This window comes from Astatotilapia calliptera, chromosome 5 (genome assembly GCF_964374335.1).
Source record: "Astatotilapia calliptera chromosome 5, fAstCal68.1, whole genome shotgun sequence".
Classification (NCBI taxonomy): domain Eukaryota; kingdom Metazoa; phylum Chordata; class Actinopteri; order Cichliformes; family Cichlidae; genus Astatotilapia; species Astatotilapia calliptera.
The window spans coordinates 4,115,251-4,170,487 of NC_137426.1; the positions used below are offsets into that span (position 1 = coordinate 4,115,251).

General features: G+C 39.3%; 2 protein-coding genes across 5 annotated transcripts; one reads left to right on the plus strand and one right to left on the minus strand.

The window, feature by feature from the left end:
- The first annotated feature begins 1,209 nt into the window (after positions 1-1,209).
- LOC113021901 (protein phosphatase 1 regulatory subunit 1A-like) lies at positions 1,210-33,752 on the plus strand. Of its 2 annotated transcripts, none has more exons than XM_026166731.2 (7): positions 1,210-1,599; positions 15,432-15,492; positions 23,149-23,186; positions 23,353-23,416; positions 25,300-25,482; positions 28,131-28,259; positions 31,044-33,752. In XM_026166731.2, exons 1-7 carry the CDS (start codon positions 1,519-1,521, stop codon positions 31,112-31,114), a joined length of 627 nt encoding a protein of 208 aa, XP_026022516.1. In that variant the 5' UTR covers positions 1,210-1,518; the 3' UTR covers positions 31,115-33,752. The 2 variants fall into 2 exon arrangements, with proteins under 2 accessions (XP_026022516.1, XP_080157695.1); XM_080301569.1 differs by lacking the exon at positions 1,210-1,599 and adding an exon at positions 14,627-14,839.
- Positions 33,753-35,181: 1,429 nt separating this feature from the next.
- Positions 35,182-53,011, minus strand: LOC113021902 (dual specificity calcium/calmodulin-dependent 3',5'-cyclic nucleotide phosphodiesterase 1B). 3 transcript variants are annotated; one of them, XM_026166732.2, is made up of 14 exons: positions 52,369-53,011; positions 50,484-50,597; positions 48,052-48,234; positions 46,927-46,993; positions 46,687-46,803; positions 46,171-46,311; positions 44,756-44,856; positions 42,374-42,499; positions 40,886-40,987; positions 40,552-40,672; positions 37,698-37,779; positions 37,206-37,323; positions 35,996-36,132; positions 35,182-35,593 (listed from the first exon to the last, which is right to left on the minus strand). In XM_026166732.2, exons 1-14 carry the CDS (start codon positions 52,419-52,421, stop codon positions 35,499-35,501), a joined length of 1,557 nt encoding a protein of 518 aa, XP_026022517.1. In that variant the 5' UTR covers positions 52,422-53,011; the 3' UTR covers positions 35,182-35,498. The 3 variants fall into 3 exon arrangements, with proteins under 3 accessions (XP_026022517.1, XP_080157693.1, XP_080157694.1); XM_080301567.1 differs by lacking the exon at positions 52,369-53,011 and adding an exon at positions 51,212-51,335; XM_080301568.1 differs by lacking the exon at positions 52,369-53,011 and adding an exon at positions 48,761-48,827 and having other exon boundaries at positions 50,484-50,574.
- Positions 53,012-55,237: the final 2,226 nt, after the last annotated feature.

A 55,237-nucleotide genomic window follows, 5' to 3' on the forward strand; every position in this document is an offset into this window, starting at 1 on the left:
TAAAATGAGGAATTATAGCAAATGTTATTGTAAAAGATGCAAATGGTGCAGCCCATGTGGCTGCTTCATTCCTGCTGAGCTCCTTTGTTGTCTGCTGTTTCTGGATGAACTGTTCACGCTAAAATGGAAAAAAAGATATTGCATGGTCTTTTGAAACAGTGAGAGTGCTTTCTTCCACTAGACTGTACATCAGAAATATTAATAATTTTCATATTTAGTGTGGAGTTAAAGTTTAGCTTGCTCTTCACGCCTGCTTGAAATTTATCCTAAAACAGAGCAGAGTTTGAAGGCGTCACGCTTGATATTTATTTCACTCCCAAAAAGCACTGCACATTTGACACACCGTATGCTCCTTGGCTGGTGTCAGGTATCGGGGCCCAGTGGACATGTGGTGTGGGGACACTGGGGCTAAGAGACAATCAATAAAGCTTGTGCTGGCCAGGCGTCAGACAGGACAAGCCTGGCCAGTGATGAACAAAGAAATCATCAAAAACAGAACACACACACACACACACACACACACACACACACACACACACACACACACACACACACACACACACACACACACACACACACACACACATCACAGCCTCAAACTGTTCCTACATCAGGACGTATCAAACAAAAGGCAGAAAACTGCAGAAGTCTGAGAAAACCCTTTTTGTGTAAAACATTACGGCAAATGAAGAACTGCTTAGTGTGCATAACAGTATGTTTTTATTTTTATAAGCTCAGATTATTCTCTCACATGGTCAATATTGGCTCAGAATTGCATTACGCTGCATGATTCCCAGGTAACTGTACCATCTGTGTAGGGACTATGCACAGAGCTGTTCAGTAATGAACACTGTGCATGTGTTAAATAAACCAACAAACAAATTTGTATATGTGTAGATGTCAGCTTGACCTCATTCTGAATGAGACCACTTGTATCTAAAATACAGCGTAGGCTGTTTTTAAGCATGTGTAGGCAAGTGATTTTAAAAATACTCTTGAAGAAGAGGCTGGATAAATCCTACCCATTTCTACCCTTTGAGAGAGCATGCCTTTGTCATCCTCGCTCTCTCGTCTGTGCAGGGGCTGCTGCAGAGCAGCCCTGAGCTCAGACAGCCAATAAAGACGGAAAGAAACGTGAAAAGAGGGTGGGACTTGACGTGAAAGCGAATGAGAGTGAAGGAGAGGTGTTCCTTGCGGAGAATGCCCTTGCTTGAGCATTGAGAGCCTGGAGAGACAGAGAGGGAAGATAGAATAGAGACACTAGCAGGTGTTGAAGATAGGGAAAATCATTAGAGACTGGGTGGCACAAAACAACAAGGCAATTAGGGGAAAGTGTGTTTAAAGGCAAAAGTAAAGAACAGAAAAGAGTCAGACAGAAACTCAAACAATCTGATTCTTTTTTAATAAGCTGGAGCTCACTTATTTTTCAGCTCTTTATCCTCCTTGTTTCGTACGGATTCTCCTTTCTCGATCATCCCCTTCTTCCTCCCGTTTTCCTCTCTGACAGACAGTGCCACCATGGAAACTGGAAGCCCTAGGAAGATACAGTTCACCGTCCCTCTACTGGACACCCACTTGGACCCAGAGGCAGCTGAACAGGTAAGGTGGAGGGAAAGGAGGCAGGAAGAAAGGTGGAAGGAGCAGGTGTGGGTAATATGGGACTTTTAAGGGATTCCTCTTTGCATCAGTGAGACACGATTAGAGTACTACTCCCACTTTTTTAAAAAAACAATCAAGATGACTAGTGAAGATGCAAGAAAAAATTGCTTTATACTTGGAACGATTTGCAAAATCTCTGAACACATATTTAAAGCATATGTAATCTAGCTGTCAAAGCAAGCAGGTGTAGTCAGAGCTGAGCAGCTGAGCATGCTACATCCCAAATGCTGTAGTTTACACTGATGAGTAACTGCTGCTTTAAGTAGACCACATTTTCTTCTGTGCATCTAATTAGCCTGACGTATGTTTTGACTACAGCTCTAATGTGAAGATGATGAATTCATAACTGATTTTTCCATCTGCACTCACAGTGAGCGGCTTTACCGAGATGCATAGTATCTCAGCGGTGGTTAAGGGGGGGTGCCGCAGTATATTGATGTCTCTAGGAGGTCAGTGTTTTTTTTTTTTCATTAGTGACTGACTGCTTGTATCCTACAGCAATGAAATGCTGACAGGGTGAATGAATTTTACTCATTCATCATTAATGGACTTTTTCTTCTAAGGTAATTTAACTGCACAACTCAACTTGATTTGTGGCAAACACCACTTTATGACATAAAAAAAGAGAACTCCTGTTAGTGTCTGAAGGAGCTTAGTGAGTGCAATCCATCCTTCTGTTGGGAATATAGTGAAAAGAGGTGTCCCATTTTCTCATTTTTATAAATATAACATGAACAGGACAGGTCGTTCATAATGAATGAAGCTCAAGTAAAGCTGGCAAGGATTTAGGAGTCTGGCTACACTCTGTCTCACTCGCTGCTTTTCCCGACACTAGTTTTTCCCTCGCTGATACTATGAAACCCAAAGGGAAGGTAGATGTTATGGGTGTGTGTGTGTGTGTGTGTGTGTGTGTGTGTGTGTGTGAGTGTGAGAGAGAGAGGGAGAGTTTGCTCTTGTGTAGAGATTTCAGTTTGAGAGTTAAGTTAAGACATAGAGCTACTGTAGCAGGTGGAGAATGTATGACTACAAGCCTCAGATATGAGAAACTAAATATGAGATGGCTGCATCTGCTGGTGTGTACATGCATTTCAGTCAGCGTAACATCAGTTTGACATACACACACGGAGTCGTATACAGCAAAATAAGACAGTTGGCACAAAATCTGGAGCCGTTTCCAGTCTGGTTTGGTGTCTACTTCTGCATGAAAACAATTTGTGCTTCTTATATAAAGGAGAACTAATTAAATGCAATGTTTAAGAATAAGAGCACTCTCTGACATAAAGGCAAATTACAGGATAGACCTGGAGCCACAGCCCCTGCAGTGATGATGTAGGCAAACCCAAAAGATCCTAGCTCCTCCCAGGATCCCTCGATAACAAAATCAATTGTTGCTGGATGATTGCAGAAAAATTGCCATTTTTGTTCAGGAAGGTAATCTTCACTTATTCACATTGACATGCAATTGAAACCATCATAAATAAAAGATCAAGCTACACTGGTCACATGATCTCAGTGTCACTTCTACAAAGTGTTTGATGACTTGATGTTGAGCTTTTGGAGTAAACGCCTCCTTAACAACACGTAAAAGGTCACAAATTTAGAAGTGGTGTTTTTACTTATGTACTGTCAGTGGGTAAAGTTGAACAAGGTAAAGCTATATCAAGCTTTTATTAGTTAGAGAGTTTTTTTTTCTGGGACTTTACTCACCAAACAACTGCTTTAATTTGGGGCTTTAACAACTGTTCTCTCTAATAAACTGTATTATCCTTGTCAGAGTTGGTCTCTTCTGTGATGAAAATACCCAATTTAAAGGGCACCAGTAGTGGCTGAATGATTTCATATGTATACATATTAAACATGTGCTAAATCTAAAGCTATAGCTTATTACCTGTGGGAGATTTTGGATATACTGGGCAGTGCTGTCCACATATCCTCATGTTCTTGTTCTTATGTTTAAGAATAACACTATACAACAGGCAGGTGACAAATTACAGGATACCTGGAATAACCTGGATAAACCAGGGTCAAGCAGGACAAACCTGACTTTTTGGCTAACCAAAAGTTAGCACCACCCATGATGTCTTGATAAAAAGTCAGTGGTACTTTTTGTTCAGGAGGTTAATGTTCAATGTCTTTAACACCTCTATCATCAGAACATAAATTCAGGGAATATCTTTTGGATAAACATTGTTCATTCCTCCACTAAATGCACACATAATGGGGATGTATTGTTATGCTATTTTACTCCAGTTTAAATCATAGTTTGGGTCGCACCAGCTACTCATAAATCAATACGAAGTCCTCTGTAATTCTTAATAAACACTTGGCTCATCTCATAGTACCAGTTCTGCGTTCGCTCCCAGCCAGCGAGCCGGGCTCTTACCCTTTAAAATTTGAGAAAAGATTGCGATCATTTCAGCCTGAAGACTTCTCATGATTCATTTTCCTGATAAAACCATGAGACGTGAGCACCAGTTATCCTGAGGGAAACTTGGGAGGGAGCCAGTTACTAAATGGTAGCTTGATTAGTCTTTCACTCACCCAGGCTGGACGACGGATTTACAAATAAGAAACACTGCCAACTACACTCTACAAAAATATAAACGCAACACCTTTGTTACTGCTCCCATTCCCCATGGGATGGACGTAGAGACCTAAAATTCATTCCAGATACACAATATAACCATCCCTCCCAAACAGTGGTCACAAATCAGTCCAAATGTGTGGTAGTGGGCACATCTGCTATATTGAGATAATCCATCCCACCTCACAGGTGTGCCACATCAGGATGCTGATCTGACATCATGAGTAGTGCACAGGTGTACCTCAGACTGCCCACAACAAAAGGCCACCCTGGAATGTGCAGTTTTGTCTCACAGCAAAAAGCCACAGATGCCACAAGCAATGAGGGAGCGTGCAATTGGCATGCTGACAGCAGGAATGTCAACCAGATCTGTCGCCCGTGCATTGAATGTTCATTTCTCAACCATAAGCCGTCTCCACAGGCGTTTCAGAGAATATGGCAGCACATCCAACCGGCCTCACAACCGCAGACCTCGTGTAACCACAGCAGCCCAGGACCTCCACATCCAGCAGGTTCACCTCCAAGATCGTCTGAGACCAGCCACCCAGACAGCTGCTGGAACAATTGGTTTGCACAACCAAACAATTTCTGCACAAACTGTCAGAAACCGTCTCAGGGACGCTCAACTGCATGCCCGTCGTCCTCATCGGGGTCTTGACCTGACTCCAGCTCGTCGCCGTAACAGACTTGTGTGGGCAAATGCTCACATTCGATGGCGTCTGGCACGTTGGAGAGGTGTGCGCTTCACGGATGAATCATGGTTCACATTGTTCAGGGCAGATGGCAGCTGAGAATGTCCCAGTTCTTGCATGGCCAGCATACTCACCGGACATGTCACCCATTGAGCATGTTCGGGATGTGCTTGACCGGCGTATACGACAGCGTGTACCAGTTCCCACGAATATCCAACAACCTCGCACAGCCATTGAAGTGGAGTGGACCAACATTCCACAGGCAACAATTGACAATCTGATAGACTCCATGCGACGATGTGTTGCACTGCATGAGGCAAATGGTGGTCACACCAGATACTGACCGGTTCTGGGTCCCCAGACCCCCAATAGCGCAAAAAACTGCACATTCCAGGGTGGCCTTTTGTTGTGGGCAGTCTGAGGTACACCTGTGCACTACTCATGATGTCAGATCAGCATCCTGATGTGGCACACCTGTGAGGTGGGATGGATTATCTCAATATGGCGGATGTGCCCACTACCACACATTTGGACTGATTTGTGACCACTGTTTGGGAGGGATGGTTATATTGTGTATCTGGAATGAATTTTAGGTCTCTACGTCCATCCCATGGGGAATGGGAGCAGTAACAAAGGTGTTGCGTTTATATTTTTGTTGAGTGTAGTTTCAAACAGTTATTTTGCTAAATCATGTAGCACCTTCACAATATGTGAAATGTTCTTAGTAACTGACTTCAGCAGTATAATGCGGTGGAATATAATCATTCAGAACCATAAAATGGAAATACCTTCAGACAGCATGAGTAAAAGTTCAAGAGGGGGTCCATTATATTGTTGTAATAAAGAACACGAGGCATCACAGGTGCTGGAATTGTTTTTATTGATTTTAAATGTAATAAAAAATGGCCACCTTTCACAGGTAAGGTGAAAACATGTTGGGTTGCACTGCTATGGAAATTACATATTACATGACAGGTATTACACTGGTATTTGTATTCACACAGATCACTCTTTGTGCTGCGCTGTCATGGCATAAATGATTAACAATACAGAAGAAGTTTGCAATCATTTAACAGTGACTGAGTCTTAAAAAACAGATTAGGGTTGCAACAGGGCTTCAAGTGTCAGGGTTCTTGTAATCTATATAAAATATAGAGATAATTTGGAGATTACAGAGTTTTATAACATATGTGAATACATTTCATTAGTAAACAAACAAACAAACAATCTTTGTCTCAAACTGAGTCTGTTGGGATCTGGTCACGCTTCACGCTCTCAAAATTTCTGCAGTGCATGTTCTTTTTCTCAACATCCGGCTTTGCAAGGGTATCTGTAGGATGCAGACGTAATTTCATGTGTCTGTCTTGTTTGTGTCTGAGTGTTGGGGGAGTTGGTGTTGTCTGTATTTATTCAGTTACACGTCTGATTCCAGGCTGCGGCCGTTCAATTTAAGACTTAAACGGCTCGCAGCCGTGTGTTTACCTGCTTTCTTTCACGAGCAGATAGATCTCCTTCTAGGTTTATATGGGTAAAACTTGCTTTACTGTTTCTGCAAAGACTCAAGAGAGTCCTTAGCTCACAGCCTCAATAAGCATGACCAAAAGCGTGCCTGATTGCCACTGGGACTTTACATTTTCAATTTATTCTAAGACCTCTGCGAGTGGCCTCTTCAGCCTGTGTGGCAAGCTGGCTCCCAAGTGTGTGGTTTTATACAGTGTATATATTTATTTATGTGTTTGTCTTTGTGTGGGTGTATATGAGACAGACGAACAAATCAGACAGTCAGATATAAAGAGAAAGAAAATAAACAAAGGGAACCTCCAGATATAATAAAAAAAGAAAGAAAATGTGTGTTGTGTTTGCACGAGCTCGTACGAATGTCACACCAGGAGGTTTCACCCACGGTTCAGTAATCCCAGCAACCTGACACCTCCCAGCATGGTGAATCAGCCTCCGTGGAGAACTGTGCACCAGACAGAGGAACCTCTCTGACCCTTAATCACCAAAACACACACACAAAAAACCCAAACGCTCGCTCACTCCTCTTATCCATAATACAGCACAATCATCTCATATTATAGCCGAACATCTGACGCTGGACCTGACAGAGGCCAAGACCAGATGGTGTCACATGAACAAAAGCCGTTGGACTCGGGAAGGGTAACTATCCCACTCCCCTGACATTTACACACCTAATGCTTCTGTGACATAATAGGCAGCTGGGGGCTTGCACAGCAGCAACTACAACCACAACAAGAAGATGGAGGGGGCTGGGATTTGAGATTGGTGTTTTTTGTGTGTTGCAAGGTTTCCACCATAAAAAGTTGTTAAGCACGGCAGCTGCGACCTGCCTGAGGGGAGAGGACAGGGGTTTGAATTTAATGTGCAGCGCTATCCGCTAGCTAAATCTGTGGCCCCGAAGGAGCAGCAGAGCTGAATCAGTGCAGCTTTGTGTGATCTAATACTTTTGTGGCATTCTGCTTTTTAATTTTCTCTCTATGTTGCTTCAGTGAGTGTGAATGAAGGTAGTACTTTGATTTTCTTGCAGTAAATCAAAGTAGCATTTTACTTTCTTCTAATATTAGCTAACACAGCTAATGTTAAAATGATTTTTGTGCGTTTGCATGTAAGCAGTAACTCACAGTTTCCTTATTTTGTGGAGTGTACCTGCCCTGAGCCAAGTGTAGAAACAGACCTCATAATGTCGTCTCAGTCGTGCAGTGCAGGCGTACCAAAAGGAGAAAATAATCTGCATATTGTAGTTAGTTGCTTTTAGTGTTCTTTCAATGTTTTTATATTATTTAACATATCATTTATATAGATGGATGGATTTATATAGATTGTACATATTCTATTATTTATTGTAACAATAATACTCATAGCTGATTGGCTGTTTATAGTAGTAGTTCAACAGTTATCGCTGACAGATGTAGAAAATTGTTTCTGCTTTAATTTCATCACATTGAATCCAGGATATGGTAATTGGGTGATAGCATCTGTTCTCTCCTGGCGGTTTTATGGAAGTCATGCGGGAGTTTTATGTCGAGCACATAATTGGCATACTCAGACTGGGCAGTTTTCTGACAGATCCACTATGGAGCTCTCCTGTACACGAGCACCTGGACACTTGAGTCATAGCTGTGAGCACAGGGCTACTTTGTGAACACCTCATTATCCTAAAGGCATAACTGTCACGGTTCTGGGTCATGTTGACCCAGCTTTCTGTTTCTCATGTTTTGGTGTTTTTCTAGATTATGATTAATGATTTGATTAATCAGTGATACTGTTTTGATTATGATTATTATTTAGTAGGTTTTGGTCAGTGTCAAGTCTGTCTCTCTCTGTCTAGTCCGTGTTTTAGTAAAGTGTGTTTTGTTTCCTGTTTTACTTTGAAGGTTCTTGTTCCTGTCTGATGTCAGTGTTCCAGCTTTAGGTCTTATTCCTTCCAGCTGTGTTCCTCTTCTGTCTCTAATTCCTTGATGACTCCCTCAGTGTATTTAAGCCCAGTGTGTCTTTGTGTCAGTGTCGTGTCGTTAACATCTTCTACTTTCATGTTAACTATGTGTTCTGTCTGCTTGCCTGCCTAGCTAGTTTGGTTTTTGTACTCCCAGTTTAGTGAGGCTCCTGTTCTGTTGCTATCAGCAATAAAGCTGAGTCTTTTGAGTTAATGTCTGCCTCCGAGTCCTGCATTTTGGGTCCTGTCTCTCCTTCTGCCTGCACACAGCCATGACAATAACCGGAAACCTGACAACGCTACAGTCCTGACTCACAGAAAAGCCTTGATCCATCATCAGTCCAACTCATTATTTTACCTCTTCCCCTGCTGCACTGATCGAGTCACACCAGACGGATTTCTGCTGTTGGATTACCGTTGAGGGAAATTACCTTCAGATATGTAGGTTTGCTGATTGTGGATGAGCAAAGAACATTATCTGTCTCACTTTGTTTTAGTATTTATGCTAAGAAAAGCAAGCCCAGTGTTTCCAGCTAAATTTTGAGTGATGAACTTTGTGGCTTTCCCCAGGAGGAAACATAAAATATCTAAAAAATTCACATATTCCTTGAGTGCTATTATTTGTGAGGAATTAATTGGAGTATTTATAAGCTGATTAACAGAGTTATTTCAGTTGTGTAAGGATCAAATCTTATTCATTGTCCTGCAGAGAGCTCATATTAAACTCCATCTTTCATTTACATGAGCAGCGCTCGCTTGAAGAAGCTTCGCTCATAAATGAAAGGAATATTCCCTGTTTAGATGATGAATTGTGACATATTGAAATAATTTTATTATGGACAATTAAGTGCTGAGACAATGTCCGTCCTCGCATTCCCCATGCAGGTGGTCTTTGTTCTTTACTGAGAACATAGCTATTAAACACCTTTCCTTTATTGCCTCAGGGAGGCGATTTCCAGGAACAACCTTCAAGTACAGCAGATTATCAATGGTCATTATTTAATGAAGATGAATGCCATACTTGCCACTGATGTGCATTTATTTTTAAATTGTGCAAATTTTGATTTGAGATCTTTAAACTTCTTCTTTGAGTATTTTTGTCTAAACAATGTAGACAAAGTGCCACAGATACGTCCCGATTTACACTTTCCTTTACAGAGCACAGGAGCTGAAATCATGTTTCTAGCCTTTTCTAAACCAAACTAAGCTTTATTTGTTGTATGCTATCTGACAATTTGGCCTGAATAAGCTGGCAATGCCATGTAGTCGGCTAGCTTACCAGTGTACTGGTAACTGACTGTCTGGGTGTTAATAAATTACATTTTTAAAAAGCCTTTCGGGGGATTCATCTATCCAGAAGGTGCCATGTTGCATCCGATTATCACATTGTTAAGACAGGGGTGTCACTCTCAGCTCAACATTTGTCGGTGTGCAGAGATATTTCAACCAAAAACAAATTTAAATGTAACCGAATGTAATATTTTTAGTGCCCTTACAAGGTCATTTTTAGTGCATGAACGTTATCAGCAAATAAGAAACACAGATCTAGAGGACGTTAATTCTATCACTCACTCACCTGAAACTTATTATTATACACAAACCTGCAAGTTGTGCAACCAGCATCACTTCAACTTTGAAACATGCACTTGGTAGGTCGTAAGCCGAGGTGATATTCTTACTTTGTCTAATGCTGCTGCAGGTGATTTGTCAAGGCATCAATGCCAAGAGACACCATGTGTGTAACGGAGAGACGGTGATGGCATCTGACAAAGTGTACTGAAACATGGCCTGCATGACAACACTTAGTGGGGATTAGTAGGGAGCCTGCAGGCTCTCTATAAAAATGGCTCCTTAACTTGCAGCTTTCAAGTTAGTAGCAAAGATTAGCGCGCTCATAACTGAGTGCTTGTTCTCCATCTTGTTTTAGATTGTCTCAGATGCTTTTAGAGTTCAAGTGTGAGAACAGAAGTGTCTCGCTGTTTGAGGAGACTCCATGTAAAACTGTCCAAAGAAGTGTTTTGTTCCATTATTAGTTTGATCACATACGATAACTTTCATCCTGTAATTTAAAAGGGACAACATGGACCATAGTCTTAAAATAAGTATTGTACTCATTCAGAGCTGAGTTTTATTTATTTTTAAAGACATTTTCCAGTCATTGTTTGAACGATAGCTGTTGCTGTTCCAGCATTACAAAAATTAGTCTCACTGTTTTTCATGTAAAATGAAGTCAAGAGGAAAAGAAAAATTCTAATGGTGGATGTAATTTGTCATTTTTAATCTTATTTTTGTACATCCAAACAACTCGCGGGCATCGTTGTAAGAAGACTTTGACCCTACCGCCTTGTGGCCTGACCTACATTTACCAGTCAGAGGTGTTTTGTTGGCCGCTCCCCACACATCAGAAATACCAGGCATGCACAGCCTTTCCTGCCCACCCGTCACTTTCACAGGCTGTTTTTGTTCGTTGTTGTGAAGAGCGCAAAAGTCCATTTTAAATGGATTGTGGGCTGAAAGGCAGGCATGGCGGTTTGAGGGGGGTGAGCAGTCCAGTAAGCTGGGTTATTTATGCGAGTGAAGGATCAGTGAGTTTGCTCTGCTGCCGGGTGAGAAGAAGGATAATGTCTTTGGGAATAATCACTTCTACACAGCCATGCCTGTTTGTGCTTTAATGTGAGCTGGCGGGGTGGATTTTCTGAAATGGTAACAAAACACACACGCACAGGGCTTAAATATTAGTGCAAGATGTATAGTATACACAAGAGTGTTTTTCTATTGCGGCTTTCTCGATTCTGAGCCCTGCTTCTCATGAGGTTAAGTAAGCTGCAAACATACCAGATAAATCAATTAAGATAATATGTATTCTTCAGGGGGAGAAATCACTTAAATTACTTTGAGAATGTAAAATTTATTGTCATTTAAAGGGACATTACACAAAATTAGCTGCAGTCGTGAGTGCTATTCCTAAGAAACCTTCCACATCGGATCAGCAGCCCATATGCCAACGAAATAGGAAAAACTTGCTTCATATAGTGAATCTTATAAGGCTTATATGATTTACTCATGAAAGTGGCCACTTTCTCATTACTTTCATATGTTGTTTTAGGAAGTATCCAAAACATACCAGTTTCATTTATATAATTTTCAAGCGATCTTTTATCTGTTTTCACTCTTATATGCTTTTCATACAAGTTTCAAACAAGACAGATACAAACTTTATAAGATTTATATATATCTTTTCCATATGGGAGGCCTCAGTCACACAGAGTTAGAGACCAGCCACCCAACACCACCTGGCAACCTCTGATCACTAAGGACAAATGTGAATTCTCCAACCGATTGGTGAGGGGTTTCTGGAAGCTGCTTGTGGTCACCAGGTGACCAAAACCTCCTTTTGATTGCTTTGATCGCTAGTTTGCATGGAAGATGCTGACTAGTCTGCTGGCACTCATCAGCTAACCACCAGGCGGTACTGAAATATACAATACAATGCAACTTTATTTATATAGCACATTTAAAAACCAACGATATACCAGAGTGCTTTATTTCCATTCATTCTGTGTAAGGCCACATTTTGCTTTCTCAGTGAGATTTCAACAGAAATCGAAGAAAAGCGCCAACCTGCAGTCAGACAAGAGGGCAGTGATGCCTGCTCAGTGCTTCATTCGGTCTTGGCTATTTGGCAGTTAATTTTGTATATGCTTGTATGTGATTTTGTACTGAACAGGTATTGTACTGCATAGTGGCAGAGAGCCCAATGGGAAAGTGGTGAGCATTGTTGACTCACAGCAAAACAGTTCTGGTTTTGAGCCTGTTTGTCAGCTCAGGTCGTTCTGTGCAGAACAGCTAAAGTAAAGGTGTGGATCAGTGGTTGTTCTTCTCTCTGTATTAGTGATGTGATGGACTGCTGACCTGTCCAGACTGCACTTGGCTTTTCACCTGATATCAGCTCGGATGAGCATCAGTGACAACAGATGGATGAACTGACTCTCACAAAATTAGCAATTTGGCTGCTTGGATTTATTAGTGTTTATATACAACTAAAATCTTATCCAATTGACACAATTTTCACACAATCACTTGCAGAGGAGCCAGCTTGTGTTTTGACACAGCGATTACTGTGAAAGCAAACTACCATGAGCATTTATACAACACAAGACAGATGAAAAAAAATCACAAGCCTAAAGAGAAGGCTGCAGTCACAGGGAGCTCTCACTGACACGTGTCTCAGGATATGAGGTCAGCAATTTTCTCCAAAGTGAAGTGTTCAAAGCAGTAAAATATCTGCCTGTATGTTAACAGAAAGACATTCGGCGTCTCCTCTCATTCAGGGATTTCTTGTGCTCCATGGTAGTGATTTCAAAGGCAATGAAGCCTCTTCAAATCTGAATACCCAATTAGACTTTGCCTCAGCGATACAACTGACTCTGCTCATTTTTCATTACTGCACATTATTTCCATTGTTACGTAGTTACATCTGTATTCCGTCTTTACGGAGTGAAGCTAATCAATTTAGGTCTATACCCGTGCACAGCTCCAATTGCTGATTTATTATATGTGAGTCACCTCAGGGGAAATATTACTTTTGCAATAATAACGTCTGCAGAGACCAGATAGAGCAACAATCCAGAAGAAATAAGTCTAAAACAGCTTTGTGCACTTTTCAGCCTCACCAAAGACTTGAACTCAAACCCGTGCCACTGATTTAATCACTGATTCTCATCTGACATATTTGTTGTCATATTTGTTTTTCTCTGATACAGCTTAAGATATTGTTAAAACTCTCAATTTTTGATCAAATTTGGATCTTCTGAAGTCATTCGCTACTAGCCCATTTAATTGTAACAAGAATTACCACGTGATGCTACACTGTGTAGCCTGAGGTTGACTGCTCTGTTTTCAGTGCACAAGCAGCATTTAGGAAAGATGCACGGAGGACAGAAGCAGACATGACATGCAGCATTAGTCAGCAACCCCGTTTGCTATGTCTGTGCTTTTGTGTGCACCTGTGTTTGTGAATAATTGACTGTCTGTTTAAATTCCTGCTCTGTTTAAATTACTATATCACAGCCTTTTTGTGAACAAAACATAATTGAAATGTCATCATTTGATTTTGAAGCCAAAGGGAAATTAGCAAGCTATGAAAGGTGCTGTACTCATTTCATTCACCAATTGCACGTCTTTGCTGTCATGTTGGGTCTAAAACGATCCATCAGCAGCAAAAAAATGCAGTTTAGGTTGTGGGTAGATTAAAGCCACCAGTCCAGCGGGTCTGTGTTATGAGCTCAGAAATATAGAAATCTTTGAGAAGAAACATTTTCCCATTGAAACGCAAACGTTATACTCCGTGTCAGACATATTGAGTCATTTTACAAAGCACAACATATCTGAATATGGTCATCGGCCAACAAAGGTCTTGATGTTTGTAACATTTTTTGATGTGGTTCATGCATTCAACAGCCAGTTTGTTAGGTACACGTTTGCAACTGCTCATTAATTCAAATATCTAATAACATGTCAGCAACTAAGTTTTAGGCATGTAGACACTGTTGAGGTGACCTACTGAAGTTCAAAACGTGCATCAGAATGGGGCAGAAACGTGATTTTACATGTGGCATGGTTCTTGATACCAGACAGGCTGATGCAAGTTCTTCAGAAACTGCTGATCTGTTGGGATTTTCCTGCACAACCATTTTTAGGGTTTACAGAATATGGTCAGAAAAAAAAATACAGCAGCAGCTCCCTGGGAGAAAAAGCCTTGTTGATGCCAGAGGCCATAGGATAATGATCAGACTGCTATGAGCTGATAGGAAGGCAACACTAATTCAAACAACCACTCATTGCAACCTACATGCTACATTTTTCACCTGCTCACCAAAACTAGAGGATAAAATACTGGAAAAGCATTCCCTGATCTGATGAGTTTCAAATTTACAACATGAAAGCTTGGCTTGAATCACCTGTTTAGGCAGTGGTGTAACAGTAGAGCAGGGTTAGGCAACTCCAGGCCTCAAGTGCTGGAGGTTTTAGATGCGTCCTTGATCCAATACAGCTGATTCAAATGGCTAAATTACCTCCTGAACATGTTGTGAAGTTCTCCGGAGGCCTGGTAATAAACTAATCATTTGATTCAGGTGTGCTGACCCAGGGTGATATCTAAAACCTGAAGGACATCAGCACTCAAGGCCTGGAGTTGCACACCCCTGGTATAGAGGATATTTACTTGCACATTTAGTGGCCCTTAGTACCGCTTGTTCTGATGGTTCCTTCATTGGGATAATGTGCCTCCACAGTCACTAGATTTCAATCCAATAGAGCACCTTTAGGATGTGGTGGAACATGATGGGCATCATGGATGTGCAGCTAACAAATCTGCAGCAACTGTTTGATGCTGTCATGTCGATATGGACCAAAATCTCTGAGGAATGTTTCAGGCACATTGTTTTTAAGGTGAAAGCAGCTTTGAGGACAAAAGGGGTCCAACACAATATTAGTAAGCTGTAGCTAATAAAGTGTAAAGTCAGTGTGTTTCATACAGGAATACAAAATGCATGTACTTTAATATTTTGTCCCAGAATGGTCTCTAGCACAGTCCACAGTGGTAGAAGAAGCTAGTAGGAGGCGGCATGCTGCCCTGCTGCTCTCAATGCTCAGCACTGCAGGATTGCTGTTGTTCAGCTCAGGCATCTTCAGAGTGTTTAACTACCAAACACAAAGGTCCAGGCTGGTCTGACAGCATCATGCAGAGAACAAGGATACTGAATTGATCATCGGGCAAACAAGTCTAGACTCTTCCTCATTGGTTAGTTGATAAAATATGAGAAATTGCTGTAGTGTTGCTTAGCATTTTGATGGGTAGAAAAAAAAAGCATAAAAATTGATGGGTGTGGCTGTGATAACGTAAAGCATAAATGCCTGAGTTATTATGTACCAGTTAATTATTTTTTAAAATTTGTGAGAACATCAAAGATCTCAAGGTTTTTTTCAGCCCAGTAAAGATTAAAGTCGCACTTTAAATTGTCGATTTCTCAACCTTTTTCAGATCAGAAGACGAAGACCCACGCCCGCCACTTTAGTGGCATCCAGTGATCAATCATCACCAGGTAAGGAAACCCAAACACGCACACTATATTTGTCACTTGTGTATCAACTTACTCTGTGTTCATTATCTGTGGGCTGACATAATGACAGGTTGTTAAGAAAGCAGAATTTGGCTTTCTTTAAGCACAGGAGAGACATACATACAGTTCTGAGAGCTATGGTTTGAGCAGCAAGCAGCTGAGCTGATATTATGCTTTTACAAGTGTTGCTAACTATTTTATCCCTTATTGTGCTAAATGACAGGTGAGCAGCAGTCATTCACATTACAGAGGACTCTTATCAGGTGTGTGCACAGTAGCCCAACTATATTCGCATAATGGAATTAAGCATTTTGCCGAAAGGCTCAGCTTACCTGCCGGAGTCGTCTTTGTTTGCGCCCTTTTGAGTGACCTCATTCAAAATTATGAGATAACTGCATTTTTTACTCAAGGCTGAATTCAGTCTTAGAATTTAAAAAACAGCACTGCTGATCCACTCGGTCATTTGTAAGCAGACTCATTCATCTTTGCTCGAGTGTGTGCACATAAAGGCTTCAAGGTCAGTCAGGTACCATTTCCATTATTTTGGGTGAAACCACTTTTCACCTTGAGAAAGGTGGTTTAGGTGCTTTCGTCTCTTTGTTTTTTACCGTTATGGTAATGAAGGGTCCCCTTATTCAAAAAAGTGACGAGTTAATAAACCTGCACAAATAGAGTTTGTGCAGTTTCACAGATATCACAACTACATGCCTAACCTCCCACAGCTCACAGCCAAACCTGTAATTCTTACCTTAAAGCACTTCTTCACTGAAAATCTTACTATGAGATGCAAAATTAATTCAGGCCCACTCTCAGTCAAATTACCTCAATTACAGTACTGTATGTTTCACACTGATATCTTCTCCTGCTTGTTGTGACATTGCATCTAAACTCTATCATGCACCAAATGAATCTTCCTGCTGCAACAAAGCAAGATAAAACAGCCTGGTGCGCGTCCTCTCATGGGATCTAATGATCAAACACAACACTGGACCTCCTGAGAGTTATCCTGTTATATGAGTCATGCTTCCCTGCTTCCTCTGCTTTACTTTGTTCTGTGAGTGTGTAATGTGACCTACTGCAGAATTAACAGATGATCAGCAGGCAATGGGGCAGAAACAGTCATTTTTAGGTGAGGAAACTGAGGGTTATACTCCCTGCTGAATAAGAAAAAAACAAGTGTTTTGCGTCACTGAGGACCGATTCGGGGAACACAACTATTATTTTCTTCATATCAAAGCATTTTACCACAGAAAGATGACATGTCTTTGCTTTTTTATCTTGCAAAGAACAACAGTCTAATTTGGACAGATTAAGAATAAGTGTTTCCTGTGATATGCCTGGTGTCTGAAAACCACTGTGAAAGTGTGCTCACAAGTGCATGTGCCTCTGCATTTATTTGAGTCAGTAATTGGACACTGAGCATGTGCAGAGTCTCAAAGTCAACCTTGATCTCTGAATAAAAGTGCGGAGCAAAACCTCAACAATCCCCTTAGCTTCATAGATCAGAGACGAGAAAAGAAAAATAAGGAACTCGAGAGGGTGTGCAGAGGAGTGCAGCGGGCAAAGTCATTTTAGAAAAAAATGAATAGGAGGATGAATAAGCATGGACAAAACATAAAAGTGTAATTTACTTACATTTATATTTATTATACTGATTCCAGGGACTGAAGGAAAAAGAGAGAATATGTATGTGTGAATGAGGGGAGACGGGTGGAAAGGTTAAGTCGCAGGTATTAGAGGTAGTGAAGGTGTATGAGCTGATACACCTGGGGTCAGCCATCCAAAGCAATGAACAGTACACAGCAGAGGTGAAGAAAGGAGTGCAGGAAGGGCGGAGTGGGTGGAAATGAGTATCAGGGGTGATTTGTGACAGAAAGACAAGAGCAAGAGCGAAAGGGAAGGTTTACAAGAGAGCTGCTATGATGTATGGTTTGGAGATGGTGGCACTAACAAAAAGACAGGAGGTGGAGCTGGAGATGGAGGCAGATGAGCCGCTGTGCTGATCCCTGATAGAAAAAGATGATACTGACTGCAGGCTTCTGATTTTAAATGTCTTTTAAACATTTTTTTTCTTTCTAAACTTATTAAACGTACTAGAGACCAAAAGGTCTCTTAGGTTCCACAGAATCGTACAGGAGAGAAGTTTTCCACTTATCCCATAATATGGATTTACCTTGTTTTGCCTTAGTGTCACTTAAAATGAGGAATGACTCAAATAGCCCTTGGTAAAGCACAGTTAGCTTGCTAAGCTGGTCTGCAGGAATAGTTTTTTTTGTACCAGCGAGACGTGAGTGATTTCCTGACAGATACACGGTGACAGTTTTTTACTCAGACACATCTTGGGAGGCACACTGCTAAGACACTGTTGCACTACATGCCTCATACAGGTAGTGTTATTGTCACAATGGTGCCCATTTATAAGTACACACTTTTAATTTCTACACTATGATTTTATTATAATAATAATTTATAGCAAATTATTGTCATGGCTCCTTGCTGTGGTTTGTAGATCACTAGTGTTCCTTTCACACCTCTTTGAAAACCATTACTGAGATCTAACTGAGCAGAGAGATTGACAACTTTGCCTCAGGGAATTATAAAGTGTATTCTATTTATCTTTATTTATAATGTAAAAATATAGAAATCAGATAGTGACAAATATATATTTTTCATTCTTTTTTTTGCAGAAAAAACTGGGTACCAGTATTGACCACAGGCAGTAAAAAACCAGCCACCGTAAAATTGGCGATTGGTTAGTGAAACTGAATCGTGACATCTCGACTGGAGCTGTTTTAGCTGTTGGCCTCTTGATGTTTCAAAACAGCATGTAAAGAGCAAGAAGTGACTTTGAGAGCTCAGCAGGCTCACTGGCTTAAAAGCATTAGAATACCCTGGATAATCTTCTTTTTGAACTCTATTGATGCTTTTATTTTATAAACATAACATAGCTGCTGGCTGCTTTCCCATAAACTTTTAAGCACTCCAATTTTATTTGATTTTATTTGATTTTTTGTAACCAAAGGATTCACCCCCTGCTGGCCATTAAAAATCAGGCAGGCTTAAGGCATTTATCCATTGGCTTTACTTTCCAGCCCCACAAGCTACCTTTGTCTTTTATGCTACCTGTGATCCTCACTAGCAGCGGCAAAGACTGACATGTAATCAGAGCCCGAGACAGTTGTACGTGTGTGAGACAGAACACGGATGTGCAACGGAAAGGGGGATGGGGAGCACACATGACGATGAGGGAGAGGAGCTGTGCTGGTGCAGAATTGCTGTGCCCCACATCACACGGATTCCTGCATTATTTAATGTGCTGCAGATTGCTCTGTCCTGTGCACTGTGAACCCCAAAAGCACATCAGAGGAACAGCTATACATAACTGGGACGCAGACTGCAGGCTAAATAATGAGGAAACTGAATTTATTACAAGCGAGTGGTGAATTTCACTACAGCTTTCTCTGAAGAAGAGCTTTACTTACTCTTAGGGTGAGACGAGGAGAGCTGAGTGAAATGAAAAAGAAATATTTGATTCATTACAGTAAATTAAACTTTGCCATAATGGCTGCATCTGAAATTACATGCTGATTACCATATTGAAAGTCTATGAGAGATTTTTCTACCGTATCTCAAACCCAGTGGTGGCCCAAAAATCTCATCACATATTATTTATTGAATATTGCAGTATGCACAAATGGTATATCACAGCTCCATAAATATCTACTGACTATGGCAGCTCTGATATTAGTGCTCTTTAATTAAGGAATCAAGGTTTTAATTGCTTGTTGCACTAGTTTTTAAAAATGTGTTCACATTTCTCCAAATGCAAAAGAGCAGCGTCACTTATGGAACTCTTATATATGAAATACTTTAACCACATAACATGAGCACAAGCAGCAGCAGCTTGTCTTTGTAGGAGTGGATCCTGGCACCTGACACACTTTGGCACATTTAAAACTAGTAGGAATTTCCAACATGATATGATATGATATAATCATATATATGTGTAGTCTTCTGAATATTACACATACAGACCATGTTTCACTAAGAATAAGACAAACTAAATAGCACACTCTTCACAGACCTACCACTTTGTGCACAAAGTAAAAGAACGTATTTATGTTACACTCTATTTTAATGCCATGGATGTTAAAAACAGCGTGATTGTTGTGTTTATGTTAAATCCAAAAGGCGTCAGGAAGTTTTGTGTTGTGCTGTTTTTAGGTGCAGGCCTAAAAACAACAGCTTTAGGCAAGACTGAATCTTTGTACCTAAGCCAAGTGACTACTGACAAGAATACAAATAAGCATATTAAAACAAAACAAAGCATAACAAAAAAGAATGGCGCGTGGGTGTGTGCGCTGATTAAAATGCACATACTATTAATAATAAAGTGGGTTTTCTGTTATATGCAAGAGGAAAGACACTTTTCTGATCAGTCTTTAGACACAGACTTCCAGCCCTTAAGCCTTTTTTTCATTTCAACATTATACGGTTGTTCGAGTTTAAACTGCTGATATCTGCCTTATGCATTAAGTGGCTGCTGGTTTGTTGGGGATTGAGTGTAGGAGGAGGAACAATGTTGCCTTTAAAATTAAAAGCAGGCAATTATTATTTGTCCACAAACCAAAGACTTCACCTCCCATCTTCTCTGTAACCAACAGTAACAAACTGCAACATGAACACAGAAAAACAAGCCTTTCAGATGCAAAGTGTGAGAACAGTGTTTCTTTTTCATTTATTGCAAGGCTGCTTTTTCTTTATCAGATATACCAGGCCAGCTTCAAACAGACACCAGCAGTGCATAGCTAAATTGGAGCGGCTTGGCAGAGTAAAGTGGAGGCAGAAGACCCTCTCTGTTCTCATCTGGCGTCGTGTCAGACAGTCAGCTGGGAGCTGCAGTTATAGACTCATCAGTGCTGAAAAGGCTTTTTTTATTGGCCTTTTCTCTCATTCTGCATCACAGATGGGCCCAACACGAGACAAAACAATCTGAATATCAGCCATGTGAACAATTTTTCTGTTTTACCCAAGTTATTTTTTAGCTTTTCTACTGCTACACATTTTAATAGTTGTGCTGTTTGATTTAATTAAACATTTTAAAACTTGTGCTTATCCCAAATACTAACTTAAATCATCATAAAACCTAAGAAAAACTAAGATAACCACAAATACATTTTGGGCTGCAGTCTAAAATGTCAAATAGTATCCTGCTGCTTGAGGTGATGTCAGAGTGACATCTTTTATACTTCATTTTTGGACGCACAATTTTGGTCCACTGAAGCGGTTGTATTTTGCCAGGCGACCGTCTTTTTTTTCTTTACGTCTACTGAACGTCACAATAATTTTGCAACATGTCTATATTTCACATCATAAAACTGAAATGATTGTTATTTGAGTAAACAACAAGATAACAAGACTGGTATATATTATTTTAGCTGTTATGCAATCAGATGTTACGAGCACATGAATCTGACGAGGGTTGCGTCACTGTTAGGGTAAGGCTTGCACTAAAGCAAAATTAGCTTAACTGTCCTTCTGGGGACCATATTTAAAAAAATTAACAATATATTGTAAGTAATAGGAATTTGAACATAAACATAAGCAAGTTTTTAATTAGGGTCAAGGATGCAGGGGACCATTTCCCCCCAGCCTTCTGTATACCCTAGCAAGTCTTATTCACCCAACCACAATCACATTCATGCAACACTTTTATCTATTTCATTTCACACACACACACACACACACACACACACACACACACACACACACACACACACACACACACACACACACACACGATGCAATATGGGGTTCAGTATCTTAAGAATACTTCAGCATTCAGACTGCATAACACTGTGGGCTCAATCCACCCACCTTCCAATTCCACCACCTGAGCCACAGGTGTTACAGCGAGTATGGATATTGTTTTGTTGTTTTTCTGGCTAATGATAGTTAATGGTTTACACTCTACATAGAAATAAGGCCATAGCCTCTTACTGAGGCAACTTTATCATATATCAACTTTATCAAGCTTTTAATGTGAAAAATTCTACAAGACCACCTTTTAACATATATTTTCACAACCGTGCATCCAGCCACTTTCTTCAGTTTATCATATTGAGGATTGCAGGACATATTTACTCTAATGATAATATTTGCAGCCTCTCATAGCAAACACAGTGAGAGGTTTTAGTGCTGCTCAAGAAACATAGAATACACGTATTTTTTCACTGATAATTTCAGACTGTTTTATCAAACATGATCCAGAGACGTAAAGGAGAGCCCACAAGTTAATATGAAAAACATCCATAATGTCATATGAACCTTCTAAAACTCCTGGGATGCTGTGTTAATAGGATTCGGCTTCACGGGGATGAATCTTTTTTTTAAATGACATTTATTGGCTTTTATACCTTGTTTCTTACACCCCCATGCATGTGTGTGGTGAAGAGAGACAGAGAGAGAGCGATGATGAAAAAAGAAACAAGCACATCAGTGGCATTTTTCAACAGTCTAGCACATACTTTTTAGTGGGAATATTTTGGTGCACACACAGTGCCTTCCCAATGCCTGGGGATGCATAGGTTGCCAAGCAACAAGGTGGTGTCCTAGAAAAAAAAAGTTTAAAGCTGTAAAACGTTGATTTGGATCCAAGTTCAAAACGCTCGCTATTGATCCCGGTTAATGGTTTCACTGTACTCTGGTGAGCTGTATTTTCTTTCCTTCTCGGTTCTTCATTGTTTTGAACAGAGCCGTGTTTCATATATTGATTTTTTATTGAGTTTTTCTTCATCCCGTGAGCTTCAGAATTCATACTTCATATTGTGCTGGACCTGTCCTCTACTGCTAAGTAAAAACTGTATTCAAATAAACAGTGCTATAAAACTCTGTAAGTGATTAACTAGAAGTAAAAATCTTGCTTTTAAAATGTAATTTCAGTACAAGCACACAAGTTTCATCAAACTAAATTAGCTTAACAACAAATAAAGAATATTTCAGTGTTTCAGGCAGCTGTAGCCTAGTCTTTTAGATTCTTTCCCTCGCTGTAAAAGTTTTATACTTTATATGAACATTTTAAAATTCTTAAGAATTTTATGCATCTATATAATATGTGAATAATTGCAGTCAAACTAAGCTCTGCTCAAGAGTGCACCACAGTATGATGTATATTTACTTCCCTTTAAGAGTGTTGCACGTGCTTAGGTGTGTATCTGAGAACAGCTGTTGAGCATATACAAGGGTCTATGTGAAAGATGTAAGTGGATCATAAAAAGAATCCTTCAGACATATGATGAAAAATAAAACATTATGACCAACAATTCTGGATAAAAATGAAGCAAACCATATTGCAGTGCTTGTGGTTACAGCGTGTCAGATAACCATCTGGCTGGAGGTCACCATATATCCACTGTGCTCCACACTGTTCAAACACACAAGTGCTCCAGCGACAGTGCTCTCACACTGAAGAATAAGCTGTTAAAATCAGACTGTGAAATACGTGGAAACTTTCTGTGCAGTTATCAAGTGTGTGTGTGTGTGTGTGTGTGTGTGTGTGTGTGTGTGTGTGTGTGTGTGTGTGTGTCTGCCTTTTCATAATTTAATCCTGTACTTATTCTATTGTTTGCTTTCTCATAGAAATTGATGAAGATCGTCTCCCAAATCAGCTGTACAAGGTAATCTAGTTTCTTGTCTATTAAAGTTTGATTTTGTTGTAACAAGATTACGAAAATGAAATTATGTGAATTCTGGGTTTCAATTTTAAGCTAGTTCTATGTTATAGTAATATCTTCAATCTAAGAGCTCTCTGCCCAGCTGACGCGCAGCGCTGATATTTCACAGGCAGCCTTGTTGAACTCTCCTCGGCAACGGCGAAAAGGGCAAAAGGGAACGCCTACGATGAAAGGTGAGTTATTTTATAAGCATTGCCATCAATACTACAGTAACTGTGATGCTGGTACTTTAAGTATTATAGCACACTTTTGGTGCTTGAGAAACAAATGCAAAAGTCACATTTGGCTTTGGAGGACAATGCTTTATACTCTGTCACTACTTTACTGTAAGACAGTGAAGACTGTGGTAATGACTGAAGAAGAAGGTTAGTAAGCTGCTCAAGTCAAAATGATAATAAGTACCATAAACCAGTACTCTGTGTAATCTCTGTTAAATTGTTGTGTGCTCTTTTGATAAAACACCAACTGATCATAAATCAGCTCTTTATGACTAACACTATTCATTACCACACAGAAAAATATTGTTGCAACCAAAACCTGTCTTCCTTCTCTCACCCCAACCAGTCGCAACAGGCCCCGCCCCTCCCTGAGCCTGGTTCTGCTGGGGGTTTCTTCCTGTTAAAAGGGAGTTTTTCCTTCCCACTGTTGCCACAGTGGTTGCTCATAGGGGGTCACATGATTGTTGGGTTTTTCTCTGTATGTATTAATGTAGGGTCTACCTTACAATATAAAGCACCTTGAGGTGACTCTTGTTGTGATTTGGTGCTATATAAGTAGCACTGAATCCAATTGAAATCGAAAACTATTGCAGTATATTAGTTAGTATTAAGGGTTTTTTTTTTTTATATATTGCTCAGCAAAAAGCTGATGGAACACCAAGATAAAAAAAATAAACTAACTAGCTGACGCCTCATACATACAGTAAGTGCATTAGTTCAAAAAAGTAAATTTTTGGCACAAAATGAAAGATTTCTATTCGCTAAGAGGGTGGCTTGCCAGTGTTAGCCGGATCACTCCACATTTAAACCTCTCAACATTAAAATTGTTATAGAAGTAGTTTTTGTTAAAGGAATCAAATCCAAACGTTACCCAAATAAAAACATCCAGTGGAAGTCCAGGTGTTCTCATTTAAGTTGATGACATGTTGTTATTGGTGTTGAGTGTTATATGTGGACCCGGTCGGCACTCAATCCAACACTCATTCATTTTCCCATTATCTTATGAGAATTCGTCCCAGTTTTTATGTTTTCAGTTTAAAAAGTGGGTCTCTAATTTTGAGATTAAGGTCCTGCACCACATGAAACAGGCAAATTATTTATTTATCTTTATTTCTACTTTTTTGGGGTACTTGGACCCAGCAATTTAATGCAAATCCATTTTTAAGAGACCAATTCAGCTTACATACAAACACAACATGTAAATGGTTTTATGCAAAGTACGTGCAATAACATGGAGCGTTTACGAAAAGTGAATCAAGAGAACATTAAAGACGAGATAAAAGAAATAGGAAGCTCTAGGATATTTCCTTTTCAATTAGTTTTACAGCTAAACTGCATGCTCTGAGTGTGATGAGTCAGTTCTTGCAGAGGAGATAATCAGTGTGCTTTAGTTTCCTACTACAAGGGGATTAAAACTAATAAACCACAGATGGAGGAGGCCGGAGACAGCGATTAAAGAATTCATATCCAAACTCTGATGTGTCTTTACCTGCCCTGTCACTCCAAACTGTGCAGGGGGTTAATTAAATGTTGCCAGTTTATTAGATTCTTAACCCACAATATGTTTTCCACCTACACTTCCCTTCATTTCTGTTACCTTTGTGCTATTCATGACCCATCTTTTCTCCCATTGGCTGCCTTCATCTCACACCTCTTTCTTTCCTTACTCTCACCTCCCTAGTGATTTTTTTTTGCACTTTAAATTTACCCTTTAACTTCAATATTCCTACAAACCCACCTCCTCTTCCTTTGCAAGATAGCTCTTCCACTTATCTAACCTCTTGTCATTTTCGTCTTCTCTTCCCTGCTTTTCTTTTACCTCTTCTGTTACCTCCCAGAGCTACAGTTCCTGGTAGAGCACCACCTGTACAGGCAGCAGCAGGGAGCTGGAGACGAATGCTCCTCAGAGAGCTGCCTGTCAGACCGGCCCAGCCCCGACTCTGTGCCCACGGGAGAGGAGCTCCCCCACGACGATGAGGCCACTGCAGAGGCCTTTGAGAAACTGCGTTGCCAAATGGAGGGTATGTGCGGAGGCTGTCAAGCAGGATTTAATTTGTGTGCTTGCAGCTGCTTATTCAGCAACAGATGCATCCTTAAAATCTGCTACAGTACTAATTTAGGCACAAAGACTAACACTCAACACTTGGTCCACTGAGACCTACCGTATTTCTGTGTTTATGTTGATTTTCCCTTAAGATAATCTTCAGTGAATATGGTCATGAGTGAATATTTATCTACCTCTACAACCTATCAAATCATATTTTGGAGTGATAGTGGATTTCAGTAGGTAGGAGTTATTTGCAAATAACGGGTAAAAAGTACCCTCTACTACTACCTACATTACATACCGTCATGCTTAGCGACAAGCAATCATCATTTCCATCATTACATCGGACAGAATGATCCACCCCTCCGTCTGCATGCATTGAAAAGCCTGAAGCTCAGAGAGCCGCAGAGAGATCCCTCAGCTGCAGAACAAAGAACTCACCAATACCAACAGACATGACATTGACAAAGTGACAGAATGAAAACGTGTTCTGCAAAACAGCTTTGAGTGGCAGCTATAGGCGTGGAAAAGCAGCTATAATTGTGCACCCTATGAGGATTGTTAGCTGAATATTGCTCGGCCTCAGTGCCTTTGCTGTTTTTCAATCCTGTGCTTCCCAACCCTGCAAATCAAACTCCTCCAAAGGGCACAAGAGCATATTTCTGAGAGGCGCTAAGATTTTTGATGGATGAGCATAAACATTTCCTCTTTTCCTGTTTTTTGTAAAATATTTGTTCTCTTCGGATTTCAGCAATTATTTCAATTAATTATCTAACGAGATTTTATAAAACCCTGTGATGTAGTGGACGGCAATCAAAATACTTACATTCACACTCACAGTCATACAATGTTTTGTTGTTAAAATGCCTTTAATTACTTTCAGTTATTACGCTCACACTCTGACGGATACAACAGAGACAATTTGGGGTTCTGAACATTTCTTCATGCAGACTGGAAGAACTGGGAAACAAACTACTCACCTTCTATTTGTAACCAACTCAACTTCTACTTCTTCTCCCTTATTTGGACATGAATATAATACTTGTGTAAATCTGCTTGGTTGCTTTTGATTTTTGTATCTCAGTCAGTCAGTGCAGCATAAGGGGGAATAAATATTGCTTACAAAACATAAATTAATTTATGAATAAAGCCTGAGGGGTGACTGCGGGGGGAAAGGGTATAGAAACGAATGAAAAGATGGTTATGAAGCAGTATGAAGGTCCTAAAGTGGAAGGAGAAGATGGAAGGCCATGCCGTGTGGCATCATAAAAAGCTGAAAATACTGGAAATAACAAACACAGCACATTAATATGACCCTGGGGTGTTCGATAAGGGGAAAAGGGATAAAAGTAAAGAAGAAAATGAGGCAAGAAACATTAAGATGTCTGTAAGGAATGTATGTAAATCGATGATGGATCAGGAGAAAAGGGGGAGGGTAGACGTGAAACAAAGGCATCAGATAAAAATGGGAGAATATGAGGAAATATGCTTTAAAAAAAAGTCAGAATTTAAAAGAATTGTTCGTTTCCTTGTCACGATGTGAAGAAACCACATTTGTCTCAGTATCATCAATAAAAATTTAGCTAGCTGCTTGTTTAGTTTAGCATGATAGACTAGATGGAATAAAACAGGAAATATCTAGTACAAATAATATAGTTAGCTTAACATAATTAGTATATTTTAACTTTTATGTTATTTTGATGACATACTGTAATTATGTTGACACATCATGCAACAAATCATTTAAAATGATTTGATAAAAAGAAAACGTCTTATAACCATCTCTGTTCTCGGTTCACTTTGCTGTCCAGATAAGGAAACACTTTCTCTGCATTATCAAAGAGCAGCCCGGCTGTCCTTGAGGCCCTTTTTAGAGCCAAAACAAACAGCACCAAAAAAATTAAATAGGTCAGGGTGCTCCCAAAGGCTCCATTAGGAATTAACTTTTTCAGCCTCCAGTGAAACCTCACCAAATACAGGGTTTCACTGCAGAAACCATTAGCCGTACCCAGGTAGTTTGGTTTTGATATTTTGTCAGATTGTTGTAATATTCAGTACTAATGTTGACTCTCCTTTAAAAAAAAAAAATCTCCTGGCTTTGCTTTTGTCTGATGACAAAACCAGAGGTGAGTTTTTCGGGGTCAGGGATAACAGTTCAGTGTAATGGAAGGTGGATACAAGGTCACGGCATACACTGTGTACACTTTAGTAATTGGCCGGGACTAATGCATCATGAGTGGACAAGACTCTTTTTTTTCTGAAGCTGTAATAGCACAGGGCCATTTTTTTAAATCCGCTGTAACACAGATGTGTTTGTGGTGTAAAAGCTTCAAAAGCTTTACACTGACATTTTTTTTAATCTTTTTGCATTATTCACCTTATAGATGAGCTGCAGATTAAGGCCTCAGTCCGGGTGAAAGGAGTTAACAGCAAGATAGGGGAAATAAATGAATGATTATTAACATCAGTTGTTGGCAGCTTTGCTCAAAGATCACCAACTGGACACTTCAGGTGCAATTGTTGATGAGACTAGTTGAAATAACGAAAACATCTTCATCCTTTTCAACTCAGTTTGAACTTCCATTCCATCTTGTTTACCATTCGTCTTTCTGCCCTCTGCAGAGTTCTCGAGGGAGAGTCTATTAGAGGCTGCCGGTGGGCTCGAGTGTCCCCTCACCAAGGAGAAAGAGGATTGCTTCAGTGTTGCCAGTGTAGCAGATCCCTCATCGCAACAAAACAATGCACAAGCAGGTACATAACTGTCATTAGAGCCTTGCTTTTTGCAGAAAATGTCTCCAACGTGGTCTTTTCCTCAGGGGACTCCTCATCCTCCATGCAGCCGGCAGGATTTATTTAAATTTGTTAAACTGCGAAACAGCTTTGGCTTGCTGTCATATAATCATGGCTCGTCAACAAACATCTGTGAAGTGGCTTTGATCCCCATTTCACAGAGCACCGACATGGCTGAAATACCCTGAGAGGAAGGTACACACACGAGTGGAAAAATCAGGTTTGGGAAAAGGGGAGCTAATACTGGCATATGGTGCAAATGGAGCATGTAGAGCTTGTCTTTTTTCCCCTTTCTGTATTTCATTCTTTCTTTCTCGCTGAAATGTATTATTTCTTTTCTATGACTTGCTGTGAGTCCTAAAATCTTTCATGAGGCATTGATGGTCTTATTAGTGAACCCACAGCTGAAATAAGCCCAACATCTCTCCAGTCTTGCGCTTTTAAAATTCATATAAATTTTTTTAATCATATTTCACATGCTGAGACAAACACAGCTCACTCCTGGCTACTGATCATTTGATAGGATGATACAAATGCTGCTCATTGATTTCAACTGTAGTAAGTGTCATGTGAGCAAAGGGAAACCTGTGACTACAAGTTCACCATTGCAGGTAACACACCACTTGGCTGGTTGACTCACTTGACTTAATTTCTCACACATTTGGATTTTGAGCGACAGTGTGGGCCTCATGGATGCGGAGTAATACAAATCTTAGCTCAACTACATAGTTACATTTAATGAGCTATGTTTGGAGAAGCACAGTTTAGGGTCGTGAAAACCCAATCTGATTCATCCATGCATGGTGTGAAGTCTTGGGTCATCAGAGAGATTCAGCACACCTGTTCCAGCTCCACTATCAGCTGGTTAACAAGTCTGTCTCCTCTCTCTGCTTTCCATCTTGTAAATCTTTCACAGCACACATTTTGACCTGTCACAGTAAGGAAAGCACAAGTAAAATTAATGATGCTTCACTTCCTTAAGTGTTCCAATATTATAAACCATGACAGTGAAATGCCAAACACTGTATATAAACGATGGACATACCCTCCAGGTATGATGTCACTTCAGCAGTGTTGGGAAGGTTACGTTTTAAATGCATTCACTACAGATTACAGAATACATGCACCAAAATGTAATTTGTAATGTATTCTGTTAAGTTACTCAATGTGAGCAACATACTGTGAATACTTTGGATTACTTGGTATATCGCGAGTAGCCTTCAGTAATAGTAATAAATCACACAGCAATAGTAGATCGAAGGTACTGAAGTGGCACATAACCCAGGTAGCTACCTCAGCTACAGGTAGTTGCAGTAGGCTAACATTTGTTTTTTAAAAAGAACTGACTTCCAGATGTTTCTTTGGGTTTGATGCTGAGAGCAGCTTGGTTGCTGGCAAACAGAGTTTGCATTGCACAGTCATATTCCCCCATTCCTTTCTTCTTTAAATGTGAAGTGGTGTCGGAATTGCCAAATAAGAAATGAATTCCTGCCCATGCAGTGCTGCCTCTGTTGTGCTGGCTCCGGGTCCATTGTTTAACTGACGCCACCAAAATTAGCAGGACGTTGTTACATTAGAACCGTTTGTTTGGGTTTCTGGCAATGCGTGGAATTACTAAAATTAGAGTGTGGATAGCCTAACATATGAAACTGGAAATGACTGTTGTGTAATCCATTTATTTCAACAAAGTAGCTGTATTCTAATTATCACCTATTTAAATGGTAACTTTAACGAAATGCAGTTACTCACTTCACCCGTTGCCCACTGGTGGTGGTCAGAGGGCCCGGTGGCGCCAGTGTCCGGCAGCCTCGCCTCTGTCAGTGCGCCCCAGGGTGGCTGTGGCTACAATGTAGCTTGCCATCACCAGTGTGTGAATGTGTGTGTGAATGGGTGGATGACTGAATGTGTAAAGCGCTTTGGGGTCCTTGGGGACTAGTGAAGCGCTATACAAATACAGGCCATTTACCATTTACTCCCCAACACTGCACTTCAGTTTTTCACTACTCAGTCTTCAAATATCAGACAAAAGCCGAACTCAGCTCAGAGAAAGAGACTGTTATTTTTAGCTATTTATTTTAGCATGACAAAAAAAAATAATGTTGACAACCATATACTAAATTAGCAATGAGTGTGCAGATACCTACAGATAGCCAGAGTGAGAGAGAGAGATGCAGGTCTGGGCTTTATCCTGGTTCAGCTGAATACTTCACCTGAGTGGAAATCGAGCATCATCAACACACCTGTGCTTTCCAAAACATGCTTTGGGTTTGTTGTTTCATTTATCATGTCGTTTTAACAGGCAGAAGGTTTAGAGGGATGACAGCAAATAGAGAATATGACAAAATCAGGGTAACCCCTGATTTTATTGATCCCACGCCAGAGGTTTAAATTCAGGCTTCATCTGGTTTCTGCTACTTCTGACATGTACTCATGTGAACACCCAGTGATTCTGGAAGCTTTAATAAAATAATAAATTTACTAATGCCCATAGTACTCAATAAAAAGCTAAATGCATGTAATGTTTATGTAGCAATATGTTGATTACGCGCTTACCTTATTGTTCATATGCAAACCCCCCCCCCCCCCCCCAAAAAAAAAAAAGCACAGCAGCAAAAAGAAAAAAATTGGAGAAATACTAAATAAGCTGTAAATATTTATTGTTTATTTGCACAAGTCCATTAAAATCTCCAGCGTCAGCCTCCAGCCTCTTCTCTCACTTTTATGTCTCTGTCTATATTTCTGCAGAAACAAAAGCAGGAGTGAGTCAGCCGGCAGAGGAGAAGACAAAGAAATGCAGCCTGAAGACAGAGAAATAGAGCAGTCCTCTGTGCAACACAATGCTGCTCAGTCTGCTCAGTCAGCCCTACACAATGACAGAAGATTGTGTCTGCAGATTCACTTTTTCAAAACATCAGGGCTTCAATATTCCTCTACGGCCAGGCCTTAGTTACCACCTTGAGAAAAAAAACAAAAGTTTCTACATTTATTTTGTGTCACAAATCTTGTGTAGAGAGACAGTTGTTATAATTATGTTTGTTTTTGTTAAAGCTCCCCCCGCACTAAATTAAAACTAGCCTATTGTATCCCCCAACTGGGATTTATTATCTGGTTAATGGGACAAGCTTTCATGTCTTACTCACACATATATTATCATAATCTGTCACAGGTTTAATATCCCGTTGATTTATCAAAGACAACAAATATTTTATTTGCAATCAATGTAGACATTTTCAATCAATTTATACGTGCCATGAATTCAACATTTATTGTTCCATCTCGTAGCAATAAAATAGCATCAGAACCTTGTAAGTAACCAGAGACAAAACCTTCGATTTAAATTCAAATGCCGCCTTGTATGAGCAACCAGAAAAGACAGAAATAAATGTGGGTTTATTGATATTTTATAGTAAACCTATATTTGGATTTTTGAACAACTCGGTTGATATTTACAAATATTTTTAAGGCCAACTGCAATTTTATTTATATTATTAATAATTAGTCGATTAAACACATGGAAGAAACTAGAAAGCCATTTTTGATCATAATTATGATTTCCTTTGGCTCCAGTGGGTCTCAAACTGTCGAGCCTGCCTGGTGGGGCAGACAAGCACGGTGTGTGGGTGGCTGTGATTACCAAAGTTACAAAATAAGGTGAAACTAAACTGACTGAAAAATGTAAAAAGAGGCTAATGACCGTTGATCTGTATTTTGTTGAGCTGTCATCCTTGCTCGACTTCTGAAGGCGGGCGTGCCAGAAAGTTTGGTAACCACAGCCTTGAACTGTGTCTACACAGAGCACATTTCAGACATTTTCTTCAGACATTTGTCCCACATATGTCTGACAGAAGAGTCGCTCATAGGTTAATCACACTGGGCATTAATTGAAATTCAATCTATAGAAGTTTATTTTCATGCTTTAAGTCTATTTTCATACATTCTGCGCTCACAGTTGCAGTGATTGCGTCCAACAAACTTTTACACACACAGAGCTCTGTGTAGATGCAGTTTCATGCTCTGCAGTTCTAAACAGACAAAACGTATAATGTCATTTCTTGGAAATATTTTTAATGTGATCATTTCTAGATGAAATGATTCACAAATAATCCCAGAAAACATATTTTTCTGCAGCCTTAACATCATCCCAAGCCTGCAGGTATTGACTCTGTAAACAGATGTAAAAAGAAATCCAGTCAGAAACCAGTCCAGCCATCAGAAAAGTAGACTAATTATACTGTAACAGCTGTCATTCTGGTTTTGTTTTCATTTTTAAGAATAGAGAATTACTCCCGATACAAATAGGAAGGCACTGCTTGTTGAATGAGAGAAAACAGAAAAACCAACCTGCAAGCTAAAGTGCAGCACATTAAACCACATCTAACTGCTGGTCTGACTCTGACTCCCCTGGTTATGCTTCAGGGCCACTGCTAACGATTGCCTGTAGCTTAAAGGCTACAGGGCAGATATGTTTACTTAGTTTGTTATTTGTGTGGCTAAGATTCAAACTCCTGTCAGTCAGTCACACACATGCAGACAGCTGAAGAGAAGCACCGCTGACCTTTCCCCAAAGTCATTTTAGTTCTTTTTAGCATAAAGGGAGGGAGAAAGCCTGTCTTTAAGTCTTTAAACCCTGTGTGAGCAATTGTTACTCAATAAGAAGTAGAAAGCTATGTCAGCTTACAGTAATGCATGTACTGATAACTAGACTATTACCCTTCTTGTAAATGTCTAGTTGATAAACAGGGTACAACCGATCGTCTCTAAAGCTCCGTTTGCATATTTAGGATTAACAAGGAGGAATCCATCCTCAGTGAGTAAATTGCACCCTCATTTTTGACACATGAATGGTTCTTGGGAATTTAAATTCTGGTCATGAAACACCCTCTTGCATGGCACTGAATGTACAGTGACTTGTTGTCTACGCCCAAGGTACTTACTGTGCTTCATTTTGTACAAAAAAACCCAACAAATTTAAACACTTTTTTTTAAAACTGCAGCATTTTATTTGTGTTCTAGTTTGTAACAAAGACATCTTAAAGTCATCAGCACACTAAATATTTGTCATGTAATCTGTCTTTGTATCACTGAAGTGGCATCATGTGACAATCTTTCTATAACCTTCACATCATACTTGACATGTCTAAATGGAATAAATGAACAAAACTAAATCTGAAGTTTCAGTGTCACTTTAGGAGATTAATCAGCCACAGCAACAGCCGTTTGTTACTCAGTTGCCAACAATGGTCACTTTATCCACGATGAACAAGAAGAACAGTAAAACATTCCTCCGCAAGCTTTGTTTTTCTCCTGCAATGTATTTATGGGTAAACTTGTTTTTTGAATGGTAGTAGTGTACTTTACTTGAATAACATGGACTTTTTTTGTTCTAGTTTTACTTGATTGATGATTACATCTGTAATCTAAATTTGTTTGATACAATAAAATGTTTAAATTGGTGATTGTTTTCTTTTTTTTGTAGGAAAGATTATATGAACTTCATCAGCAGCGTTAGCATGAAGATGCAAAGAACCAGGAGAGCTTTGCCCATTCAAGTGTCAAAAAAAGAAAACCAGATGCATTTTAGCAGGAATTCTTAAAGTCTTCACGTATCGTTGCATCATTGGTCATGCGCTCAGCTAAAGCTGATTTTAACTTTACTCTAAAAATAGACGCTCTGCTATTAAATAATTTAATGCAATCTGAAGCAAGAGCATAAAAGCACATATATTTTTCATAAAAGGACAAGATTTCACAAATGCATTTTGTAACACTGCAGCAGTTTAAGCTGCGTGGGATACTGTATCTTTACAGACTGCTGTGAACAAGTTTAGCTGTTAAAGCGTTTCACCTTTGTGATTGGAGGTGGACATAGTGAAGGATCCTTTCAGAATAAAAGCCCAATTGCACTTTATCTGTTAGAGAGACTTAAAAAATATTTTGTAATGTACATTTACACTGTTGTACCTAAAATTTAGCTGAATTATAGAAAGGATATCCATATCTTACAGAACAGTTTTTTCTTTAACACAAGACTCTTTGTGTAACAGTCATTACTGTCTTGCTGTGTGATGGATTTATATTCATTTTATATTCAAAGTGGGTGTTGGGATGGAAGCTCAAATCATGCAAATCATACTGACAAGCAGCAGAGCTGTGTCTTCAGTTGTTGTTGTGGCATTTATTCATTTAAAGACTATCAGCTGATTCAAATTAGAAAAACATTTTTTTCCCATCTGTTGTAAGAAGAAAAGCGATGGTGCAATTCCAAACTGCTTCACTGACGAGCATTAAAATATGAAGCTGGTTGTGAAGCTGAACTACCCCTGGGCCATTGCAGTCTTTGCTCTATAGCTCCTCTTGCTGGGAGAGCAGAGAACACTTTAAATTTGAATGCATGCTTTACCATCTTCCATCCATTTGCTACCGCTTTTCAGGGTCGCAGGGGCTTTGCCATCTTATAATGGTTAATTTTGGCTGACCAAACATCGGCCTCTACCTCTTTATTATTTATTATTACTACTTATTCCTTAAAGTATTTCTCCCTTTTAAATTCTAAGAGCCTCTTTAGTTCACTTGCATTATTACTTTTTAATTCATTATCATTATTTTTGAGGTGCAATAACCAAGGAACTATGGTATGATTGCTTTCTAAATACAAGATAATTAATACAGAGTAATATCAAATTTTACCTTCTACAATAAAGGCTCTTCAAAAGAAATTTAAAATATTGCTTTTAAGTAAAAAAAAAAAAAAAGTTAACTGTTGTACGTTTGGAAAATGCAAAACATAACCGATTTAACTTAAGTTCCTATATTGAGTTGTCATGTCTGGATTACTGGCCCATGTGTAAATATGTCCCAGACAAAGAAACAGACTACAAAAAACTCATATATGACACAAAGTTTATTTTAAGGTTAAATGATTGTTTTATGCTTTGAAAGTTCAAATGTAACTTACAGCTGTTTAGTTGACAAATTAAATTAATGATATGGACTAGACTGTATAACATGACCAGCATGTGTACTTTTGTATTTAAATTATTGTAGTATGCTACATTTAAAATGAGGAAGTTTCTGTGATTACGCTACATCTTACCTTGGTAAGATCTCTCAGTTTTTAAAGTAAAAGGTATCTGAGTTTTGTTACAAAAGTGTTACTTTTTTCTATTCTGCAAACACGTATTACAAAGGAGCTGCTGTCTGCTATTTTGTATCTGTAGTGGGGTCTTGCAGGGATTTTTCTGACAACACTTCTTGTCTCGATCGCTGCTCTTTTGTCTCGCCGGGGTCTGAAAATCCTGGAGGATATAGAAGATTGGGAAAAGACATCAGAAAATCTAGTTAGGTTGAATAGAAAATAATATCTGTATGAATTCATCTCAACATGAGATCATTCTAAAATGAATTTAGATAACAAATCAAATCAAGGGTACTGAGCGCATTTATGGAACAAAGAGGCTTTTCCTAAGCCAGATCAGCAACAGGTCTTTTATTCTACTTTAAAAGAGGTTGTCAAGCTTTTTAAAGGTGATCTTTTTAAATTTGAGTTGTTGAAATATGTGCGAGCAGAAAAGGAGACTAAGTAGAATATAAAATTAAGTATAGACATTTAAATAAAACCTCAATTGTGTTTATTTTTTTTATATTTTAATGCATATTTGTGATTTTTGCACGTATAAACAAATAATTATGCAACCCACCATTTGAGCCACTTTCCTTCCATTTGAGCTTGTTGTCCTCAGTGTGCCGTGTCCAAGTAGAGCGGAAGCTCACCAGCTCAGCTGTGATGTGTGCGAGGCTCCACTGCAGGCCTCTGGAGCTCTCCTTCCAAAGATTACTGGTGAAAGAAAACAGTGCTGTTTGTATGCATATTCATATTCCAGTCATGAAAACAAATGACTCAGCTTAACCTGAGATTTTCTACACCAAGGTAAAGGATTGCACTTTTTTTCCATGAAATTATCTTCAAATATATCTTCAATAAAAAGAAAACAAATTAAAAGGAAAATAAGCAGCACATAAACAGGATTTTGTGCTGACACTTTTGGGTTCCTACTGACTTTGGTTATCCTTCTGGTGTGTCTAAAATGAGCAGTTACTGCTACAAATTTGAAGATTAATTCACCTTTGAATAATGATCATGTTTTGTCACTCAAAATTATCAAGTCATGATTACAGGTTTTTGACCAACTCAGCAAATGATAGTAACATAAAAAACACGGTGTACATGATCAACATATACATAGAAAGCAAAGAATTAGTGAAACTACAAGCTCCAAGTGTAAAACTGCAAAAGAGCCAAAAACTGAAGTTTCCTGAATAACCAGAGCTTGACTCCAAAAGCATGTCAAGTAGACCTTCACGTTAAACTGACCAGCTTTACAGCATAATTAAAGCCTGAAAAAAGTTTGAAGTTAATTTCCTCCTTTTGGGACAACTGTATAGATACTTTTTTTTTTAACAAGTCCCCAGTTTGAATTCTATTAAAGCTAAAAAATTATGCAGTGTCAGTGCTGTGTCTGTCCATCTGAGTGACAGATGGAGCCATTTAATGACTAATTGTACTAAGACACACGAAGGAAGTAGGTTTTCAAGAGTTTTAAAATCAGTTTTAGTCAAACTCTGTGTGCCACTCAATATCACAGTAAAAACAGACTTCTAATGTGTGTCAAATGCTTTGGCGCGATATGGCAGCCTCGCTTCTGTCAGTCTGCCCCAGGGCAGCTGTGGCTACAACTGTAGTTTACCTCCACCAGTGAGTGAATGAATAGTGGTATTATAAAGCGCTTTGGGTGCCTTGAAAAGCGCTATATAAATCCAATCCATCATTATTATTATTATATTAATATCTAAAACCAAAAGTGCAATAAAGTTTATTTTCCCAGCAGGTTTCACAGGCCTTGTGTTTACCTATGTCTGTTGCAGGGGTCTGGTGGGCCTGGGTTCTCTTCCACCAAAGGAATAACAATCTTTTCAGCCATATCGGTCAGCAGAGAAAATGTAGGATACACAATGAAGTCTATGAAACCTGCGAGAACAAAATCCAGCATATCAACATGTGAAGTAAACTGTTAGTGGCTCAAAAATACTAAAACCTTGTTACGTCTTTAATGTCAGTAAAGAAATTTGAGTGCATTTCAGTGATTCAAACACTAAAATTCAAAGGGCATATGCTGCAATATCACTGTGAACTGTTAAAAATAAAATGAACATAAATCCTGCCACTGGCTTGTTACTTTTGGAAAGAGAAAAAATGTGATTAGCTTCACTAGAGAATAAATTTTACTTGTTTTATGTATCTGAGATGGATATTTATTGAAAATCTTACAAAGGCATAAACAACAGACAAAAGCGATGAGGAAGCTGGTTTTAAAAAAAGAGGGTGTGATTTATGAGACGTACCGATCTGGGATTCAGCTACTAGGGTGGTTTGTCGATCACACAGTGGAGAGAAGGGGAGGCCGAGCTCTGCCTCTCTATCACCCTCACAAAGATAGAAAGAGAGAAAGAAGATACTTAAAGGGCATCCCACACAACACCTGAAAATAACTTTTAAAAGGTCAGTTTGTTCCAACAGTCGCCTCCTGAAACTATGAGACTGTTCAAACGTTTTTTAATTAACAGCCAAACAGAAAGAAAACGTGTTTCATAGGTACGCACACGTCTTGTTTCTGAGACAACAGCGCTCTCCCACACCTCTTCTGTTCTGATCTCCTTCAGATCCAGGTAGTAAAAAAAGCAGAGTGGGAGCAGCTTCGTGCAGCAGTCACTGTAAATACACTCACTACAGTCGTGCCAACTAACATCGCCAAAAAGCCAGACAATCAGGACAGCAAGCATTTTCTCTGTGGGGTAATTATGTTCTCATAGTAACTCAGACATCAACAGAAAGAGTCCCTCCACCTGATTGGATAACTGCGTCTCCTGCTGAGCTGAAGAACAGCTATAGCGTCAGCTGATGCTTTAAAGTCAAGACCAAAAGCCACTTCTTGCAGTCCTCAGCTTTTGGCTCATTATATTGTTTTATTATATACTTTTCCCCAAAGGTCAACAAAAACATGATAGCTTGACTTTCTATTTGGGGTTTGTGAGGCTTTAAAGGCAACAACACTGATTCTCTGCAGTCCTCTATTTCCCATATGTAACCCTTTAAAGTCAAGTGCATTACATTATATATGACATGTACATGGGTTTTTGAGACTACATAAGATCTGAAAAAAAGTCATAACAAAAATATACATTTTTAAGCAATGAATTAAAAAATAAAGCAAAATTTATTTTGATATTGAATTTATGTTTTATTATTTTGTCAGAATGTTCAATAAACAATTATTATTAAAGCAATTATTTCATGGTTCAGGCTTTAAAGGGTTAAAACTTGAGCTGTTAAGATTGATTAATTTTTTTAGTACCAAAGTAATGCAGAATAAGCTGTTAGGAGAGATTTTCCTTCTCTGCTGCCTCTGCGTCATATCAACGAGATATTTTTATGGATTTCTTTAGCTCTGACGTAATATCCACCCTCCCTATACAAGCAATTTACAAAAACTGCTGCCTCTTATTAGGCATGCAGCCCTTTGACTCATCAATCATGCAGTTAATAACAGAGCTAATAAGTCAGATGGAGACCAGGGAGCACCAGGGCAGATATGGAGATGTCTAAGAATATAACATAATGTGTTCTTTTATATTTTGAATTTACATTTATTGTGTGGCAAAAGCCTGCGAGCACCGAGAACTACAAATGAGCTGGCATCTAAACCACATGCAATCAAGGACAACCTTTGAGACAGGCTACATAAACTCTAATGCACTTTTGTTTTAGAAAATGACCGCCATCCTTACTAACAAGCCTGAAAATCAAATCACATATACTGGGAAGCCAGTGCATGTAAGTGCATGTAAGTGCATGTAAGAAGCTGAATGATAAAATGCTGGACTTAACCGCTACAGGCAACAAAGTATATACATCATCTTTGTTGGCTTTGTGTTTAGGGCACAGCTAATGGCAATCCTAACAGATAAACAACAATAGTGTACAGCATAACATGTTAGTCGTCAGCAAGGTCGAACGACAGAGGCCTGGCAAATAAGGGAAGTAAGTGAAGGCACAGAGACTGATAAGATCTATAGAGGAAGTAAATGTCTAATATGGTAGGATAAAGAGAGAGGCCTAACATACTATGTACTAAGCTCTCTCTGAGGTATGGCTTCAGGCTCCAGTGTAACATTTTTTCACCACTGAGGAATCAAATTGGAGGATTTGGACTTCCTCTACAATCATCTACAATCATCATTCATCTGCAGAGTATAGTGAACAAGAAAGCTCACAAATTTGAATCTGGACTCCAACGTGGAATCAGTGATGTAAGAACAGTGGCATCACAGTGGCTACACTTTATTTTTATCCAGTAACAAGATGTCCTGTTTTAATTAGTGAGTTTGGAAGTTAGCAGGCAGATTTTCTTGTTGGTTGGCGAGATTAAAGCTAGTTGTTCCCCTTGTTTTCTGTATTTGCACTAAGCTGAGCTGGGTAGCTGCTGGCTTAAACTCTTTATTGACTACACACTATTTACTGTTGATCTTCTCATCTAACTGTTGGCAACAAGTAGCTTATTCTTTTATCCAAAACAAATCTTCTTTCAGCTTCTCTCTTTAGGTGTTGCCACACTGTCCTCCTCTGTCTCAGGTCTTCCTTCACTATATCCATGAAGGTCCACATTAAACATGCTTTGTCCACTTTATGCTCGATCCCTCCTCTGCACATGTTTAAACCATCTCAGGCTCATCTCTCTAACTCTAACTGATGTACTCATTTGTAATTGTGTCCATCCTCGTCACTCCCAACACAGAGAGGACTACGTTTGGTGACTTTGCCACTGACTCTAAGCCACATGTCATAACCAATCAAATCACAGCTGACACTCTTCTCCACGCACTCTGCCCTTCCTGCACTCTCTCCTTCACATCTCTAGTTATCCTTGTTGACATGAATCCATGCTCATCACTAGTCAAAATAGTAGTTATATGGTGCTTAAAAGTGGGGGGTAAAGACCCACTGAGCAAGCACTTTTAGAAAGTAGAAAAAAAATTCTTGATAACAGGAAAGAATCTGCAACAAAACAGGCTCAGAGAGGAGCCTGCCACTCTGCCCTTGAATTTGTGTGAAATAAAATGAAGAGCATAGCGAGATGACAAACAACAAATAGGAAATATCTCAGGCCTGTTAAGCAGAATATATATATATAGTGCCTACCTGTCTGAAAAACTCCTCCATCAAGGTTTTGGTCCAGCGAGAGTGCAGCGCCCAAGGCTTGGATGGATGACTTATGTCAGCCGTGTGCAGTAACAGAGACAGTGCTTTGGGCTTGTCAATCCTGGTGTAGAGAGCATAAGGCAACCACTGTTTTAACTGTTGTTTTGTTGTGTCTCCAGACTGAAAAGCAGACTAAACAGCAGCCAGCCTGAACCCAAACTGCCTGCATCATGTGCAGGCTATTCTAATCAGCTCACTGCACTCCAAGCATCCATTACATGGCCTGCTGATTATGCGCCACAGTGCAAACAACAGCACAGTCTATTAGCAGTACCGTTCTTGTTGTTGTAGACAGGATTTCATCGCTTTGACTTGGAGAAGGTGGGAGGACATGTCCGTGGACAACACCATCTCTATAACGAGTGACCGCAGCTCCCTGTGAGAACGCACACACACAAAAACACACAGTGTACAAGTTGACCTTGGCTGATGAGGAGTGAGTAAAAATGACAGACAGGAAGGCTCAATGGGGTTGTAACCTGTTTAGATTTCCTAATAGATTTCCTTGTTCCCATGGCAACACTGACTGCTAGAAAAGCCCACTAAAGTATGCAGCTGGGGTTTATCTTGTGTGATATCAGCACAGCTCCCCAATCGCATATTCTGTGAGTAATATATGAAGCAGCAGCCAACAAAGAAGCTATGCAGAGTATAGATATGTTGTTATCGCAGACTGCACCGCAGACCATCAACTACAGCTAACTTTTACTTTAAATGTATGTATCACAACATTCCTATAGCATCTACCAAATGCAACTTCTTTACTACATTTCCAAGTTTAGACGCTGTAGTCAGAGTTTGTTATGTTTGTTATTCCTCTGCTGTTTGGTGAATATGTCGTTACACGATATCTTAGGAGGTCAAAGACCAGGGTCAGCTATAAGAGACACTGTATGCTTTCCCATAAGTGCACTAACCAACTTGAGGTCTGGGGGCTGTTTCCTTAAAGCAAAGCATGTCAGTTTATATGTAAAATAACGATAATAAAATAGAATAATGACATAATTATAAATGTCGTCACAGATAAAAATCTAAATGTTGTCAAAAGCCACAAACTAGCTCCAAACTACAGAACTGATATTTAAAACTAGTGAATAAATGTACTGCAATTGTTTCAGTCGATTCCATATATCCATAATAAAATAAAACAAAAGTATTAATTAATAAAATGTTACTTTTTGGCCAATTAGTTTTTCCTAGAGGTCACATTGGAAACACACTAAGATAAACAAATTATAGCTTTGCTCTCCTACATTCTCCTGCAGCATGAATTCTCCGTTATTTATTTTTCTTCTCCCAATGTTGTATCATGCCTATGCATATACACGCATATGAGGACTTACTGCAAACCTAATCTACATTTAACAGCTGTCTTTGCCCAGACTCTAACTAAATGTTGCTGTTGCTGTTGGTTAAAACCTCATTTATAACATTGTTAACAAATTTATTTCTGCAGGGGACTTTTGACTTTTCAGAATGCCCTTTAACACCAACAGCTCGATGGGGACATTTTTACACAGGCTTGTGAAGTTCATACATACAGACAGCAAAAACGTTTCTCCAACAAGAGATCAACAGGTGAGCAACTGATCACACAGCTAATAGAGGAGGGAAAACTTTTCTACGACCTATTTATGTCTCCCTGTGACTGTCTGCTCGGGAGGGAAAATGGGTCATGATTTATAACACACAAAAATTAATTATTATTAAGGTTATGAAAATATAAAAATAATATTAACACTGTAAAATGTTGAGGTCTTACATCCATTCCTCCCGCGTCAAATTAATAAAGATGTTCATTTGGTCGTCCAGCAGTAGGCGGAATGCTGCACTCAGGTGATGGCTCTCTTGTACAGACCGGTCATTGTAGATCAATGCAAACTCTGACCTTGGAGACAAAAGGTGAGTGGAGATTATTACAGACAGTCGACGGACAGATGGGCAGGTTGTAAAGTGTTCCTGTGCATTAAAGTGAAAACTTCAATAACACAGTTGCTCTGAGTGAAGGAGGTGAGACTGAGATAAAAGGAGAGTCCTCTGGGAACAATTTAATGACTGTGACTGCAAGCCTTTAATGATGAATTTTAAAGTGCTGAAGAGGAGGTGGGATGTAATGAAAAATGACACAGTGTGGGTATTAATGACTCACTAAAGTAAGATAATTAACGGATTTATCAATCAAGCATCCTGTATCCTCTCATTGTCATTCAGCTGTTAAAATGGGTAATAAAGCCCACTGTGGACAGTTTTCCAATTAGTATTTATTTTTAAGCTTCTGCCACCTTTCACCAGTGAAATAAACATTGAATAAAACACTTAAGGAAATGGTTTTAAAGACAACAACACAAAGGTGTGTGTTAAAGTGGTCTGTTGGGGAGTGTAAAAAGTGTGTGGTAAAAAATGAAAAATTCTGGTAAGACTTCTGTGGGTCTGTAATTTCCTAATATTCATGATTCAGTTCAATTGAATTTTATTTATACACCAAATCACAACAACAGGTGACTCAAGGCACTTTATGTTGTAAGGTAGACCCTGCAATAATGCATACAGAGAAAAACCCAACAATCATATGACCCCCTATGAGCAAGCACTTTGGCGACAGTGGGAAGGAAAAACTCCCTTTTAACAGGAAGAAACCTCCGACAGAACCAGGCTCATTTATTCATAATGTTTTTCCTTTCATTGCTATGCAGATGACAGAGACATACTTTTTAAAAAAAAAATCTAGTGACCCTAAAAGTCTAGCTGATGACTTTATAACTATTTAGTCTATATAGTTATATTTGGGTGGCACATTTTCGTCAACTCAATACCTGAAAATTAGAAATTATATTACTTAATCTTACAAATTACAGTGCAAAAGTCTCATTTTTTTATATTTCTGCTTGGAAAATGAGAAAAAAGGCAAAAGCACCCAAAATGTGTCTTTTCTTGATGAGGCTTCAGTGGACAGCAGATCATCAAACAAAAAACCCCAAACATTCCTCTGAAAATGGTCAAGACACAAGAACTTGATGCTCAAGACTTTTGCACAGCACAGCACAGTAGAGTACTGTTCCTTTGGTAATCGCCAGGTTAGGCTACTACGTTCTCCTCTGGTTTACATGGAAAGTTAATTTCTTGGCTTCCTACTCATTTTAGCAGACACACATTACCCCGATCCTGATCCCCTACTAGCTCTCTGCCTGTTTTAGAATTGATTTTAAGTGCAATCACATTTAACACATGTTCGTGTCTGGCCCTGTGCCACATTCAGGCAGCACTTCTGCCTGAAAGTTGAGGCTTAATGTCAAATGCAGTCATGGCTTTCGCATCAGGGCCTGTCAGCTATGAAATGAGGAGAAATGTTTGAAATGAGGAAGTCTCGTAGAATCAGAGGCTTCCAATAAATCACTTCGTAAAATACATTTTTATAGACGTGCTTTTATGTGATGCCATTTCATGTGATGTCGTCCTTTATAGGTTTTTAATGTTTGAATAACATCTCTCTTGTCTTGCATATTATTTCTGGGGTTTTCTTTTTTAGCCTTTCATTATTTGTTTTGCACCCACATTTTAATCTTTCTTTTTTTCATTTGAATCTGTCTCCACTTTAAATAAATTGCACCTGTTATTTTTGTTGTTTTATTCTCTTTGTGTCCTTTTGCTTGTCAGGCAAGGCACTTTGTAAAGTCTGTTGTTAAAGGTGCTATACATAATAACTTATTGCATTGATTTTTCAGCCCATATCATATATATTACATATCTATCTCAAAGTCAGATGATGTTCCAAGTAGAGTTACTGACTTTGGGATAGATCTGCTGTTCAGATGTGCTCTTTTACTGTGGGCAGGCATCTTTGTACTTTATTCCCGAAATAAAGCATGATGATGATGGGTGCCATGAGACTACGTTCTTCAGTCCTCCTAAGTGGAAAGTCTAAAAATACGATGTTCTGTCCATGAAGTTGTGTTTGCCTTAGAGGGTTCTCACTCGCTCTCTTACTAAAACGATACAGAGGAAAGAAGAAAACTATACTGAGGTACGCTTTAAGAAAGCGTACCTCACTATTTCTGTACTTCCTGATATCTCTTACTATTTTACAGTTTCATAACAGGAGGTGGCTCATATATAGCTGAGAAAATATTGCAGAAAAAAAGCTTACTTTGTGTGGATGTGAAAGTTATTTGTAGTTCCTGTGTGTTCATAGTCATGGATGGCTGCAGCAAACAGGGATGCCATCACCTCGAGCTCTGTCAGCCAGTGCTTGATAGACACAAATATAAAACCATTAAAACAACAGTACTATAATGGTAAAAAGAAAGTACACCATCTTTCAGTTAAAAGTTTTAAATATATACATGATAAAAGTCATCTGGTCCTTATCTGGCCTTAGAAGTAGCAGAATACAACCACCCACCAAGGTGGTTGTATTTGCGCACCACAGCAGCTTTACCCATGACGCTTTTTATAGCTCCACATTCATGTCCAGTGGTGTAGGTGCTTGCCCACACAGAGCCTACAAGTGTTAAAAATATGTAAAGTGTCCACTGCAGTCACTGTCTGTGCTTTTAATGCAGCATTTTTATTTATATTGGAATGTTTTATGGTTCGCTTGTATAAGTCATGTGTGTCCAGTGATGTGCAGTTAGGATGTTGGAGCACCTCGGGGTGGGGGGTAAAGACCCCTTTCCGCTCATTGTCTAAATGGAAACATGTACAACGGAAATGTACACAGACACATTCGCAAGACCATAAATTATGCTTTACTCGCTAAGCCAAAAGTCTGTATGTGCAATATTTCCAGAGACACCCTTCATAAAGGTCAGATGATGAAGACAGCAACTCATAGAGTGCATAGATACAATGTAACAAGTTGAAAGTCCTGACATGGGAACTCCCTAACGTGGGGAGGCCTTGAAAAACATAAAGGCCATCATCTCTTTATTTAGTCTCCATAATTTTCACTTTGAAACAGCAGTGCTTAGTGGGTTAAAGAAAAGTTAGAATGGAACAGATCCTGTTTCCCTGCAACACCATCGCCACCAAAACAGGAAGTATCATTTCTATTGTCACAGGACTGCAGGCTCTGAAAGTAAAAGTCATTTTGGAATTTGATTGTTATTTGTGCTCTACAATCGATCCTTACTGTGGTGCTAACGTCAGGCAGTGACTCTGGTCATTAGCCTTCATCTTCAGGGTGATAATGAATGCCACATGTATTTAAAAAAAAATGTAAATGCAATCCATAAGAGTTGTTAGGATATTTTAGTCTGTCGATATACTTCTAAAAAACATTTTACACAGTGTAATCCACATTTGTAAAAGCAACAGATCACTGCAAATTAGGAAAGTGACTCCTAAAGAAATAGGTTATATATTTGTTACCTATTTGTCTATTCAGTCAAAGCAAATGGGACACAGTGCCACAGAAAGGCCAGCAAGCTTGGAAAGTGTTAAAAGGTGGGCCGCTACACATTCTTCCTTTTGATTTTTTCATGGAATTTTCAGAAAATTAAAAAGAAAAGTTATCACACCGGCCTTATCCTTTAATAGAAAATCCAGGTTAGTCTTTTGTACCACGAGTCCGGAGCGCAGCAGCAGACAGTGCAGTGTCTGAGTTACATCAGCAGCGTGAACGTGGTTGTGGTAGGGGTTGTTGTATTTGCAGTATCCTCTCTCCAGCGCAGACAGAAATTCTGTGAGGCACGAGATGGGAATCTGCAAAAATAGTTACATAATCATCAAAAGTAAAGCTATGTTTAAAATACCACAGGTTCACAAAGTTTATGTCAACAGTAAAAGCTAAAACAACCTGGATGTTGTAATAAGGCATGATGCATGTGATTTACACACATAATTTGCTAACCCATTAGCCCTCCAAACACCACAAAGGATAATAAAACCCATATGCCTGATAATATCTGCAAATGACAACACCAGTTCCTCACAATAATACTCCTTCAGAGTGGCTCTGATTATATTACAGTGAGATCTTCCATCCAAAGCACTGAAATTCTCCAATGACTATAATGAGTCATTGTATAGACGATGAACTATATACAAACTAAACAATGAAATGCAAAGTTAAAAGACCTTAAAGCGACTGTTGAGCTCATATCTGGTGATCAGCTCAAAGAACAGAGTTCGGAGTGCATGATCAGAGCTGGCTGAGTTCAGAGCAAACACATCAAAGCTCCAACGGTCCACGTCCTAAAGAGCAAGAGAGGAAAGTACTGGTGTATACTTTTGGTGTGTATACGATAGATTATGTGATGTCCATATTTTTAGCTAAGATCCAACCCACTGTGAGAGTTATGATTAGAGGGGGCTTACCCTGAGGCAATTTACGACCGCTGCAGGTTGGTCCGGCATGGCTGCTGTGTAGGCCCTCTTGAACATCCTGGAATAAGGGAATGTTTAGGGTGAGTTCAGTTAAAGTTCAGATGTTGACGCTGTGCAGCGACCTCGGTTTAGGAGCTGTTTATATAAATCCTCTAAAGTCCCTGTCTGCTTTGGAAGGAAGTTTTAACAAGAAAATGGAGATAATGTTTCACAGCCGTGTGTAGCAGGCTGTGTTTGCTGTGGACGTAATAATAACAACAGAGTGTGAGCTTGTATCGGACTTATTGTACAGACAATGAAATCAGTAATTTATAATGGGACTTTTATTATATGAGATGCTTGTTTCCTTGTTTCTTATTATTTAAGTTTCATAAAAGAGAGTTACTGCTGTATGACTGCTTCTGTGTCTTCCAGTCAGTATTTTATGAATTGCTGTTTTAAAAAACGATTCCAGGGTTTTGAGTTCTTGTTTATCATTTTGAGTTTTGCATTCAAATTTTGATTTCATAATGACTCTGGTCATGACACTTTGAGCTTCCATTCTTGTTGAGATTTCATTGTCATTCTAGTGATGTCTGTTATAGTATTGAGTAGTTGGCCCCAGTTTTTATTTTATTTTATTCTGTTCTCGTATAGTTCTCGTTCCCCTGTGGTTCCCTGTGTTTGCTTTTACCTGCTGTGCATCTCTCTCCTGGTCTTCTGGGTAGCAGTGTCCCAATTTTAGCTTCATGGCAGGTTTTCTGTGGTATCTCATTTACTTTCTGTCTTTTCTTTCCTTTATGATCTGCTCCTCTTCAGCCTTTTTTACCTTCCTTTACTTGTTCCTCCTGCGTTCTGCCCTCATAACTGTCCTGTTTCCCAGTCAATCTCCTCTGTGTATATATTCTGTATAGTTTAGCCTCATTGTTTAATCCATGTTTATGTTCTGTGTCTTTCCATCATTTTTGCCTTTTAGATTTTTTTGTCTGGATTTTCTGTTTTTTTTAGATTATCATGTCTGGGTCTTTCTTTTATTTCTATAATTTCCCTACAGTACATGTCCTGCATTTGGATCCTTTCCATAACATCATTCATTATGCTTGCAGTTCTGAAATAGAAATGAATGAAACGTAATACCGCTCCACAAATATCCCAGCTTGCACTGCATGCACAATGCTGCGAAACTTGGGCTTCTCATCAGAGCGCCGCGTAGGACGGCGGATCTTCTGGGTGAAAGTGGAAGCCAGCCAGTCGGTGACCTCTGACGGCACCCCGTCTGACTGCAGTTGCTGGAGGTCATCTTCAGACTCCAGACACTGCCTGTGAGAAACAGTGACTGTTAGACAATATTAAGACACGGTAAAAATGAAGACTGAGAATGAATGAGCAGCACTAATAATGTGCCTCTGCGATATCACTGTGGTTCAGAGACGTTTAATGGTGTAAGGATAATTTTATATTACACATTTAGATTTATTTAGAAATACTTCCATTAACTGTCCAGTCAAAAGTTTAATTTAAAATTTTAATTTCAATTGTATGTCTGTTAAATAAGCTAAGTAAGAAGTTACTACTCCCAGAAAGACTTTTGGCACTTTTTACTCTGGTTTTTATGAAAGGCAACCAAAAGAGACTTCATCGTACTGCTTCCACTCAAATATTAGCAGAGAAACAGCACCTAAAATTGCAGAAAGCAACATGTTTTTTTTCACTCTGTTTTCTCTATGACACACTGGATCATAAAATCCTCCGTTTCACACTTCATGGATTGTGTACCTCAGGCTTTGTAAATCAGGCTACCAGACCACCATTCCTGAAAGACCACTTTCTGCTGTTAGACACTTACATGGCTGCTGTGCTGATGACACCAAACTTTTCTTATCAGTTTCCTCATCTGACATGCAGGGGAAGGCCTGAGAAGTCAGGAGAAAAAGAAAGTTTTCATAGGACTCTATGCAGTCCTGTGAAAAACTAAGTACACCCTTAGTGAATCCATAGGAAATAAGAAAGTAGGTAGCTATCAGGAGCTAATCAGATCCCCGTGATTAATTGATCATCAGAAGGTGTGGGCACTTCTATAAAGGTACAGGCGTTGTCATTTTGCTGGTGTGAAGCATTCAGGTGAGTGCAATGAAACAATCTTTCCAGGAGATTCACAACAAGGTCAGACCACGCCATAAGGTCAAACACATTACAAAAAAACCCCAAGAGCTACAGCTCAGATTCTACAGGCCTCAACTAGCATATTAAATGTTAAAGCTCATAACAGTACAATAAGAAAAAGACAGAACAAGTACAGCATGTTTGGAAGGGTTGCCAGGAAAAAGCCTTGTCTCTCCAAAAAGAAATTGGCAGCACGACTTAGGTTTGTAAAGTTGCATCGAAACAAACCGCAAGACTTCTGGAACAATGTGTTTTGGACAGAAAAGACCAAAGCTGAGATGTCTGGTCATAATGCATGCAGCTGAAAACAGTCATGAACAATAGTTTTCAGACTAGTTTAGCAGAACCTGGGCTCTTTACACTCATTGTCACACATGAACTCCTCTATATACCACAATATGCTAGACTCAAATGTGGGGCCATCTGCTCAACTGCTAAATTGGGTGAAATTAGGTCATGCAACACGTCATTGATACCACACCAACAATCTAGAGCAGAATTGCTGAAAAAGAAAAGAATGAAGGTGATAAAATGGCTCAGTCAAAGTCCAGACCTCAACCTGACTGAACTGAGAACTCTGCATAAACACATTTGTCAAACAACTCAAGAGTGGGCCTAAAATTCTCCACAATGATTTGAGAACTGATAAGGTCATATAGACAATAAGCTACCGCATAACGGGGTGTACTTATTTTTTCACAGGATTAGATATAATCGGGTGAAAACTTTCTTTTTCATATGACTTTCACTGCTAATCCATGTGATTGTTAAAATACTTCTATCAGCCATCTGTAGCTAACCCAAAATCCCACTTTCTCACACATGCTGGTTTCTAGTTTCTGTTTGTAACAGTTTCAAAACTAGCTATATCTCTTAGAGAACACTGTGGTCATTTAGTTTAGTCGCAATGGTGAAATGTGCCCCAGATGAGTCACTGTTTAAAGGAATAACTAAACAAAACAGGTGTTAAGTTCTCATTAGGGACTTTAGGGATGTACAAAGGTGAGTTGCCATTTTCAGTCTCTGCACTAAGCTAAGCTAACCTGCTGCTGATTGCAACTTCATATTGTAGCAACATGACAGTGTTATCAATGATCTCATCAAAGTCTTTAAAAAGTACTTTAAAAGTACAAGACAACTCAGAGGAAGATGTAAGTGAAGCTGATCAAACAGACATGAACTGATCTTTTTTCAGTTATAAAAGCTAATCACACATTAGGTGTCCCATGTACTCCTTGAATAACATCTTTTACACTTATATTGTTTTTCTGGCAGGACTATACTGTGGTGGTTAGTGCTTTCCCCTCGCTGCTTACCCAGGATGTGAAAGCTCAGCACTGATCTACAAAACTGATCTACAATTTTATCTTCTTTTTCTTCTTCTTCTTCTTATTGTATTATTTTACCTTGTTCCATCGAGGTACACTGCCTCTAGTAACGATGCTGTGTATTCCAGGTTCTTTTTGATTTCTTCAAAATCAACATCTTTCTCGTCTAGCTGCTTCAGCATGCTCCTCAGCCTGAAAGTAAACGAAATATTGGAATCATTTTTGGTGCTTGAAAATTGTTGCACGTCTCAGCATCCACGTGCAATAAGTAAAAAGCGGGATGGGTAAACATTAAAGTTCTGTTTGGGTCCAGAAACAATAGCTAAGGAACAAAAATCAGTGTTTTCTGTGACTTATTCTGCCTACGGTGTTATTTTAGGATACAAATAGGAACAGCTTGAACCTGCAGCTCCGTGAACAGGTCTTTGCAGACCGACAGCACTTGTTGTTGTCTTGAGTCAGTGAAATGACGTCCAAAGTGTTTTAACAATCAGTTGAGAAATCCTGATGAACGGAAAAAGCTCATTTGGAAGTGATTTAAGTGCCAAGCTGTCCAAAAAGGGCATCATTAGTGCCAAATTTTCCATGAGAGGAAAGCTTCCCATGGTTAGGCCCTTATGTAACTCAAATTATATCAAAATATACTCCCTGAAAAAAATCACAATTTTGTGCTTTATCTAAATGTTCTCTGAGAACACGCTGCCTCTTTTTGGTTTCGAAACTTTTAATCAAATTACGTGCTGGAAGCACATCCCCTCAAGTATAATAGAAAGCAAATGCTCGATGTCGCTCAGAGTGTAACCCACCTGCCTGTGTTACTGTAACCTCCTCTCAGGAATGAGTCCCAAAGCTCCGCGTCTGATCCAGTTGTCATTAAATTCGTATCCTTAGTTTGTAGGACTGGAATCTTTCTGCTGTGATTGTGTTTTCATTTGACTTCTGAAATATATCGACGTGATAATATACAGTATCCGTGCCGCAGATAATTTCTTCAAAACATCTTAGTGCGTTGCCCATATGGTGACCAGAATGACTGTGTTCAAACAGCGTAAGGCCGGGCAATGGAGCCAACTCCTGGGGATGAGACGCTCACAGCTTTTCAAGTGTTTATCACGCTGGCAAAGGCTTTTGAAAGCTGTCGAGTCATAAAAATAGCATGCATCTGAATACCACCGCTCACTTTCTATCTCAAGTAATCTTTCATGATAACACAGCCTTTTTTGTTTCAACTGTTTGCGGCAGAAGAACCTTTGACAGGACGTTTACAGGAAATTACTCGTCAAGTGCACTCGTGAAAGTGTGTTTATAGAAAAAGATGACAAATTCTCCTTTGGCTCAAGCATTGTTGAATCTACACATCTACACACTGCAGAATGTCGTCCTCTCCAAGTATAGATGAGCACAAGAGAATGGACTTAATGGCATCTCATTTGCAAGCACAAATTAATAAAACAACGTCATCCCAACCCCCACCCCTGTCCGCACTCAAAACCCCACAAGGTTTGGAGCTCTGAACCCTGCTCAAACTAAAAAACAGATGAGTTCACCAAAACAAAACCACATGACCCACCGCTTCTGCAACAGCTACCTCCTTCAGCAAAAGCGTGGGCAAGACAAGTGTTCACACTTGGAGTAAAACACGTTTCTTCTCTCATGTCACTATGTATATTTGTACGACCAAAAGGTTAAACGCAAAATACTTGTTGAACTTAATTAGAGCAAATACGGTGTGAAACATGTCAAACCATAACCCTCTAACTCCGAGTGTATTTTTGAGTCACACATTTTCACTTTTGCAAAACAGAAAATCTCCTGCATAGAAATGCTGTGCTGCTGAACGTTATTGTAACAAAAAACAAACAAAAGCAAGCATGTTTGATAAAGTCCTCTTGCCCTGTTCATGTAATCAAATAGAAGCTGGAGTGTGTAGTGAACTAAACATAAAGTCTATTAATTGTCTTACCTAGAGATGGGTATCTGGAGCTTTTTCTTACGGATTCGAACCAGTTCAGCCATTCCGTGCTCAAGCTGTGCTCTGATGGACCCCAGAGTTCAGTAAAAAAAAGAAAGAAAGAAAGAAAACAATGCCAATATAAAAAAATAAAAATAAAAAGTGTTTTAGGGAACTAGTAAGCAGAAAAGTTCTGCAAACTACCAACGCAAACTTTATGTGTCCTGAGACAGACTTCTGTTTCAACAACTCTCCCACCCACTTCTGGGGGAACCTACTCCACTTCTCTCTGATTGGTTAGGCGGGCCCAAACCGTGTCAGTGTGTGCACGTGTGTGTGTGAGAGAGAGAGAGCGAGAGAGAGAGAGAGAGAGAGAGAGAGAGAGCCGCTGTGAGTGTCTTTGTCAGACCATGAGTGTTTGTGTATATGTGTACACCCGTTGTGTGAGGTGTGAGAGAGTTGACCTCACTCGCTGATGAAGTGTTGACTGCAAGGCTTTCAAGCAGTGTGTACTCAAATCCCAAATGAGAATTTTCCACCGGCCGCAAATCAGAGAACTGCACAGAGAGTCTTTCAGTGAAGCCCACCAGAGCCACTCAAACCAAAACATATAAACAAAACTTGTCCTTGAAAGCCGTCCGCAAAAGCGCAGTAGGTTAACTGCTGTTATTGGTGCAGCTATGCACAAAAATGTGCCATGTCTTTAAACTGATTACTTTTTTGCAATTGTTGCACAAAATGTAAGCTTCAAAAACATGTGAAATCATCCTAATAATTCATTTCAACAACAGATTTCTTGGTTTCGCTTTACTTACATTTACTAAAATGTGCACCACTGTCAGCTAAATGCGTTGTATCTGGACACTAAAAGGGGAATTCTCTGTTTTTTGAGACATTAAAAAGGGCAGAGCGAAAAAGACCAGAGGAGACAGCGAAGCGCATCTCTAAACACTTTTACAGTTCTAGGCCCAAAATCTGTTACCAGCCTTTATTTATAGTAGAGTATTGTGAGAGTTGTGCAATAACGCGGCTTGGGAAAACCCCTGCCTCCGGTTTTTCTCTCTCCTTGGCCGTGCTGCTTTGGCTGCTGGGTCAGACTCACTCTCATGCTCCCATGCTCTTTGACATGACATGGCATATTGTAGAAATGAAGATAAGTAACATCATGTCATATGATTCTCCATCTCCTGTGTCACATTTGGGTATTTCTTTTTTTGTTTTTTATTTATTTTTTCCCTCATCGAAAACAGCATCGAATTTCAGATTGTTAAAGAATCAACTTGTGGAAATACCAGAGAGTAGGCTCATATTCGTGCTGTTCTATGTAAATTAAAGGCTGCAGAGGAGTATTTCTTCCGATGTCAATCTTATGTATAACCCTTTGAAAAGAGAATTTTCCTTTGTGTGGTTGCTAGCCTCTTGCTTTATCTTAATGTTTTTTCCCCTCCATTTATTTCTCATCACTCCTGTTTGTCTCTGATGATGACGAGCACGCACCTTCCGATTGCTCTCTCTCCGTGGACCGACCTGAGCCAGTGACTACTTACTCCTGCGCTTCAGAGGGAGAATAAATATTGCGTTTCTTACAGGAACTAAATGTTGCAGAAACAGACCGTGCAGGAGATCACGTAGGGGTGTTTTTGTCTGTTTTCACAACAGAATGTTAAAGAATAAATGAATACACAAACCCACAAAATCTGGTTTAGCGCCAAGCTTCACTTGTTTCTGATGCAGTTCTGAAACCTAGTCGGCAATGTGGGTAAGACTAAAGGGCAAAATCAAGCAAACAACAGAATTATTATATTTTTTCACTTTCCTCCAGTTGTGATAGGCACTGCAGAAAGTTTTGGTTCATTTTGCACTAATATATATTTAAATATTATTATATTTTATCTCAAAAATAACATTTTATTATTATTATTTATTATACCTCATAATCTTTAGTTTTATACATATTACTTTTTGTTTTACAGTCTTGATTCGACATCAAGTCATTTGATTCAGCAGTGATGTTATTTCTTAAAAGCCCAAGACTTAAAGCTTAAGTTGAATTTTTTGTGCACACAATCAGGGAAATCTTGAAAACATATTTTTTGCATATTTGTATTGCATTCAAGATCCATCCATTTTCTTCTGCTGATCCAATTGAGCCTTGCAGGAGCCTATTCTAGCTTTCACGGGGCGCCAGTCTATCACAGAGCTAACATAGACAACCTTTCAAGGTCACACTCACACCTATGGCCCACGTGTTTGGACTGTGGGAGGAAGACGGGAAATCCACACAGAACATGCTTCACACAGAACAGCCCCAGCCGGTTGATGGATAATTCATAATAATTGAATTATAAAAATTTTGATCCACCCATGAAGTTTAAACCCATCATGGAATAAATCCTAGCAAGATTTCCAGAAATGTCATAAATATAGCGAGCACTATAAATAAAGATATTACCCCCACTGCAGTGGTGTGAAGGCAGACGTATCAGCCCAACGTGGACAAATGAAACTAGAGACACATGTCTGACCACACGGTACAGGGACAAATCATTTTTATGATCAGGTGATCAATACAGTGCACGACATGCTTACTCCCCTAACCTGTGCTTCCACTCTATCTGAATTATACACTTGACAGAATAAATTAATCATTTTTGGGTTGGCAATTTGGGACAATTAACGTCAATTAATAGACTATGAAAATTAAAAAAATACATCATATCAACAGTGTTGTACTCCACAATCACAGAATCACAGAATCTACAGAAATTATGATCATAGGGTAAGAACATAAATAAATGCCTTACCATCCCTGTGTTATCCTCCATGTCATAAGGCTGAGATTTCGATCAGCTGCTCCACGTATCTTACACGTTGGTGTCAT

Bases quoted from the DNA above. Each gene is read 5' to 3' on its own strand.
- LOC113021901 (XM_080301569.1), top strand. From the start codon at position 14,717: ATGTGGTGGAACATGATGGGCATCATGGATGTGCAGCTAACAAATCTG. The intron at 23,187-23,352 runs GTAATCTAGTTT...GATATTTCACAG, and splicing joins TCCCAAATCAGCTGTACAAG to GCAGCCTTGTTGAACTCTCC. The intron at 28,260-31,043 runs GTACATAACTGT...ATATTTCTGCAG, and splicing joins ACAAAACAATGCACAAGCAG to AAACAAAAGCAGGAGTGAGT.
- LOC113021902 (XM_080301567.1), bottom strand. From the start codon at position 51,279: ATGACAACTGGATCAGACGCGGAGCTTTGGGACTCATTCCTGAGAGGA. The intron at 46,804-46,926 runs GTAAGCCCCCTC...CTTGCTCTTTAG, and splicing joins CGGTCGTAAATTGCCTCAGG to GACGTGGACCGTTGGAGCTT. The intron at 44,857-46,170 runs GTACAAAAGACT...GTGTCTATCAAG, and splicing joins TGCTGCGCTCCGGACTCGTG to CACTGGCTGACAGAGCTCGA.